At 40.0% G+C, this 70,885-nt stretch overlaps 8 protein-coding genes across 9 annotated transcripts in view; 4 read left to right on the top strand and 4 right to left on the bottom strand.

The window, feature by feature from the left end:
• Positions 1-65: 65 nt before the first annotated feature.
• On the bottom strand, positions 66-2,965 carry LOC126369764 (uncharacterized). Of its 2 annotated transcripts, XM_050014327.1 has the most exons (4): positions 2,037-2,965; positions 1,704-1,826; positions 1,125-1,316; positions 66-480 (listed from the first exon to the last, which is right to left on the bottom strand). In XM_050014327.1, the coding sequence occupies exons 1-4, from the start codon at positions 2,101-2,103 to the stop codon at positions 431-433; spliced, it is 432 nt and encodes a 143-aa protein (XP_049870284.1). In that variant the 5' UTR covers positions 2,104-2,965; the 3' UTR covers positions 66-430. The 2 variants fall into 2 exon arrangements, with proteins under 2 accessions (XP_049870284.1, XP_049870285.1); XM_050014328.1 differs by lacking the exon at positions 1,704-1,826.
• Positions 2,966-14,360: 11,395 nt separating this feature from the next.
• On the bottom strand, positions 14,361-16,781 carry LOC126369845 (uncharacterized). The gene has a single exon (XM_050014409.1). It carries the CDS (start codon positions 16,779-16,781, stop codon positions 14,361-14,363), a length of 2,421 nt encoding a protein of 806 aa, XP_049870366.1.
• A 3,094-nt stretch (positions 16,782-19,875) lies between these two features.
• On the bottom strand, positions 19,876-20,763 carry LOC126369327 (NADH dehydrogenase [ubiquinone] 1 beta subcomplex subunit 2, mitochondrial-like). Its single transcript, XM_050013655.1, has 3 exons — positions 20,553-20,763; positions 20,248-20,374; positions 19,876-20,067 (listed from the first exon to the last, which is right to left on the bottom strand). Exons 1-3 carry the CDS (start codon positions 20,648-20,650, stop codon positions 19,972-19,974), a joined length of 321 nt encoding a protein of 106 aa, XP_049869612.1. The 5' UTR covers positions 20,651-20,763; the 3' UTR covers positions 19,876-19,971.
• A 1,757-nt stretch (positions 20,764-22,520) lies between these two features.
• LOC126369594 (protein PET100 homolog, mitochondrial) lies at positions 22,521-22,950 on the top strand. The gene has a single exon (XM_050014080.1). The coding sequence runs from the start codon at positions 22,629-22,631 to the stop codon at positions 22,857-22,859; it is 231 nt and encodes a 76-aa protein (XP_049870037.1). The 5' UTR covers positions 22,521-22,628; the 3' UTR covers positions 22,860-22,950.
• A 136-nt stretch (positions 22,951-23,086) lies between these two features.
• On the bottom strand, positions 23,087-25,135 carry LOC126369593 (major facilitator superfamily domain-containing protein 9-like). The gene is made up of 5 exons (XM_050014079.1): positions 24,934-25,135; positions 24,674-24,805; positions 24,227-24,356; positions 23,929-24,147; positions 23,087-23,845 (listed from the first exon to the last, which is right to left on the bottom strand). The coding sequence occupies exons 1-5, from the start codon at positions 24,973-24,975 to the stop codon at positions 23,136-23,138; spliced, it is 1,233 nt and encodes a 410-aa protein (XP_049870036.1). The 5' UTR covers positions 24,976-25,135; the 3' UTR covers positions 23,087-23,135.
• Positions 25,136-44,372: 19,237 nt separating this feature from the next.
• On the top strand, positions 44,373-45,561 carry LOC126369731 (complex III assembly factor LYRM7). The gene is made up of 4 exons (XM_050014313.1): positions 44,373-44,529; positions 44,616-44,759; positions 44,922-45,003; positions 45,286-45,561. Exons 1-4 carry the CDS (start codon positions 44,509-44,511, stop codon positions 45,411-45,413), a joined length of 375 nt encoding a protein of 124 aa, XP_049870270.1. The 5' UTR covers positions 44,373-44,508; the 3' UTR covers positions 45,414-45,561.
• Positions 45,562-53,544: 7,983 nt separating this feature from the next.
• LOC126369667 (tRNA-specific adenosine deaminase 1) lies at positions 53,545-58,027 on the top strand. Its single transcript, XM_050014226.1, has 2 exons — positions 53,545-54,671; positions 54,976-58,027. Exons 1-2 carry the CDS (start codon positions 53,743-53,745, stop codon positions 55,292-55,294), a joined length of 1,248 nt encoding a protein of 415 aa, XP_049870183.1. The 5' UTR covers positions 53,545-53,742; the 3' UTR covers positions 55,295-58,027.
• Positions 58,028-63,821: 5,794 nt separating this feature from the next.
• The window catches only part of LOC126369714 (ras-related and estrogen-regulated growth inhibitor-like protein), an 8,402-nt gene continuing 1,338 nt past the window's right edge, over positions 63,822-70,885 (top strand). The window contains exons 1-4 of the mRNA XM_050014286.1: positions 63,822-64,188; positions 69,576-69,632; positions 69,960-70,036; positions 70,794-70,885. The exon at positions 70,794-70,885 is cut by the window's right edge and continues 87 nt beyond it. Of these exons, the coding sequence (XP_049870243.1) occupies positions 64,125-64,188; positions 69,576-69,632; positions 69,960-70,036; positions 70,794-70,885 (290 nt within the window). The 5' untranslated portion in view covers positions 63,822-64,124. The remainder of the gene's footprint in view (positions 64,189-69,575; positions 69,633-69,959; positions 70,037-70,793) is intronic.

Here is a 70,885-nt window from a genome sequence, read left to right as displayed (position 1 = left end):
ATGGCCATGGTTTAGAGATATATATTCATCAATGAACTTTTTATACTCGGAGAAAAGATTGGAATTATTATGTAATTTTTTCTCCAAATTCAAAAATCGTTTTAAAGCAAAATGAAAGGATTCACCTAAAGTATCATTAATATCGCCGATAGGCAGCTTCAAAGGCAAGGCCACTTCAAACTGTTTATCCTTTAACTGCACAGTATTTTGAAAAATATGTTCAGTCAGTTCTTGTTCTGAATTTGTTTCATTAAATATTTGTGGGACACTTTCAGTCTTCCAAAATTGAGTTAATGTGTTATTAACATCAGCTTCACAAGCAATACATTTTAAAGATACCTTGTTACAGACTTTGTTGATACTCCTTTGTGGCAAACTCCCTGCAATAATATACCCGAACTTAGTGTTGATGAGACTGGGTTGCCTCGCGCTATGCGGCGTCGCTCGACTGCTGCTGGGTAACTCCGTCGGCAGCAGGATCTGAAAAAATATGTCAGCGCCCATTAGGAGGTGTATGTCACCGGGCACATTAAATTGGTCGTCTGCCAGTTTAATGTTCTCTGGAATTGTGAAACCTGTCATATCCCACTCAATCTGAGGCAGCTTGCAAGTAATTGCATCAACAACGTGGCATGTTGCAATAGTTTTAAAAGGTAAATTCATTGAATGTATATCTAAAGGCAGGCAGAATTTGAGATTGCTTTTAGCATTAGTAATGCCTATGACATTAGTATCGACTTGGGCTGGCTTAAATCCAAGCAGTTGTACAGCTTCACTGGTGATGAATGATAGCTGTGAGCCACTATCCAGCAGGGCTCTAAGATGGACCTCAGTACCATCTTGGGCAATGACTTTTACTTTTGCTGTGGGAAGAAGAACATCATTATTATAATTGCCTGTCATCAAAGTAACAGGAGATGCGGCGGATATAGGCTTCTCGTCACAGTGTAGCAGAGTATTATGTGACTTCTTGCACACTGAACAGCGAAAGTGATACCTACATTTTCCTGCATGCGCACCCAGACATAAGTTGCACAGCTTTTTGTCGTTAATAAATTTCAGTCTTTCATTGACTGGAAGTAAATTGAATTTTTTGCAAGTAAATAACTTGTGGTTATACTCACAGTATACACAGGCTTGCTCCTCCTTGGTAACATGTGTTACCACCTTTGCATTCGGTGACCGGTACTGAGCATTCCCTGGCTCAGCATTTTCCAGCGCCAGAGCTCTTTGATCGAGGAAGCTCAGGAAGTCGTTCAGCGTTGGCTCCTTCTCCATGTCTCTATCGAGCTGGTATGCCCGAGCAGTATATGTATCTAATTTTCGAGACAGAATACACAATATTATAGCATCCCAGTATTTTACATTAGGATCAAGATTTGAAATGGCCGCTATGTGTTGTCTGACAACAGCCACAAACTCTCTCAAGCAGCTAGCTGTAGACTTAACCACTGATTTGATATCCAAGATGGTGTGGATGTGATCATTCAGAATTTTAAACTTATTGTTAAAACGCTTATCTAACAAATTTAAGGCTTTTTCATAACTGTCAGAGGTCAAAGGCAAGTTCTTAATCATTTCAAATGGCTCATTTTTTACATATGATCTTAAATAGTACAACTTTTGTACACAATCCAGAGATGGGTTATTGTGTATTAATGACATATACAAGTTTATGAAGGGCACATAATCAGTAAACTTACCACTGAAGGTGGGAAGCTCTATTGGTGGCAAATTAATTTTGCTCAGTGGAGTGGCTGGAGAAGTCATTGTAGTGGTCGGAGGCGGGTTTTCTATGCGGGGTTCACGACGCCTTATTTCACGATCTAGTGTGCATATACAGTAATAGAATTTATTATCCGTATCAGTATAATCCTCGTTGTCATCAGGATTAAGAGCCAGGATGCACTTATTGAGAGATTCATACTCTTTAAACGTGGAAGTTAAACGTTCACGTTTCGAAACGAGAATTTCAATGTCTGTATTAAGCACATCATCTTTTTTGATACAAAATTGATATAACCTAGTGAGCGTACCTTTTAAGTAACCTCGCGAGGCCACTGCCTCCTTTAAACCCTTGGAAGAATGAGATTTCTCCGCCATTTCACTGCACAATTACACTTTTTGAACTTTTTACAAGTAAAGTTTACAAGATAACAATTGATAACACGCATCAACGTCCGTCAAACAAAACGCGCATGCGTCATGAATGAAACCACAGACAAATAAAAAAAGTAAAAAATAAAAAAGGACGATCGCGCGCGAAGTCGTGCTTTTGGCGCGGTTTCTAGGTTCGTGAAGTATATTTGTCAAACCGTTTTGTTCCGTTCCGTGTGACGTATGCCGATCTTCGTTTGTTTCTTGAAGCGAAAACGGCGCGAAATCTTGAAATTTTTTTTGCTGTCTTGAATGAAAATCTTGAATGAAATGATGCGACGATGTTCTTGACCGGAGTAATATAAATTGTTGACTCACGGTTATGTTGCAAAAACAATATGTAGCGTCGAAATATATTATAATGCTGAAATAAAATTGCTGAAAGAAAAGTCTTGATTGTCTTGTATGAGAATCTTCTTGATACGTTGTTGACCGGCCCGATATACTGAACAGCACGGTAGGTATCTCAATCCTCTTGATGGTATATAAAATAATGTCGTCGTCTCTCTTAGATCGTTGTCGGTGATCGTCGTGTGATGGTAAAATTCTTGAACACGAAGTGGTCACTTTCGAAGGACCATGTTAAAATGTGTGTGGACTGATTATTTCACCACTCGCAAACTGTATTAAAGGAAACGCTGATTGTTTTGCCACTTCGTATATAATTCGGTTTTAGTAGAAATTATAAAGGTTACAAACACGTCCGACAATAAGAGAAGTTCGATGAATACAAAATTAATTTAAAAATAGTAAAGAATGAATATTTTTTATAACCTTTTTTTTAAAAGGTATTTTTATGTTGCAATTGTCAACAAAACCTAAACCTAAACCTAAACCTAAACCTAAACCTAAACCTAAACCTAAACCTAAACCTAAACCTAAACCTAAACCTAAACCTAAACCTAAACCTAAACCTAAACCTAAACCTAAACCTAAACCTAAACCTAAACCTAAACCTAAACCTAAACCTAAACCTAAACCTAAACCTAAACCTAAACCTAAACCTAAACCTAAACCTAAACCTAAACCTAAACCTAAACCTAAACCTAAACCTAAACCTAAACCTAAACCTAAACCTAAACCTAAACCTAAACCTAAACCTAAACCTAAACCTAAACCTAAACCTAAACCTAAACCTAAACCTAAACCTAAACCTAAACCTAAACCTAAACCTAAACCTAAACCTAAACCTAAACCTAAACCTAAACCTAAACCTAAACCTAAACCTAAACCTAAACCTAAACCTAAACCTAAACCTAAACCTAAACCTAAACCTAAACCTAAACCTAAACCTAAACCTAAACCTAAACCTAAACCTAAACCTAAACCTAAACCTAAACCTAAACCTAAACCTAAACCTAAACCTAAACCTAAACCTAAACCTAAACCTAAACCTAAACCTAAACCTAAACCTAAACCTAAACCTAAACCTAAACCTAAACCTAAACCTAAACCTAAACCTAAACCTAAACCTAAACCTAAACCTAAACCTAAACCTAAACCTAAACCTAAACCTAAACCTAAACCTAAACCTAAACCTAAACCTAAACCTAAACCTAAACCTAAACCTAAACCTAAACCTAAACCTAAACCTAAACCTAAACCTAAACCTAAACCTAAACCTAAACCTAAACCTAAACCTAAACCTAAACCTAAACCTAAACCTAAACCTAAACCTAAACCTAAACCTAAACCTAAACCTAAACCTAAACCTAAACCTAAACCTAAACCTAAACCTAAACCTAAACCTAAACCTAAACCTAAACCTAAACCTAAACCTAAACCTAAACCTAAACCTAAACCTAAACCTAAACCTAAACCTAAACCTAAACCTAAACCTAAACCTAAACCTAAACCTAAACCTAAACCTAAACCTAAACCTAAACCTAAACCTAAACCTAAACCTAAACCTAAACCTAAACCTAAACCTAAACCTAAACCTAAACCTAAACCTAAACCTAAACCTAAACCTAAACCTAAACCTAAACCTAAACCTAAACCTAAACCTAAACCTAAACCTAAACCTAAACCTAAACCTAAACCTAAACCTAAACCTAAACCTAAACCTAAACCTAAACCTAAACCTAAACCTAAACCTAAACCTAAACCTAAACCTAAACCTAAACCTAAACCTAAACCTAAACCTAAACCTAAACCTAAACCTAAACCTAAACCTAAACCTAAACCTAAACCTAAACCTAAACCTAAACCTAAACCTAAACCTAAACCTAAACCTAAACCTAAACCTAAACCTAAACCTAAACCTAAACCTAAACCTAAACCTAAACCTAAACCTAAACCTAAACCTAAACCTAAACCTAAACCTAAACCTAAACCTAAACCTAAACCTAAACCTAAACCTAAACCTAAACCTAAACCTAAACCTAAACCTAAACCTAAACCTAAACCTAAACCTAAACCTAAACCTAAACCTAAACCTAAACCTAAACCTAAACCTAAACCTAAACCTAAACCTAAACCTAAACCTAAACCTAAACCTAAACCTAAACCTAAACCTAAACCTAAACCTAAACCTAAACCTAAACCTAAACCTAAACCTAAACCTAAACCTAAACCTAAACCTAAACCTAAACCTAAACCTAAACCTAAACCTAAACCTAAACCTAAACCTAAACCTAAACCTAAACCTAAACCTAAACCTAAACCTAAACCTAAACCTAAACCTAAACCTAAACCTAAACCTAAACCTAAACCTAAACCTAAACCTAAACCTAAACCTAAACCTAAACCTAAACCTAAACCTAAACCTAAACCTAAACCTAAACCTAAACCTAAACCTAAACCTAAACCTAAACCTAAACCTAAACCTAAACCTAAACCTAAACCTAAACCTAAACCTAAACCTAAACCTAAACCTAAACCTAAACCTAAACCTAAACCTAAACCTAAACCTAAACCTAAACCTAAACCTAAACCTAAACCTAAACCTAAACCTAAACCTAAACCTAAACCTAAACCTAAACCTAAACCTAAACCTAAACCTAAACCTAAACCTAAACCTAAACCTAAACCTAAACCTAAACCTTGCTTGCTTGCTTGCTTGCTTGCTTGCTTGCTTGCTTGCTTGCTTGCTTGCTTGCTTGCTTGCTTGCTTGCTTGCTTGCTTGCTTGCTTGCTTGCTTGCTTGCTTGCTTGCTTGCTTGCTTGCTTGCTTGCTTGCTTGCTTGCTTGCTTGCTTGCTTGCTTGCTTGCTTGCTTGCTTGCTTGCTTGCTTGCTTGCTTGCTTGCTTGCTTGCTTGCTTGCTTGCTTGCTTGCTTGCTTGCTTGCTTGCTTGCTTGCTTGCTTGCTTGCTTGCTTGCTTGCTTGCTTGCTTGCTTGCTTGCTTGCTTGCTTGCTTGCTTGCTTGCTTGCTTGCTTGCTTGCTTGCTTGCTTGCTTGCTTGCTTGCTTGCTTGCTTGCTTGCTTGCTTGCTTGCTTGCTTGCTTGCTTGCTTGCTTGCTTGCTTGCTTGCTTGCTTGCTTGCTTGCTTGCTTGCTTGCTTGCTTGCTTGCTTGCTTGCTTGCTTGCTTGCTTGCTTGCTTGCTTGCTTGCTTGCTTGCTTGCTTGCTTGCTTGCTTGCTTGCTTGCTTGCTTGCTTGCTTGCTTGCTTGCTTGCTTGCTTGCTTGCTTGCTTGCTTGCTTGCTTGCTTGCTTGCTTGCTTGCTTGCTTGCTTGCTTGCTTGCTTGCTTGCTTGCTTGCTTGCTTGCTTGCTTGCTTGCTTGCTTGCTTGCTTGCTTGCTTGGGTTTGGTTTGAATTTTGTTATATTTGGGGTTTGTTTAGTTTTGGGTTTTGTTAGGTTTGAGATTTGTTAGGTTTGGGCTTAGGTTTGGGTTAGGTTTGGGTTTGGGTTAGGTTTGTGTTTTGTTAGGTATGGGTTTTGTTAGGTTTAGGTTTGGGTTAGGCTTGGGTTTGTTTTTAATTTTGTTAGGTTTGTGTTTGTTTAGGTTTGGGTTAGGTTTGTGTTTTGTTAGGTATGCGTTTTGTTAGGTTTGGGTTTATTTAGGTTTGGGTTTGGTTTGAATTTTGTTAGGTTTGGGTTAGGCTTGGGTTTTGTTAGGTTTGGTTTTGAAATGAAATGAAACGAAATGAAATGAAATGAAATGAATTTTATTGCAGTAAATGTGGTCATACATAGTGATGGTAGTAAAGGTGCAATAGTAGGTTAGGGTTTTGTTTGGTTTGGGTTTCTTAGGTTTGGGTTTCTTAGGTTAGGGTTTTGTTAGGTTTGGGTTTTGTTAGGTTTGGGTTTTGTTAGGTTTGGTTTTTCTTAGGTTTGGATTTTGTTAGGTTTGGGTATTTTTAGGTTTGGTTTTTGTAGGTTTGGTTTTTGTTAAGTTTGGGTTTGGGTTAGGTTTGGGTTTTGTTAAGTTTGGGTTTGGGTTAGGTTTGGGTTTGGATTAGGTTTGGGTTTGGTTTAAATTTTTTTAAGTTTGGGTTTGGTTTGGGTTTGGATTAGGTTTGGGTTTGGATTAGGTTTGGGTTTGGTTTAAATTTTTTTAGCTTTAGGTTTGGGTTAGGTTTGGGTTAGGTTTGGGTTAGGTTTGGGTTAGGTTTGTGTTAGGTTTGGGTTAGGCTTGGGTTTTGTTAGGTTTGTGTTTGGGTTAGGTTTAGGTATGGTTTGGGTTTGGGTTAGGTTTGGGTTTGGTTTGAATTTTGTTATGCTTCGGTTTGATTAGGTTTGGGTTTTGTTAGGTTTGAGTTTTGTTAGGTTTGGGTTTGGGTTAGGTTTGGGTTAGGTTTGGGTTGGGTTTGGGTTAGGCTTGGGTTTGGTTTTAATTTTGTTAGGTTTGGGTTTTTTTGGGTTGGGTTTTGTTCAGTTTGGGTTTTGTTAGGTTTGGATCTCTTAGGTTTGGGTTTTGTTAGGTTTGGGTTTCGTTAGGTTTGGGTTTTGTTAGGTTTGGTTTTTAGGTTTGGATTTTGTTAGGTTTGGGTTTTTTTAGGTTTGGTTTTTGTTAGGTTTGGTTTTTGTTAAGTTTGTGTTTGGGTTAGGTTTGGGTTTTGTTAAGTTTGGGTTTGGGTTTGGGTTAGGTTTGGGTTTGGGTTAGGTTTGGGTTAGGTTTGGGTTTGGGTTAGGTTTGTGTTTGGGTTAGGTTTGGGTTTGGGTTAGGTTTGGGTTTTGTTAAGTTTGGGTTTGGATTAGGTTTGGGTTTGTTTAGTTTTGGGTTAGGTTTGTCTTTTGTTAGGTATGTGTTTTGTTAGTTTTGGGTTTTGTTAGGTTTGGGTTAGGTTTGGGTTTTAATAGGTATGTGTTTTGTTAGGTTTGGGTTTTGTTAGGTTTGGTTTTTGTTAAGTTTGGGTTTGGGTTAGGTTTGGGTTTTATTAATTTTGGGTTTGGGTTAGGTTTGGGTTTGGTTTGGGTTTTGGTTTGGGTTTGGGTTTGGGTTTGGTTTGAATTTTTTTAGGTTTTAATTTTGTTAGGTTTGGGTTTGTTTAGTTTTGGGTTAGGTTTGTGTTTTGTTAGGTATGTGTTTTTTTAGGTTTGGGTTTTGTTAGGTTTGAATTATGTTAGGTTTGGATTTTGTTAGTTTTGAGTTTTCTTAGGTTTGGGTTTAGTTTTGGTATATTTGGGTTATTTTGGTTTACATGGTTTTAGGTTAGGGTATAATTACGTTTCAATTTTCTTTGTTTCGGGTGTGGGTAGGGTTTGGTTTTTGTTCTGGCCGTTATATTTTTTGCAATTTAATAGGTTTAAATATTTTTTTTTGAGTATTCATGTATTTTTCGTGTTATTAGCAAAGAAATTTCGAAATATCAGTCTACTGCAACAAAATGTTATAGAAGTCTCTCTATTTTATTGCGTTATATGGTAGCCCTCGTCTTTACGAAAATTTTAAGGCCTCTCTCGCGGGTCTAGGACGTCGGGAACGCAAAAAAATCGCCCCCCCCACCCTCCCTGTTGCGATTTATTAGGAAGCCACGGTCACATATCTGCATAGAAAAAACCACTCACAATTTTGACAATTTTTGGATTTCTTCTTTTCTTATTTATTTACTTATTTACTCATTCACTCATTCAATCATTTACTTATTTACTTATTTTTCCAAAATGTTGTAGAAATTCGGGGTATTTCATTTGGTCCGGCAGCTTTGTTGCTTTTTGTGTTCTTTTGCGAGACCTCCGGCTCAGGGTGGGTAAAATGTTCACTTATCGCATCATCCGTTTCTGCGGTCTTAAGAAATTAAAATACGGTGTTCTTGATTGATTTTGTGAAAGGCTGTGATGACAGTATCCTTACGGGGTAGACATACTCCAGATATACGTTACTATTTACGTTAAATATCGCTTTCTTCACGGTTCGTAACCGAGACAGGGCGGGTAGGGGTATAATCTTTAGTCGTGTGGAGTGTAATAGAAACAACAGATACAATAGCAGTGCATTTAATAAAATAAAACCGAGTGAGCGCTTCGGGTCCACACGCGGCCGTTTATTGTATAACAAATAATTGTACTTAAAGGCGCAGTAGGGCCTTCATCGGACTCAGTCATTTTTCTAATGTAGCACTGGACGTGGGTAGTTAAAACAATTTAATAGTTACTTAATCACACGTTATTTAATTTAAAGTACTTTGAAACAAAATGAACTTCTAAATTATTGTATCACACTATTAAGGCACATAAATCACTATTAATCAACAGAAATGGTTAAGGATTCCTCGGATTTAAAGCGATCCGTCGCGGTACGGTGCGCAGGCGGCTGTCCCTCGAACTGTCACACTGACAAGACGACCGCCCCGCCGCCATATGCAAACGACGTTCCGCTAGAGCGAACGTCAGCGTAGTTCACTCTAATCCGTACAGATGGCGCTCTATGAGGCGCCGTCATACTCATACTCAATGAATTGACAACAGCTTTGTTTTTACCGACTTCAAAAAAGGAGGAGGTTCTCAATTCGACCGTATGTATATTTGTTTTATGTTTGTTCGGGGATAACTTCGTCGTGTATGAACCGATTTTGATAATTCTTTTTTTGGTCGAAAGGAGATATTCCCAAGGTGGTCCCATGTCAAGGAAGTCAGGGTCTGATGATGGCAGACCAAATAAATCGAGGGGAATTTTCAAAAATCGTAGGGGTGACTAGTGCATTTGTAAAGTCAAATTGATCTGATCGGTCTCAAGGCTCCCGGAAAACTTCCAGACCTTCGGAAACTGGTCAGCTTTAGGGAGACACCCTATGGCCTGGCTAATAATAATAATAATATCGTTTATTTCAGATCTAAAAATCCATACATTAAAATAGATACCACAAACAATTAAAATAGTAAAAATCTAATACAAATTCAAATTAAACTATTTAAAATTAAAACTAAACTATAAACACGGTGAAGCTATAAAGCTAAACTATAGAACCTGAAGCAATTTTTCTTTCACAAAACGTATTTAAATCTTGATCAAATCCAATCGCCTGTAAAAAAAACAAAATGGCGGAAAAACAAGATGGCCGCCACACAAAATTTTGTTTTTTTTTAGAAGAAGCCCCTTTGGGTAAAAATAATGTATGGAGCGCTTGCTCAAAACGTCATGTAGAGTACGGAAATACTTTCTGGTCACCAAAAACTGCTCCGCGTCCGAGAAACACCCTACGGCCTGGCAAAACTATCGCACGTGAACCAATTTTTCTTTCACGACACCTATTTAAATCTTGGTCAATTTTCATCGCGGGTGAAAAAAAAACACAATGTCGGAAAAACAAGATGGCCGCCATACAAAATTTTGTTTATCCAGAAAATGTCTCGGGGGTATGAAATATATATCGGGGTAGTGATGGGAACGTCATGTAAAGTATGGAAATACTTCCCGATTTTCGAAAACTGCTCCGCATCAAGGTCACTACCCCAAGTACTTGGTAACATACCCCAAGTACTTGGTACCAAACCCCAAGTACTTGGTACCATACCCCAAGTACTTGGTACCATACCCCAAGTACTTGGTACCAAACCCCAAGTACTTGGTACCATACCCCAAGTACTTGGTACCAAACCCCAAGTACTTACCACCATACCCCAAGTACTTACCACCATACTTCAAGTACTTACTACCATACCCCAAGTACTTACTACCATACCCCAAGTACTTACCACCATACCCCAAGTATTTACTACCATACCCCAAGTACTTACTACCATACCCCAAGTACTTACCACCATACCCCAAGTACTTACTACCATACCCCAAGTACTTACTACCATACCCCAGGTACTTACTACCATACCCCAAGTACTTACTACCATACCCCAAGTACTTACCACCATACCCCAAGTACTTACCACCATACTCCAAGTACTTACTACCATACCCCAAGTACTTACTACCATACCCCAAGTACTTACGACCATACCCCAAGTACTTACTACCATACCCCAAGTACTTACTACCATACCCCAAGTACTTACCACCATACCCCAAGTACTTACCACCATACCCCAAGTACTTACCACCATACCCCAAGTATTTACTACCATACCCCAAGTACTTACTACCATACCCCAAGTACTTACTACCATACCCCAAGTACTTACTACCATACCCCAAGTATTTACTACCATACCCCAAGTACTTACTACCATACCCCAAGTACTTACCACCATACCCCAAGTACTTATTACCATACCCCAAGTAGTATACTACCATACCCCAAGTACTTGGTACCAAACCCCAAGTACTTACTACCATACCCTAAGTACTTACCACCATACCCCAAGTACTTACCACCATACCCCAAGTACTTACCACCATACCCCAAGTACTTACCACCATACCCCAAGTACTTACTACCATACCCCAAGTACTTACTACCATACCCCAAGTACTTACCACCATACCCCAAGTACTTGGTACCAAACCCCAAGTACTTACTACCATACCCCAAGTACTTACTACCATACCCCAAGTACTTGGTACCAAACCCCAAGTACTTACCACCATACCCCAAGTACTTACCACCATACCCCAAGTACTTACCACCATACCCCAAGTACTTACCACCATACCCCAAGTACTTACCACCATACCCCAAGTATTTACTACCATACCCCAAGTACTTACCATCATACCCCAAGTACTTACTACCATACCCCAAGTACTTACTACCATACCCCAAGTACTTACTACCATACCCCAAGTACTTGGTACCAAACCCCAAGTACTTACTACCATACCCTAAGTACTTACTACCATGCCCCAAGTACTTGGTACCAAACCCCAAGTACTTACCACCATACCCCAAGTACTTACCACCATACCCCAAGTACTTACCACCATACCCCAAGTATTTACTACCATACCCCAAGTACTTACCACCATACCCCAAGTATTTACTACCATACCCCAAGTACTTACTACCATACCCCAAGTACTTACTACCATACCCCAAGTACTTACTACCATACCCCAAGTACTTACCACCATACCCCAAGTATTTACTACCATACCCCAAGTACTTACCACCATACCCCAAGTACTTACCACCATGCCCCAAGTACTTACTACCATACCCCAAGTACTTACTACCATACCCCAAGTACTTACTACCATACCCCAAGTACTTACCACCATACCCCAAGTACTTACCACCATACCCCAAGTACTTACCACCATACTCCAAGTACTTACTACCATACCCCAAGTACTTACCACCATACCCCAAGTACTTACCACCATACCCCAAGTACTTACTACCATACCACAAGTACTTGGTACCAAACCCCAAGTACTTACCACCATACCCCAAGTACTTACCACCATACCCCAAGTACTTACCACCATACCCCAAGTAATTACCACCATACCCCAAGTACTTACCACCATACCCCAAGTACTTACCACCATACCCCAAGTATTTACTACCATACCCCAAGTACTTACTACCATACCCCAAGTACTTACTACCATACCCCAAGTACTTACTACCATACCCCAAGTACTTACCACCATACCCCAAGTACTTACCACCATACCCCAAGTATTTACTACCATTTTTTTTTTTTTTTTTTTTTTACGTTGGAAAATGCGTTACGCATACCACGCCGCCCGGGGGGACGACGTGGTTATGTGGGACTCCCCGGGTGTCGCCACCCGGTATACCCACTAAAAACCAACGGTGTTCCTTCCCGTCCACGGTGGTACCGGGACCCGGGAATCGCCGAAGCATGCTTCCGCGACCCGGTGGTGGATGGCCTGATAGGCCCCATCTCAATCGGGAATGAGTGGCGTGCGGGGAACACACACGCAACGCCAACTCGAGCCAGATGTTAGGTACGACAGACTCCCCCGGGTCTGCCGCCCGCGGCTCTTACGGTGCAAAGCACCGATGTAATGCCCTCACGGGTCTTATCGTCCCGGGGTCTCCCCTGTTGTGCCCTCCTCCTCTGGTCCAGGACACACAGGGAGAGACCCGCATCAGTGTTAGGGCGGAAGACGGCCGACATCCGCCCGCCGTCTCCGCCTGGGTCTCCTGCGACGTGCAGGGTCGGTGGCAGTAGCCTCCCTCTCCCGCTCCGCATCCTCTTTGGATCGAAGGACAGCTTCGCAAAATGCGAGAACCGCCTTCCACGACCTCTCGCTGTCAACCATGGCCTGGACCACAGCGGGCAGCGAAAGGTCGCACCCCACAACGGCACCAAGTTCTTGGCGCTCTGTCGCCCAGGCTGGACACGCCTCAAGCGTGTGCTGGGCCGTGTCTTCCGGGCAGCCGCCGCAGTGATGACACTCGGCGGTCGGCTCTCTTCCGGCTACAACATGCAGATACCTCCCAAAACAACCATGTCCCGAGAGGATCTGAGTGAGCCGGAAGGTCATCACCCCGTGACGCCGGTCCAACCACTGTCGGAGGACTGGGCGAACTGCCTGGATTGTTCTCAGGCCTGCACTAGGCTGAGCCAGCCTCTGCTCCCACTCCAGTAGCAGCAGTCGGAGTACTTCCTCCCGCTGCGCTTGCACCTCACGTGGTGCTGGCGTGTCACCCCGACCATGCGCCTCCTCTCGCCAAAAATACATTGATGAGAGGGCTCTCGCATCCAGGTCCCAGGGCAGAGATCCAGCCAGCACACGCGCCGCCTCGCAGGAGATCGTTCGGTAGCCCCGTATCACTCTGATGGCCATCGCCCTCTGAGCTGCATTCAGAAGGGCGATATTCTGCCTCTTCAGAGTGTTGGCCCATACTGGGGCTCCATACAAGGCCATGGAGCGAACGACCCCAGACCCAGACTCTATAGATGTTGTAGAGTCTGCCCTCTTCATCGCTGTCATGGATCCGGCGTCTCCTCTGCCGGGCATATTGGCGTCTTGCCGCAACGCAAGATTCGCGCAGTTGCGCAATCTCTGCATTCCACCAATATACCCTCCGTTTGGGAGGTATGGGCTTGGCCCGAGGCATCGACGCGTCGCAAATTTGCGACATTGCCTCGTTTAGCCGAGCAGCCTCATCCTCAACCACCACGGGGCCGTCAAGGTTGGAGACCCAGGCCTGGACGATGGCCGCCTCCATCAGCAACTCTTTATCGAGGTGCTTTATCACCCAGCGGGGACTGTCCCTTTGCAGGGGTCGGCTCGGGCCGCTCGGGGCAACTGCGGACGCGGAGACGCTGAATCGGATATACCTGTGATCCGACAACGTCTCCACGCCCTCCAGCACTTCCCAGCCCTGGACACGGCGCGCCAGGGCAGCGTTCGCGAACGTGACGTCCACGATGGAGCTGCCCTGTTGCCGCACGCACGTGGCTACCGTTCCCCGGTTGAGCAACTCTAAACCAGTTGCGACTGCCCACTCCTCCAGAGCTCGGCCGCGTGCATCTGTCGCTGGACATCCCCACGCCAAAGATTTGGCGTTGAGATCCCCAGCGAAGAGCACTAGATCAGGGCGGCTTCTGTCAATCAAAGCACTGACCTCGTCCAAGAAAATCTCAAACTCAGCCAGGCTCCGATTTGGCGAGAAGTACGCCCCGATCACCATCACGCCGTCTACAAACGCCGAGACTAATCCCCGACCTCTAAACATCCGCTCGAAGGGCGAGGAGCCGGCCGACGTCTGCGTGACGATCGTGACGAGACCATCTTGGTCGCTCAACCAGTTGTCCCTAGGTGGAACATAGTATGGCTCGCTGACCACCGCCAGTCCGATCAGCCACTCTGCCATGCTTTGGGACAGAAGGTCTTGGGCTCTGGAGCCGTGGCCGATATTCGCCTGGAGGAACCGAATAGCCATTAATCAATGGCCATTGTCGATTCCACCTCGGCCCGGGCTTCAGCATTTGCTCGGACAGGCTGCGGGGGGACCTTGGGTCCAGCGCCAGCCTTCTTCCTTCCGTTCTTGCGTTTGGATGGGGTGATACATGAGCCCATCCGATGATCCGCAGGCTTGCCGGCTGCCTCACAGATAGTGCAGTGGGGCGCGGCTGAGCACTTTTGGCCTATGTGACCAGGCTGTCCGCAGCGGTAGCAGAGATCGCTACGGTCCACCTCTGAGACGCATGATGCCCTGACGTGTCCCGGCTCCAGGCATCGGTAGCACCGCATCGGTCGGGTCTCAAGCAGCTTCACTTGAGCTGCCACCCAACCGACCAGTAGTCTTCCACCCTCAGACACCTTTTTTGCAGCAAACACCGGGCACCGCAACCACACCGAGCCGAGGCCAGTTTTATCCCGGCGAATTTCACCAGGCTTTATCTGGTCGGAAGCGCATTGACCAACTCGAGCCACCGCTGCCACCAAGTCCTCAGCGGTGACCGAGTCGTCCAAGCCCGTGATGCGCATCTCTGCCATTTTTGTAGGCCGATTAATTCGGACCACGTCCTCATTTAGCGCCTCCCTCAGCTTTTGCGCGAGGGAGTCCGCCTTTTCAATGCTAGAGGTGCCGGACACCTCTAGGATGCGGGCCCCGGTCACAGCTCGTCGAAACCGGACTGCCCCTATGCCCATCTCGTCCAACTTTATCTTGGATCTGGCCTCAGCCAACACGCCAGCATAAGAGGCCCCCTTTTCCTCCGCGCCCGGTTGTAGCGTCAGAACAACGGCCGCCGTCCGAGGAGGACGCAGCTTGACCGGGCCACTCTTTGTCAGAGTGGGGGTGACCTTCTTTGTGCCCTTTCTGGCAACAACGTTCCACGGCACCTCCATTGTGGAGGGCGCCGGGGGAATCGGTCGAGGGACACGAGGCGCAGCCGCTTGTTGGTCAGCGCTGGCCTTTTTCTTCTTCTTCGGCTTTTTCTTCTTCTTCGTCCTCTTCTCCTTGGCCTCTGCTGCGGCAGAGCGAGCTGTTGTGGCTCCGCCTGACACCACGGTAGGCTGCGTCTGTACCGGGGTTGCTTTGGCCACTGGAGAGGCTTCAGACCGCTTGCTGTCAACTGACAGCGGCGGACGCAATCGCTTCTCCGGGAGAAGTCTGCCCTCTAGGGCCTCCAAACGAGCGTTAACCATCGTCCCTACTTGGACCATGATGGTTCGCGCCAACTCATCCTCGTTGCTGGCGGACAGAGAGGCCACTTCTGGCCGCTTTTTGCCGCGAGTAGTCTGCGGTGCAGCAGGCAGCTCCATAGGCGGTGCCGGAGATGGTACAGAGGCGCCCTGCACCTTCCTCAACAACTCCATCTCCACCCTCATGTTGATGAGGTCATTTTGGAGGTTGGCCATTTGGGCCTGCAGACGGACATTGTCCGCTAGTATGCGGGCATTGTCCGCCTGCAGTTGCCTCGTAACATCGGTGGAGGTCCTCTCTAAGAGCACATCAAAGGCAGCTCTGATCGACGACTTTGCGTCTCTCAGCGCTCGCTCTGATGTGCCCTTCAGGTTGCCGGATTTGCTGGCTACCTTTTCTACCACCTCCAGGGCGCCCAGCACCTGCTGGTTGATGTCCTGGTGAGGAGCCTCGTTCTCACACCCAGAGGAGGATTCTGACAGGCGCGTCACCCTGGCCTGAAGAGTTCGTTTGGCGAACTCTGCGATCTCCTCCGCGGCTTGAGTTTTTTGAAACTCCTTCTTCGCGGCGTTGACGTATGCCTGTGCCTTGGACAGGCCGACGAATTTCCCGGATGTGGAGCGGCGAGCTCTGCCTTTGGTGACAGACGCCTCTCCACCTCCATCACTGCCCGAAGGCGATGCCGACTCCGACGATGCCATCGTCAGGCGACGCCTCTTTGGGCCCTCCTCTGCCCAGAAGCGGCTCCTCGTCTCGGGGGACCCCGACCTGGATCGTACTGTGACCAGGCTGGTATCCGTCCCAGCAGACGATGCCTCCTTCTCAGCTTCGACTTCCATGTCGATCGTCCCCTCAATCTCCGGTATTGGGATACGCTCCAGAACCACCATCGCTTCGGGAAGCGGTGATGGTGCTGACGCGCTAGCGACCACTCCGGATTCAGCGAAAGCCGGGTAGAAGGTGTTCCTACGGCTTCGCAATTCCCGCCCTTCTACCTTCTGTTCCTCCTCTTTCCTTACTTCGAAACTTAAACCTACTCGTGAGCCATTTTCATTGCCTGTGTCGTGTTCACGGAGGCCGGCATCTTGCCGACCTACGAAGCAGTCTTTGCCCCCCGCCGTATACGTATGGGGCTTGCCCTCCGAAGAGGGGCGGGGTCGCTCGCTTGGAGTGCCCGCCGGCGGAATAGAATTATCGATCTGCTTATCCATGGTTTTTTAACGTCTTTTCTTACCGGGGTGACCTCCCCGGGGCACCCTTGCTGCCAGAACCACTGACCATTCAGCCCGTCAGCAGGCGCCACACCTTAGGCTTGGGTAATTATTTTAGAGAGGTTGTCTTCCTCGCGGCCCCCTCCGGCTCAATGCGGAGGCGGCCCCCGCTCCAGACAGCATTGCGTCTGGGTTACGGGTCGGGCCGACGGTGGCCGAAGCCGTTGCCCAGCATTGCTGCCGGACCCGCCGCCCCTACCGACGTTGAGCCGAAGCCCGTGTCTTCTGGCCGAGGCCAGAGACCCGTCGCCTGGTCACATCTTCAGAACCCTCTGCCCCCGCAGAGGAGAGCGAAGAGCGACCCCACCTCGCTGATTTTGGTCCGCGCCGGCCGAAGCCGGTACCCCCCCCATATCTGGGGGGGCGTTCCCCTATCCGCCACCTGGGGACGCGCCCGATGGGAGATCAGCAACTCCACACGGGAAGTATTTACTACCATACCCCAAGTACTTACTACCATACCCCAAGTACTTGGTACCAAACCCCAAGTACTTACTACCATACCCCAAGTACTTACTACCATACCCCAAGTACTTGGTACCAAACCCCAAGTACTTACTACCATACCCCAAGTACTTACTACCATACCCCAAGTACTTACTACCATACCCCAAGTACTTACTACCATACCCCAAGTACTTGGTACCAAACCCCAAGTACTTACTACCATACCCCAAGTACTTACTACCATACCCCAAGTACTTACTACCATACCCCAAGTACTTACTACCATACCCCAAGTACTTACTACCATACCCCAAGTACTTACTACCATACCCCAAGTACTTGGTACCAAACCCCAAGTACTTACTACCATACCCCAAGTACTTACTACCATACAAAAAACCTGCATCACTGACATTTGTACATTCTAGATCATAAGACATCATGCACATACTACATTTTAGATAACGTCTATGAGTAATCCTAGTCGAACAACGGTTGCAAATTACGTCCGTAGCTTCCATTTTCAATATAATGAAACTCAAATCCTTGGTATTATCAAAACTTGCATAGTATTCCTTAATAATTAGATTGTTAGCTCTTTTGTCTTTTTTGTGTCTTGCTCTGATATAACTATAAGGCGCTAGCTAACACTCGTTAACATTTCTACGACAATTGACACATTTGCTCGTTAACATTTCTCAGGCGTTCTCTTCTAACTATATGACAGAGCGGGGTCAACGGTCAACGGTCAAAATTATCAAACCGTTACACAGCAAAATTTAAAATAATCACTATTTCACTATGTATATTTGCGTAGATTTGTTTACACAGTTAATGGTGCTAATTCCTGTAAATACCATCTAATTTTATTTTAAGTTATATCTGTCATTTTCTTATCCGCCGAAAAGGAAAGGGACGGGTAATCGACAAGCATAAAATTTATGGAACACACGTCAATTTTAAGCACAAATCTAAACCAACCGTCTAAAAATTTTACGTCAGTCAATAACCCGACACATTAATTTACTCATTCTTCCTAAAATTAAGAGCTGTGAATCATCCGTCCCTTTCCTTTTCGACGGATATGAAAATGACGGATATAACTTAAAATAAAATTAGGCGGTGTCTGCAGGAATCGGGGCCAATGTTCGTACTCACTGCATTATGTGTGGTGTGTTTTTTTTTCTTATTTATCGTATAATTGTAGCATAATTGTCCAAAATAAATATCAACACAGTACACGCACAAATCGTGATAGAAAACTTCACAAACAGTATCACTAGCGAATTGTATTACCGTCTATTGAATGAACAGATAAAAACTTTATATTGTCAACATTTAATATTTTTTAAGAAAACAAATGTAGGGAGACTATATGCACTAGTCAGAAAGCGCCTGACGAAAAAAAAAGTAAGTGCATAATTATCCTCGTAACGCCGTAGATCCTTTTAAAAGGACAAATTCAAAACTAAAAGTAGACTTTATAAATATAAAACAATTGAATAGGTAGGTTATAATCACGTTACGTGAAAAAAATTAAAAGCCAGTAAAATGGATGAGAGTTGTGTTGTATGGTGAGCGAAACACATGTTTTAACTTGCTTACCTACCCTCACAGTACTTGTCGAATGTGGCATCAAGTGGTTCTATGATCACTTAGTGCTCTGCCTACCCCGATAGGGCATATAGGCGTTATTATATGTTATATGTTAAGTTAATGCACATACCTACCACATAAAGGCATGTAAGTAATCAAAACTCATGACATGCCGCATGTCATGAGTTTTGATTACTTACTGATTCTTACATCTACAGTTATGTACAGGCACTAATTAGGTATTTATGTTAAGCGTTCATAATAGAAACTAATTATTAAAAATTTGCCAGTTTTTTATTTATTCCTTTGTATGAATAATTAACTATCTGCATACCAAATTTTAACTCTCTAGGTCATCTGGAACTTGGTTAGAATTTTGATCTATAGGTCAGTCAATGATAAAAATGAGGATTTTTGGACATTAATATCTAAATAACCGTTTGAGATAAGCTTAAGAAATTTAGAAAACATATGTATCTCGCAAGTCTCAATATAATTATGAGCCAAATTTGATATGTTTATGTGAAATAGTTTTTGATTTATAAGGGGGTCAAAAGTTGCTCCAAATGGTTCGTGTAATTATTACACACAGTGTGGCTCGCCAGTTCTGTTTCTTGAACTTGGCTTGACACGCTACCGCGTGTCTAGATACGTATCTTTATTTTTTGTCAAAGATTCACATGTTCCGTTTTGTTAAGGGGCCAAAAGTCATCCTGTAATTGTCTGTTTATGTATAATTATTTATTTTTACCACTACATGTGGTCAGATATGTGGAAATCTGCAATGTTACTGCATATGATATGAAATAATAGTTCTTCTGAAAGGAGTCCCTCCCTTATCCTGGCACTGCCACCTTCACGGACCGAGATTCTGACTACACTTTAACTTTTGAACAGCAGACAGACGAATTCTGGTATTTGACGACAAATACTTAATACTCATCCAAAATTGGCTGTCGGTCTTACGAAGTGTAAAACATAAACGCATCACTTTTGTATTACATTTTATTTCTATTTTAACACAACATGGAAATGGTCATCTACATGAATATTTATTTAAAATACATTTTCTACTGGTAACTATCTATTACATATTAGTTGATTTTAGAGGGCCCTTGCTATCGGGTGGGATGCCCAGTTCTTGATCAGTCCATGTGCACGGATCAACATACGGCCATTCACCCTGAAAAAACAATGGGTGAATTTCAATATTGATAGAACAGGGTGAACTAAAGCAGACTATCAATACAAAACATACTATTCAAGAAGCATAGGAGAAAATATATTACAAATAAGTCAAGGGATAAAATAAACAATGCAGAACTTTTGACATATTATTTGTAAATATAAATATACAACTTACATAGATGTGCTCTGGTTCAGTGAAGATATGGTAGAACACCCACCACCAAGCGAACGCGCCAAGGCCCTCGGCCAGGTATATCGAACTCTTCGACGGCATCGGTGGCGGCATCCTATACGTCCATACTCTGGAAAAATATGGCCAATAAGTGTCAATGAACAACTTCCCTGGCACAGATTTAAAATTATCTTACTTCTTAATCAATTAGGCCTTATGAAGGTGTTTAATCCTACCTAATACAATGTTACAATATATATTTTGTTCAGTACCTATGTAAGGAATGACATAACCACTCTCACACTTACCCATGGCCAGCGTTTCTTTTAGCCTGCTTTACATTATCCGCGCTATTTTTAAGAGTCCTTAGTAAAAGAGCTCTTGAGGTAAGAGCTCGCGTAAGCATTTCGTTTAAATTTCGTTATTTATCAAATAGGAACAGTGTTTATCCGAATTAAAATGTATCTGACTGGAATAATAATTTTTTTTCTTGATTTGACATATACCATTATACTTTTTTTTTTGTTTTTGTTTTGGTTTTCCCCGAAGGGTAAGGCAAAGGGAACTATGCCCATACAGCCATGTCTGACGTATTTTTTTCTTGATGATTAATGAAATGATGAAAGGTGATGATGATGAAACCTAAGCCCCCACCCTCGGAGTCGACTCCTACTCCGAACCCCAAACGAATTAACTCAAAAGTCCGCATAAACTTTTGAGTTATGAAGCGGCTTCCTGACACGAAGCGAAAATAGGCAGATACACTTTGTTTATTGAATACTCCAATATAATAACACTCGCGAATGTCTTCCGACTAACTTAATGCGATCATTAACCACAAAACACCACTTCGTATTAATTATTTAGATCATTCAATGAAGAAAGCAACTGTCCCGTTCCCGTTTCCCGCCAAAAAGCCATATACCATTATACCTACGTTGTACCTACGTAGTATCTTCTTACTAGTCTGTCTTTGAGGCTTTTTGGCGGGAAACGGGAACGGGACAGTTGCTTTCTTCATTGAATGATCTAAATAATTAATACGAAGTGGTGTTTTGTGGTTAATGATCGCATTAAGTTAGTCGGAAGACATTCGCGAGTGTTATTATATAGAAGTATTCAATAAACAAAGTGTATCTGCCTTTTTTCGCTTCGTGCCAGGAAGCCGCTTCATAACTCGAAAGTTTATGCGGACTTTTGAGTTAATTCGTTTGGGGTTCGGAGTAGGAGTCTACTCCGAGGGTGGGGGCTTAGGTTTCATCATCATCATCATTTCATCAATCATCAAGAAAAAAAATACGTAAGACATGGCTGTATGGGCATAGTTCCCTTTGCCTTACCCTTCGGGGAAAACAAAAACAAAAAAAAAAAAAAAAGTCTGTGTTTGACACAAGTTTGACATTAATATATATTTTTTTCGTATTCCCCGAAGGGTAAGGCAAAGGGCACTATACCCTTACAGCCAAGTCCTATGTACTGATGATTAATGAAATTATAAAAGGTGATGACAATGAATGGTGAAACCTAAACCCCTGGGTGTAGACTCCTACTTCGGACCCCAAACGAAGTCCGCATAAACTTTCGAATCATGAAGCGGCTTCTAGCCACGAAGCAAAAATAAATAGGTACACTTTGTTTATTTATTTACACTATTACGAATGTTTCCCGAATAACCGATTGCGATCATTAACCACAAAACACCATTTCGTATTGAATATTTAGATTATTCAATGAAGAAAGCAATCATGACGTTAACGTTCTCCCGCCAAAAAGCCCTTATTTCCTTTATTATTATTTTTAATTTGCAGTTTGCAGTATTTTGTTTTCGGAAAATGACATCTCATTTGACGTTTAACTAACAATGTGAAATTGTGAACTACACGGCTTTTCGGCGGGAAACGGGAACGGGACAGTTGCTTTCTTCATTGAATAATCTAAATAATTAATACGAAGTGGTGTTTTGTGGTTAATGATCGCATTAAGTTAGTCGGAAGACATTCGCGAGTGTTGTTTATATTGGAGTATTCAATAAACAAAGTGTATCTGCCTATTTTCGCTTCGTGTCAGGAAGCCGCTTCATAACTCAAAAGTTTATGCGGACTTTTGAGTTAATTCGTTTGGGGTTCGGAGTAGGAGTCTACTCCGAGGGTGGGGGCTTAGGTTTCATCATCATCACCTTTCATCATTTCATTAATCATCAAGAAAAAAAATACGTCAGACATGGCTGTATGGGCATAGTTCCCTTTGCCTTACCCTTCGGGGAAAACAAAAACAAAAAAAAAAAAAATGTGAACTACACTACATTAGCTGTGTAGTAAAATCACGATTTTATTCTTTCTATAAAATTTATTCGTTTATTTCCATATTTTGCCCTCTCAGAAAACATGGGTAACTGGAAGCTAGAAGTTGGTAGAATGGCGATGTACATGTCGTTCCCGGTAATACTTTTCCATTACTTCAATCAACCAGCTTATTTTGAGGAATGGGTTACTAACACTAAGCGAGACATCTTCCCCCCGGAAAACCAGCAGGACAGAGAAGCTATCCAGAAGCTCATCAAAGACATGAGAATGAAACAGATAACAGCACTTGAAAGAGACAAAGAGAATAATTGATTATCTAAATAGGGGTATCACCAATAGATAAGTGTAGTGTGGTGCATAGAATTAGACCATGATTGTGTAAATAAATCATATATTTAACTTATTTAAATCTTTTTTTACTAAATTGCAGAGTTTGGTGAGCCATCACATCTTACCACCCATTCTGGTTAAAATAAAATTGGCTCTCTTGAGCTTAATTTCAGAGAGACGTGCAAAGGGACTTAAATAAAATTACAACATTTTGCATTATTTTTATTTATTTTTGAATTAAATAACTTACTAGTTTACTCAGTCATTTTTCATTTTTGTGTTTCGAGTGTGATAGCTCATGCCAAGTCCAATTAAAGTTGCCAGTAAAGAAGCATATATAACATAGGTAACACCAACATACTGGCCTATCAGCCCTGCCACCATGGGGGCTACAATCCCAGATAAAGAACGAACACTATTGGAAGCACCAATTAAAGTCCCTCTGTGGTGTCCGTGGCTTCGTCTCAATATCATTTCTAATGTTACAAGCCTGCCTGTAGCATTGCCAATAGCTAATGGGATTAACCAGAATGCATATACATATACATTGGATGACAAGATCATTCCTATCAGTGATATGCTAATTATAGCAAATACATGCAAATTTCTTAAACTGTAATCATTATCTTCACAATATAATCTATTGATGTAGCCCATGAAAAAACTAGACAGAGATCCGATAACACCTTGAAATGATATTACATAGCCTACATATTTAGGAGACAATAGGTAAATAGTTTTCAGATACAAAGAATAATTGGAATAATACACACCCATAGCAAACCCTATTAAGGCTTTTAACATGAATACATCCCAAAATTTATACCAGTTTACTTTGTACAATTCTATCACAGATTGTCTTAAGCTTAGAGTAACAAAGTTAACAACATTTTGTGAAACTGCTCCATGTTTCTCTCTTGATTTCCTTTTGACCCTTTTGACTGTTTTAGGCAAAGTGTAAACAAGACCTAAAAATAAAAATTAATATACAGGGACATTGTAAAAAATTAAGGCTGTAAGGAAAGAAGTTTTTAAATAAATATTTTTTTACCAGCATTCAGAAGAAAGCATGCACCAACTGCTAGTGCTATGTATTTAAAGCCATGCTCGGGATAATCTTCAAGAACATGTCCTCCGATGACTGGTCCTATTGTGATGCCAGCTCCAGAGATAGCAGCCATCTTGCCATATATTTCAGATTGCTTGGTCTCACAACCCTCGTAATCCGGCACCATAGCTCTAGTCAACATTTGGGTCTGTTTAAATAACCCTAAAACATAAAATTGCTTGCTAGTGTTGCTACTAGTATTTTTGCTAGTAAAAGACAATAATTATAATATTTTCATTACCTAAAAGTGCCCTTAAACATAAAATACTGGTAACTGAGGTAACAATTCCTGTGAGCCCGTAGGCCACACTACACACTACTAATGACAGCATTAATATTGTTTTCCGTCCTTTTACATCACTTAAACTGCCCTGAAAATAAAATAAGCAACACTTTAGATTTGATAAAGTACTATAAATAATCTTTTATATAACATTTTCTTGAATTAACATTGCATCATGCTTGTAGCCTCAAAGGGATAGGCAAAGGTGTATTATAGTATAGGTGCATACACCACTCCTTCTCCAGCTATCGCATGTCATAAGGGGTGAGACTATAGCCATAAGGCCATAACCTTGTCACAACACAATGTGTGTTCTTAAACTGCTGCATCAAAACCATACTATATATTTTGGTAGTCCATATCTGGTAAAAAAATGTAATTGAAGTTTATAGGATGTTATTTTACAACAAGGGGACCGGAACCCAGCTGGAACGTGGCGTAGACGGAGCCGAGCAGGCCGACTGCGACGTGGCTGGCGCCCAGCTGCCGCGCGTGTGCCGGCACCAGCGGTAGGATCAGCCCCACCGCCAGCAGGTCCTGCAGCACACCAACTCATTAACGTCACGCACCCTTTAGCCTACTTTGCATTACAATTGTCTCTACAACGTTTTCAAATCTGTTATTTCTCTTACGTAGATATTACTCTGATTTACGAATGTACTTACCACAAATGCTATGAAATGAAGGAGATGAATGGAAAAAGACATTTCTATCACAATGTGTACAAAAATTTCACAAATATTAAGGATTAAATAGAAACCTAATTTCTAAGTTGTTGGAATTTATATATTTAATTCAATCATTGTATTGGCAATAGGTATTTAATTTTACTACGTAATTGATAAACTTAACCATTTTTTTTGGTTATTTTGTCCGTAGGACAGGCAAAGGGATCATAGCCCATACAGCCAAGTCATGTGTTATATTTATTTATATATTTTTAGTTATAAAATTCATAGGTTTAAACCAAGTCTGGCGTATTTTTACAAAATTAAGGCCGAAGCCAATTCTTAGTTTGATTTCAGAATTAAGGCCGAAGCCATGTCTTAGTTTGTTTTAAAAATTAAGGCCGAAGCCAAGTCTTATATTATTTTCAAATTAAGGCCGAAGCCAAGTCTTAGTTTGTTTTCAAAATTAAGGCCGGAGCCAAGTCTTATATTGTTTTCAAATTAAGGCCGAAGCCAAGTCTTTTATTGTTTTCAAAATTAAGGCCGAAGCCAAGTCTTATATTGTTTTCAAATTAAGGCCGAAGCCAAGTCTTATATTGTTTTCAAAATTAAGGCCGAAGCCAAGTCTTAGTTTGTCTTAAAAATTAAGGCCGAAGCCAAGTCTTAGTTTGTTTTCAAAATTAAGGCCGAAGCCAAGTCACAAAATCATAAGTCAATAACAACTACAATACAAGTAATCAAGAAAGGCGAAGGGTAAAATCCAAGACTAAAACACTAAAACAAAACAAAACGTATGTCGGTTGACATCTGTCAACACAACATTGAAACAAAAACAAAAGATACACAAAAGAAAAGAAAGTCAAAACGTAAAAAAGAACACAAATATATTCAAATTCAAGGTATTTCAAAGCAATAATCAAAAAGAAAGAAAGAATGTTTAGACAATCAAATATCTCCAAAAGTTGCTAAAACAAATTCATAGAGGGGCTTATAACAGTCCCTGTTTTTGAGAAGTTGCTGAAGGGAGAGCGGGATTTCTTCAGCTGTACGATATATGTTCAGGAGGCGGTCTATGAGAAGCAATCTGGGAAGAGTGAAACTACTGCAATCAAAGAAAAGATGTTGCAAAGTCTGATCAGCAGAGTTACAGAAATCACAAGTAGGTGATGTGAGAATTTTGATTCTATTTAAATGGGCATTAAAACGGCAATGTCCTAGTCTAAGACGACATATAATTGAATAAAATTTTCTACCGGGGTACAGAGTACCTTTTGTAAACCATGGTGTTGATAAACTATTATTAATTTCGGCATACCATTTGCCTTTAGTTTGAATAATTTCCTGCCATGTTTCATTAAATTCATTTTTCAACTTTGTCCTGACAATAGCTACGATGTCAGAATCAGGAACTAAAACATTTTTAATGGGGTGAGACTGGGAACTATTTGTTATGGATCTGGCAAGAAAGTCTGCTTGCTCATTACCAACCACACCAATGTGTGACGGTGTCCAAGTCAATATTATATTTTTATTGTTTATTGACAGATTTTTATATTTTTCCCTTATGTCATAGATTATGTAGTTGGTATTACTAGTAAGGTTGGGATTATTAAGAGCTTGAAGAACACTCATACAATCTGAAACTATTAGCCACTTGTTGCCATCCTGAGACTCAATATAATCTAAAGCTATTAGAATAGCCAAACATTCAGCTGTATAGCTACTGACAAATGAAGGCAGTTTATACCCATGTCCCCCCTTAGCATGGGCATCATAAATTGCAGCAGAAACAGATTTGCTATTTTTGGCACCATCAGTATAAACCTGATGATGATCAGACCAACCATTCAAAAAAGAATATACCTCTTCCTTACATTTCAAAGATGAATTTATATCAATTTTCATTGGAAAGAATTTAGAATCAAAAGAGTTCTCATAGCAAGGCCATAAAGAACTTGAATACAAATTAAAATCTTTTTGTAAATTTATAATTTCAGGCAGAAGCTGCCCAAGGGAACCAAAATATGAGCTACTAATTCTTGAGGAAGAAGACTGCAACTTCAGAAGCAAAGGATGATTTTTAATAGAAGAAATTTTCAATAGAAACTTAAAGATGAGATATTTGAACCTGCTTAACAAAGGAGGTACATTACATTCCACCTGCATCGATATGATGGGGGTGGAGCACATTGCACCAAGAATAATTCGTAAACAACGATTCTGAATCTTTTCTAATTTTTCAACAAATTTATTTACACTAGAAAAGCAAAAAAAAGCATATTCAAAATGACTCCTTACAATAGATTTATAAAGAATCAATAAAATTTTGGGATCTGCACCCCAATAGGTACCAGTTAAAGATTTTAATATATTACAGGATTTGGATGCATGAGTTGTTAAGCAATCGACATATTTTTCAAACTTAAAATTATGCTGAAATAAAACACCCAAAAACTTAACTGTATTATCAACAGGCAGCAATCTATTATTATAATAAAGTTTAACACTTGACGTTTTAACCATTTTTTTAGAAAAGATAACTACTTTACTTTTGTCAGTGCTGATCTCTAAACCAAGACTTTCAAAATAAGTCTGCAAGTTTAAGAGAGCAGCATTAAGTTTCCCTAGAATATCAGGCAACTCAGTACCAGAACAATACACAGCCAAGTCATCAGCAAATTGTAAATTTTGAGTTTCACTGCCTAAAACTAAATTTAATTTATGAATATACAGTATGAACAACAATGGGCTTAAAATCCCACCTTGAGATACTCCTTTGAAGGAATTTCTAGGACCAATTAACTGATTATCATGTTTAATAAAGATTTTTCGACCATGCAAGAAATTAAATATCCAATTAATTATTTTTCCAGGCAGCTGCAATGAAGACAGAACAGTTGTTAAAATATCCAAATTAACATTATTAAAAGCGCCAACAACATCGAAGAAAATACAACCCAAAATCTGATCACGAGACAGAGCATCACGGACATCCAGACAAAAGTGACTCAGGCTTTCCCGCGCCGACCGCCCTCGACGAAAGCCAAATTGATTAGCTGGTAAGATACTATTGCTTTCAATGAAGAATTCCAAACGCTGTTTAATCAGTTGTTCAGCTATTTTACCAACACAAGAACTTAGTGTTATAGGACGATATGAATCAGCATGGCTACTATCCTTTCCTGGTTTTAAAATAGGCACTATACAATCTGTCTTCCATTGTTCAGGGATTAAGCCGTTTTGCCACAGATAATTTAGTAAATTCAAGAATAATAACATACTGGATGGATTTAGTAATTTAAGCATTTTGTATGACACCCAATCCAGGCCACATGCTGTATCCTTACGAGATCTTAAGGCTGATTTTAATTCTTCAATAGAAAAGACTGTTGCCAGAAAAGAATTCGTGGAACTTAATAATATATTAAAGTGATTGATGTCAGACAATTTTTCAGCTGTGTCAGGAGTATACTTGCGCAAAAACTGAAATACCCAGGCTTGACTAGAAAACTCACTGTGTGTTGAAAAGGTTTTATTAAATTTCCTAGTTTTAGACCAAATTAGTTTCATTGGTGTTAGTCTGGAAATAGATATACAAAAATTTTCCCATGACGATTTACGTTCCTGCTTTAATGTGCGTTTTTTAAGGGCTTGCGCTCGCTTGAAGTTAATAAAAGTATCGACACAAGGATTTAATTTAAATTCTAAATATGCTTGTTTACAATTATTTACAGTTTTAGTACATTTTTCGTTCCACCAGATTAGAGGGATTCGATTTTTAGTTCTATGTTTATTATTATGAGAAGTTGAGGGTGAAATAACTTTGGTAGTACTGCCAGACCTTGAACATACTACACATTCATTTATAGTAGAAATGATGATATTGCAGAAATTGTTATAGCTCTCAATTAAATTACAAACATCAATTTGAAATTCGGATAACAACTCATTTACACGTTTCTCATATAGCTCCCAATCTACCATTTTCAGGTTGGCGTGAGGCGGGATGTTCGCCGAAGAGTCTGTAGCAACTGAAGGAGAAGATGTAAAACAATACTTCGTCAAAGTGGGTAGATGATAGCTACCACCTAAGGGATCTGACATGACCTGCCATTCACATGACAAGGCCAGTGATGAGGAAACCAATGTTAAATCAAGGCCATTTGGCCGCCAACTAAGGGTACCTGTTGTCGTTGCACGTCCGTCATTCAAGAGAACCAAGTCATTCTCATCCATGGAGTCCAAGACGCTTCTGCCTCGTGTATCAATACTACCACACCCCCAAATGGTGTGATGTGCATTGAAATCGCCTGCTATAATCAACGGTTTTGGAATACTACGAATCAAATTGTCAAATCTACCTTTATTAAAGGTAGGGTTACAATTACCTGGACTGTAAAAACTAGCGATAGATATGTATTTTTGATCAATTTGAACCTGAACTACAACGTTTTGTAGTGAGTCATCAAAGAAAGTGTCTAATTTACGAAATACTAGACTTTTATGAATTAGAATGGCTACTCCATTGTGGTCATTGCCGCAATCATTACGGACAGTGGAGTACCCTTTAATATTAAAAATTGTACAAGATTTAAACCAAGTTTCACTAATAATAGATATATGTATTTTATTATCAAAGAGAAATTTTTCAAATTCATGTCTATTACTTAACAAACTCTGTGCGTTCCACTGCATTATATTTATTGTTTGGGCTGAGAATTTGAAGAATTTTTATTTTTATGCTGAATAGTTTCTTTTATTGTGTCTGTTATCATTTGAGAGCTAATACTTGTGTTGTTTACTTTGTTTAATGTAATAACTTTTATTATAGATTCTGTGAGCAAAGTTAATGCGTTTTTATTAGATAGAATTAAATTTATTAATTCCTGACTATTTTCTGTTTTGCTGAGTGATGGAAAGTGTTTATTTTTATTGCTGAATAAATCTGAAAAAGGTGTCGGCATAACTTTATTTTTATTTTCAATTATTTTTTGTTTCTTTATAGGACATTGCCCCGAAATAGACAAGTGATTTCCCTGACAGTGGACACAGATAGCTTTGTCTGATGAAGAGGTGCACGATTTAAAATTGTGCTGGTCACCACAAATTGAACATCTTTCAGAGTTTTTACAGAATTTTCCCAAATGACCATATCTTAAACATCTGAAACACTGTTTTACCGGGGGGATGTAGGGTAAAACAGGGAACCTCCACATTTTAATAAAAACATAGTCTGGCAAAGAAGTCGACGCTGAAAATGTAATTGCGACCGATTGGGTGGGTTGTAGTTGGAACGACTCACCAACTTTCTCCCTTCTCATAATTCGTCGTACACAGATTACTTTTTTACAATTTGTACCTAGACCCAGTTCGTTAAATATTTTTTTGTTTGTCATACTGGTAGGCACTGAGTTGATAACGCCAGTCATTTCAGTGGTACCAGCAGGTATCGTCGCTTTTAAATTTTGGTCTCTCAAGAATGTAGAGTTATCCAAAAAAGCATTTGCTAAATTTGGGCGATCAAAGACTACGCCAATTTTAAATTTATTTATTTTTTTGAGATATTTAATGCCTTTGACTACTCTGGTGAAACAAGTGCTTAAATTCATCATATCTCGTGTCCCAATCGGTTGTTCAGTGCTACTTTCGATAAATACAACAAATTCATAACCTGCTGCGCTATCTTCTGGATACCGGCGACTGTAATCAGTCACTCGGTATGGAGCATATTTGTCTTCTTCAATCTCCGTGTCCATGATCCTTGGCGGGTCGGTAACGTCCGAGTCAGAAGACTCGGGCTCAACAACCTCACCTGGTTCATCCCGAGACTGGGGCTGCTGCTTGCCTCCTTTTGTTGCCGAATACTTCCGCTTTGCCGGCTGGCCAGGCATCTTGCCCGCCGCGCGGGTCCTTAGCGGACCGCCTCTGCTACGGTTTTTTGTAAAAACTTACCAAACGATAAATATTTACATTCGGATATGAAACAACTATTTATACAATAACTTAAACTAAATAATTATGTACAAATTATGCAAATATCTACAAAATTTGGAAATAAAATTGAAATTAAAATCGAGAGCTTAAAAAATCCCGCCTAACTTGTTCGAAGGTTCCCGCCCTTTTTCTTATCTTATCATTTCTTGTTTGATTTCAATTTGATTTTTATAATTTTCTTTCTGGCCCGGTTACAAAGGCAAAGGGAACTATGCCCATACAGCCATGTCTTACGTATTTTTTTTTCTTGATGATTGATGAAAGGTGATGATGATGAAACCTAAGCCCCCACCCTCGGAGTAGACTCCTACTCCGAACCCCAAACGAATTAACTCAAAAGTCCGCATAAACTTTCGAGTTATGAAGCGGCTTCTTGGCACGAAGCGAAAATAGGCAGACACACTTTGTTCATTGAATAGGTACTCCGATATAATAACACTCGCGAATGTCTCCCGACTAACTTAATGCGATCATTAACTACAAAACACCACTCGTATAATTATTTAGATTATTCAATGAAAACAGCAACTGTCCCGTTCCCGTTTCCCGCCAAAAAGCCGTTTTTATTATTTATTTTATTTTGTTTTATTTTGGTTTTATTTAATAGCACAAATTTTTTTTTTGGATTTGAATGGCGTGATTACACGATCTTTAAGCCTAGCACCTTTTTAGGGTTTCGTACCCAAAGAATAAAAAAAAAACGGAACCCTATTTTTAAAACTCCGCTGTCCGTCTGTCGTTCCTCCAATTCGATCCAACCCGAATAATCCGATACTCGATAGTTAATACTGCACTATAATATTTATTTGGGACTTGGCTTAAAAATCGTGCAAACAGACCATTAAAAAAAATACGTGAAATGTAATTTCATAACAAAGACCAAGTACAAAGTGTATTAGACCATTCAAATACTTGGTCCTTGTTTCACAAATTCTTTAATTCTTTATTGGTGCAATCATGTGTACAAAGGTTCTTAAATTAATTATTTAGCACTTACAACATGACACCCCGTCGGGGCACTGCTTCTTTCTTTGATATATCAAAAAAAAATAGAAATAAAAAATAGAAGTAACTCAATCATACAATATAAAATAATATAAAATACAACAACAGCATCAGACATGATAACAAAGAGCATTTTAACTTAATTAAAATGAATTTGTGGATCAAAATAATTATTTCGATTCTAAAAACTCCTGCAGATTATAATATTTTTTATTAATTGACAACATTTCAAATTTTTAAGCCGTGGTTTTTTTGTGCTATTTCGAAAGTACTTGTTTAAATAGAAGACACGTATTTTTTCTTTTCAAGATTTTTCCACTAGAAGTTACAAAAAATATTTCTTGAAAATTGGATTCTGCCATTGATAGAATGAAGGCAGTATAATGTAATGTACCTTTGCATGCGTATTTAAAACAAGTCGCAAACAAAGTGTCATGTTATGTATGACATGGGCTTTTCGGCGGGAAACGGGAACGGGACAGTTGCTTTCTTCATTGGGTAATCTAAATAATTAATACGAAGTGGTGTTTTGTGGTTAATGATCGCATTAAGTTAGTCGGAAGACATTCGCGAGTGTTATTATATTGGAGTATTCAATGAACAAAGTGTATCTGCCTATTTTCGCTTCGTGCCGGGAAGCCGCTTCATAACTCAAAAGTTTATGCGGACTTTTGAGTTAATTCGTTTGGGGTTCGGAGTAGGAGTCTACTCCGAGGGTGGGGGCTTAGGTTTCATCATCATCACCTTTCATCATTTCATTAATCATCAAGAAAAAAAATACGTCAGACATGGCTGTATGGGCATAGTTCCCTTTGCCTTACCCTTCGGGGAAAACCAAAACAAAAAAAAATATGTATGACATTTACTTTTTTTATAATTTTTATGTAAAGGTCTGAACTTATTATGCCTTCCTCTTCTGACCTCGTGGATTTTTCAATATATTTCTATTATTACTGAATTAAAAAATCTGAAAAAATGTGTTTTGTGTAAATCATAGAAATATCTCGAAATGGTTTTCGATTTAAGGCACCTTAGTAAAAATGAAATGTTGTCAATTAGGTAAGTTTTCAATTTTTGCACGAAGTCATTATATTTACTAATATCCGATATTTCTTTTGGAAGCTTATTATACACTTCTCATCAAAAAAATCGAAACACTTCCGTTTTCATTGTTTCTGTCCGAATTTAACACAAAAAAGAATTCATACGATGAAAAAAAATACATAAATGTATAGCTGGCAGTTTGGCCATTACAGTAATAAGCGAAAATTCTAAATTCAAAATTAGAATTTCATTTGTTTATCTTATAAACGAAATGAATCACTGTTTTGAGACAAATGTGTGTTTAGGGTTGGAGTACATTTAGCGTTTAAAAACTAAAAATTGGCGCCTATCCTTAAACTTTTGTTTTTTATTTCAATACTGTGACTTTGGGACGTCTGAAAAAAGGTTTTTTTTCTAAAACGTATGGATACTTCGCCCACAGAAGCGGCCCAAGTTGTGGCATTGCTGGATTCTGGCCTTAGTCAGCGTGTTGTGGCTGCAAGACTGCATCTAAGCCTGTCATCTGTTCATAGAGTCTATAAACGTTATCGGGAGACTGGTTTGTTCACGTGCCGTTCAGGATCTGGCAGGAATCGGGTCACTTCTGAGCGAGATGATCGATTTATTGTAACAACTTCTTTAAGAAATCGACGCCTTAACGCTTTTCAACTGCAGCAGCGGCTTCGTGTTGTACGAAGGGTGGCTGTAAGTGACTCTACAATTAGAAGAAGGTTGAAGGATCGTGGACTGGTACCGCATAAGCCAGCAAATGGGCCGAAATTAACTGCAGACCATCGAAGAGCGCGCCTTAACTTTGCACGTGAGCACCTAAATTGGTCATACCTACAGTGGAGCAAAGTTCTCTTTTCTGATGAGTGTAAAATTATGCTGTATGGTAACGACGGAAGGAACAAGGTCTACAGAAGAGACGGAGAACGCTATGCACAATGCTGCATTGAAGAAAAGGTCAGCTATGGTGGCGGTTCGTGGACGGTTTGGGGAGGAATCAGCGCCGACGGTAAGACAGAGCTTGCTTTCGTGTCTGGGCCACGTCTGCCTGCACTAAACTGTCATCGGTACGTCGAAGAGTGTCTCGAGCCTCATGTGATGCCCTATGCACATTTTATTGGCAACGGCTTCATATTCATGCACGACAATGCTAGGGCTAACACCGCGGGCGTCGTACGAGATTATCTTAACGAAGTCGATATCTCTATTATGGAATGGCCAGCAAGAAGCCCGGACATGAATCCCATTGAACATCTGTGGGATGAATTAAAGAGACGAATTCGAGCAAGAGATCCTGCCCCAGAAACACTTAGCCAGCTGCAAGATGCAATCCAAGAGGAATGGGACAATATACCACAGCATGTGATCGTGACTCTGATCCGATCGATAAAGAACCGTATGGAAGCAGTAACTAGAGCTCGGGGAGGGAATACAAGTTATTAAATAAACGTTTTTTAGCTTTTTTTTTCATTTACGTGTGTTGTTTTATCCATTTCCTTTATACTCCATACGGAATAAAAATGACTCATTTAACAAAATACGAAACCTATGAAAAATTCATTTAAATTTAGAACATTAACATTAAGATTTGATAAGCTCATATTACTCACTATTAAACGACATTTAACATTTATTCCTAAATGTACACATTTTTCTGATAATCCTGACAAAACGTAAACTTGCAAGGTGTTTCGATTTTTTTGATGAGAAGTGTATATTTTTATCGCCATGGTGCTAATTCCTGTAAATACCATCTAATTTTATTTTAAGTTATATCTGTCATTTTCTTATCCGCCGAAAAGGAAAGGGACGGGTAATCGACAAGCATAAAATTTATGGAACACACGTCAATTTTAAGCACAAATCTAAACCAACCGTCTAAAAATTTTACGTCAGTCAATAACCCGACACATTAATTTACCCATTCTTCCTAAAATTAAGAGCTGTGAATCCGTCCCTTTCCTTTTCGACGGATATGAAAATGACGGATATAACTTAAAATTAGACGGTGTCTCCAGGAATCGGGGCCAGATATGTGCATTCTTACTGTATAACTTCATATTTACTCTGGGAAGTATCAGTTTATCTGTACGTCGAGTCGTGCGCATGAAGCGATCATTATTGGATTTATGGAATAAGTGTTCGTTTTGCCGGACAAATTTTGAAATTTCTAAAATGTATATACCCGTTAGTGTAAGAATTTTTAGTTTTTGAAAATAGGGTCTGCACGTATCAGTCTGTTTTATACTTATTAAAATTCTAATGCATTTCTTTTGCAATATAAATAAGTCTTCCGTATCCGTGCTATTTCCCCAAAGGATGATAGCATACGACAACCAGGAATGTGCATACGCATAATAGACAAAGACCGGTCCTTGTAATTTCATTTTTACCGACTTCATGTTTCATTCAATAGAGGTGTCAATTGTCAATCAATATAGGTGTCAATAATTTCAGAAACCACAGACTACTAAGAGAACCTAGTGGTTCAGACGAACGTCTCTCATACAAAAAAAAAGCCCCAGAGTTTAGAGTTTGACATATGAAATGATAATGCCACCCGCAATAATAATTGTGGGGTTGCCATGTTAATGAAGGCGGCGTAGCGGCACGGCGGGGCGTAGCGGTAGTGATAGATTTAAACTATTTACATTACTTTAAATTTTGATGACAAGGTTTATAAAAAAAAGGACTGCAGTTTACTTGTTTAACATTTTATTTTTTTAATTATGTTTCTCTATACTCTCTAATCTTGAGACACCTGTACCCTTTAATATTTTGTTTATAATAACACTGCTAATCTTTTAGAGTGACTCAGAAAGTCTGTATATATAAAAGAAAGTCGTGTTAGTTACTCCACTTATAACTCAAGAACGGCTGAACCGATTTAACTGAAAATTGACAGGGAGGTAGTTTAGAGCCAGGAGAAGGACATAGGATACTTTTTATCCCGTTCGACAGCATTCCCGTGTGACTTGACATGAAACGTCAGTCACTATAAAACGTGGTATAACAAATAAGAATCAGACTTGGAATAACAAAAAGCCCGTGTGACTTGACATGAAACGTCAGTCACTATAATACGTGGTATAACAAAAAAATATCTAAGTTTTAGCGGTATCGAAAATCATCATCTAGGATGAATGCACAATGGCGCATAAACGTGCATTAGAAGCACTTAACCGAACATGAAAAGATTTACGTAATGACTCGAGATATTTTGGAGGAGCAATGATTTTACTGTCTGGCGATTTCCGAAAAATACTGCCAGTAATTCCAAGATCTACGGCTGCCGACGAAATAAATCCCTCCTCAAATCGTCAAATCTATGGCGCTACGTGAAGAAATTGCAACTGACAACAAACATGAGAGTTACATTGCTTAATGATACATCTGCTGAAGATTTCTCGGAGCAATTGCTGACTATCGGTAATGGTCAAGTACCTGTCGATGACGCTACACTCACATCTTTAGTCTCACTACATATTTCTCAGCGCCGGCCTAGGTACGCTATCCACAAAGTTTTTCATGTTCCTCAAGGTCATTCCAACTATGGACGAAACGAATTCGTTTCTCGATCAACTTCCAAATATAATACACTTTTTAGTGATTTGGATATTTATGCTTTGTCTAAAACCTCATTTAAGTCACAAATACTGAAAAGACTTTTGCCAAGAAATTAACTAAACTACGTTAAAATTATTAAAATAATCTTTTATTTTTATATTTATTTGTGGTCACGTAAACCAATTTTAGTCTGTGCCTGCTTATAATGACAATAGTTTATAATATATATAGGTTTAAGTTTATAAACAATCTTTATGTAACATTTCCAGTTTTTTTTATAATGTGTTTTTTCTTTTTATAATATATATATTTTTATATACTTTAAGCCTAGCATTGTATCGTTAGTTTTGTTTACTGTTCTCATCAAGTTCTACAATTTGTTTTATTTGTGGTATCCTGTGATTGGCGAACAAACATTGTACTTACTGTAATTATTCTTAGTTAATTAATAAGCTGTTGGATATCCTCAATAAATAAATAAATAAATAAATCGAGCGGATTAATATCATTTCCAAATAATTTATGTAATTTTGACTCATCAAAAGACGAACTTATCAACAATGTATGTCCAGAAATTATTTCTAACTACAAAAATAATGAATGGTTGAGTGAGCGAGCAATTTTAGCGGCTAAGAATAAAGACGTACCTAAACTACATAATTAAAAATAAGATCATTGGAACAATGCATTCATTCAAATCTATTGACTGCGTCACAAATGAAGATGAAGCCACCAATTATCCAATTGAATTTTTAAACTCTTTGGACGTGTCTGGCTTACCACCGCACAATTTACGCCTAAAGGTTGGCTCCGTAGTAATCATGCTTCGAAACATAAACCAACCAAAACTGTGCAACGGTACGCGTTTGGCAGTTACAAAATTGATGAACAATGTAATTTACGCTACGATAATGATAGGAAAATTCAAAGGTGAGGAAGTTCTCATTCCGAGGATACCGATGATCCCAACCGATATGCCGTTTGAATTTAAAATACTTCAATTTCCGATACGTCTTGCATTTGCCATGACCATCAACAAATCACAAGGCCAATACTTAAAAGTTTGTGGTTTAAATCTAGAACATTCATGTTTTTCCCATGGTCAATTATACGTGGCAAGTTCACGGGTCGGAAGACCATCTGCGTTGTATTATGAATGATTAATGTAGGTATTTAATTATTTTTTGTATTTTTTCCAATTAAAAAAATCCTTCCTTATGCAGATTTCACAAAGCTGTTTTTATTAAAAATTAGCTGACCCGGCGAACTTTGTTCCGCCTTAATGGCAATAAATAAGCAGACTTTTTTTTAATTGAAAAAAAAATACCTACATTAATCATTCATAGTTATTTCTATATTTTAGTACATAGGTTGCTCTTCATTTAAGTACCTTGTGATACACGACATGCCTATAGGATACCGACTCGAAGTCGAGATGTCTCGGTTACATATCTTCTCTCGAAGTGGCAAACACAATTATTATTGTTCCCAGTAGTCCCCTCACATAATATTTGCGAAACTAGCCTAATGCTAAGCCTTCACAAATTGTCGTCACGTAAACACTGTAACTTCTGCACTTCTTGAGTCCTACCTCACTTTTAGGAAACTGGTGAAATATAGCTTCTTTTCGCTTAGTTGCACAATAATAATTCGCAACACAGCAATCGTCGTACATCTTACACTCATACTGTTGTACGGATATCACAGTTTTCTAGTGGAGAGGCTAAGTACGGAATTTAATCAACGCACACTTCACTCAATCACTTACATAACTGCAATGCAGCAATGATTGATTTTGGATTTTGGTTAGGACGCCGCCGGGCGGGCAGCGCTTGCCCTTGTGTCTATGTTTATCTATGTTTATATCCCAAGATGGCGGAGGATCTCAGAGGGGTGAAATGAAGTAGGTGAGGGGTGAAGTAGCTGACAGTAGCTGTCAACTTCTAAATTCGGTACTTTTTTTTTTGCGCTACCGCTAAGCCGCTAAGGTAGAATTTTTTTTTCGTATGAACCAAGTATGAACAATGAAAGGGCGGGAAACGTCGAACTTGGCGGTCACGGTTTTTTCATTTCTCTATTTTTATTAATTTTATAACTTGTTTTGGATCAGTTAGGTAGTTAGTGTATATATATAGTATATCTATTAGTGTGTATATAAATTAGTTTGAGTGTATATATTCCGGGATATCTCGGTAAGTGAACTTTTTCTTTTTTCTCTACGATGGATCCCCCCGAAGACCCGGGGGGAACTGCTCCCGACATTGCTCTCACAGTAACAATATCTAATAATGAGGCTAGTATGGATACTGATTGCTCCCTCACACAAAACACTGGTGGACGTAAGAGAGCTTCTGCTCGTAGAATGTGCAAACATTGTAATAAAAGACGTAGAAAGCATCATGAAGGTAAGAAGGTCAGGGAAAGTGACTGTCATTGCACAGTAGCTTCCTCCCTCCCTCAAACATCACCAAGTACGAGCGCTCACGACCATGGCTTTGATGATAGCATATCTATTACTCCCAATGTTGAGAATATTGAAAAAATAAATTCTTCCCCTCCTCAGCCCTCAGTGGCAAGATTGGTTTATCAATCATCAGATGCGGCCCCTTTTGTCATTCACGTTCAGAAAAAACAAACATTACCAGACAATAACACCTCCTTACATCCAGTCACCTTTGGTCGTTTCCTGAAAAGAAACGCAATCAATAACCTTATAAATGGTAGCCTCAAGAGAATAGGAAGAAATAGGCTTTCAGTCTCTTTCTCAAATTTTCAAGATGCTAATTCTTTCTTAAACAATCCCAATATTGAGTCTGAAAATTATAAGGCATTTATTCCTTCATTCAATGTCACACGTATGGGAATAGTTAGAGGTGTCCCTGCTGAATGGTCAGATGAGGAAGTACAGGAAAATATTTCTGTCCCAATAGGTTGTGGCAAAATTCTTAAAATAAGAAGGCTAAAAAGAAAGATAGAGGTTGACGGTAAAAGTCAACTTAAAACTACTGAATCAGTTGTGGTTACATTTGATGGTCAAGTTTTACCAAAGCGAATATTCATGTGCTATACATCATTAACGGTAGATCTTTATATATACCCAACTATTCAATGCTATAATTGCTGTCGATTTGGTCATGTGAAGGCTCAATGCCGGTCCAAGCCCAGATGTTACAAGTGTGGCCAAGGTCATACTGGTGATACTTGTCATATTCAGGAGGATGATTATAGTTGTTGCCTTTGCAAAGGTTCACATTTTGCCATTAGTAAAAAGTGCCTGGAATTGGAAAGACAAAAAGCTATTAAAGAAACTATGGCAAAAAGCTGTGTATCCTATGCGGAGGCATCAAAGTTTCATCCGCCTATTTCTCGTAAGTCATATGCTGATGCTTTGCTCACTTCCTCTAATGTATCCTCTTCTACTACAGCCTCTCAAAATGAATTCCTGAACACCAGTCATTCTATTGCAAATTCAACTCAGCAGACATCTTATAAAAAAACCGTTTTTATAAAACCCAAATCGCCTCCTAAACAAACACATGGCTATGACCGAACTGCTCATGAAGCTCTGATTAAAGATTATAATGTACCAGAACCATCTAATGGTTGTGCCCTAAATTATAAAGATGACTCATCAAATGTTAGTAATATACTTGATTTGATTTTATCTCTTATTAACTCTCTGTTTCAATCTAACGTTTTATCACCGTCCCACGCTGCCCCTGTAATTAATGCAATCACTCAGTTTTTCAACAAACACAATAATGGACAAAATCCTTCAGTGGAATTGCCGCAGTGTAACATCTAAAAAATCTGATTTAATATACTTAATTAATAAATATAAGCCTCGTATTCTTGCCTTACAAGAAACTTGGCTTAAGCCAAGTTATTCATTCCGAATTCCTGGTTATGCCTGTCTTAGGGAAGATCGCTCTGATGGGTATAATGGAGTTGCTTTGCTTGTCAAACATGCACTTCCTTTTACACATTTTCCTATCCCTAATCATTCTAATGAATTCTCAGTTATTGCAGTTTCCATAGACAACATTTGTTTTGTGTCTATTTACATCCCACACCCTTCAGCCCACATTATTCAAGAAGTAGTGGACATTTTCTTAATCCTTCCTAAGCCCTTTATTATATTAGGTGACTTTAATTGTCACCACCAGGCATGGGGAAGTTCACTATGTAATAGCGTAGGTAATTTACTTTTAGACCTTCTTGATTTTCAAAATCTATGTATTCTTAATTCAGGTTCTCCTACACGTCGTTCAGATCCAGGACAGTCAATTAGCGCTCCTGACTTGTCCATTTGTTCCTCCAGTTTAGCACCCTTATTCACTTGGGAAACACTTTCTCTTACCTATGGAAGTGACCACTTCCCAATTATACTGTCATTTACATTCAATTTCTCTATTAATAAACCATATCCTAAAAAGAAACCACGTTTAAAATATTGTCTGACCGACGCTGATTGGCGTCTTTTTGGTGAGCGTTTGGAAAGCAGAGCTACTGATCTCCCCAATTTAAATCAGGGCGATGAATCTTTCTGTGCTGAAGCTCTGGCTAAAGCAATTATTGAGGTGGCTGATGAAACGTTTCCTCATAAAAAAGAGATGACGGATTTTATTCCATCTCCTCCATGGTGGGATAGTGAATGCACGATTGCGGTCAGGAGGAGAAAGGAGGCTGAATTGAGATATTGTGAATGTTCTACTACGGAAAATTTTAATTTGCTTTCTGAAATAATGTCAAATACTCGTAAACTTTTTAAGACCAAAAAATTTGAGAGCTGGAAATTATTTTGTTTATCCATATCTCCTAGTGTTAATCCATCTCTTGTATGGCGGAATATTAGGAGATTTAGATACGGTTTCAAGGAAACGTCATCTACTTTCCTTCCTCCTTCCTTGACTGATCCTTTTTTAAATAGATTGGCTCCACCATCTGTCCCTGAGAAAATAATAATTCCAATGTCCCTTCCTGTTGAAATTATTTCCAATCCTATTGGTCTTAATAGTCCATTTTCATTATCGGAACTAAAAGGAGTGTTGGAGAACGTAAAGGATTCAGCCCCAGGGTTAGACGGAATCCCTTATTCCTTTATTGCTCACCTCAGTGATGATACCCTGTCCTATTTTTTAAGTTTAATTAATTCTATAATGGTAACGGGTAATATTCCTACTTCATGGAAAAGCCAGCTGATTATTCCCATACTTAAACCCAACAAAAATCCCTCTGATTGTTTCTCTTATCGCCCAATAGCCCTCTCTTCTGTTTTAATGAAAATCAGTGAACATTTAGTTAAAGATCGGTTGGAATGGTTCATTGAAAGCAATCAATTGCTCAGTGAAAGTCAATTTGGATTTAGGAAGAGCAAAAGCACTATTGATAGCATTAGTATTTTTGTCACTGATATCCGTATAGCATTTTCTAAAAATCATTCTTTAGTTGCAGCATTTCTTGACATAAATGCTGCTTATGATAATGTTATTGTGAGTATTTTAAAAAATAGGCTTAATGATTTAAACGTTCCGATAATGCTGTGTAACTTTATTGTAAACATGTTATCAGAGAGATTTGTTAATATTTCCTTAGAAGATGGTGGCACCAAGTCTAGATATGTTTGGAAGGGTCTGCCTCAAGGATCTGTTCTCAGCCCATTATTATACAATATTTATACTTCAAACTTGGAGTCAGCTTTGGATAGTAATGTACAAATATTACAATACGCTGACGATTTATTATTATACTATACACATCAATCCGTGCAAAAAGCTTGTTCTTCTTTATCTTGTTCATTAAACCTGTTAAAGAAATGGTTGGATAGTAACGGTCTAGAATTATCCCCTACCAAAAGTTCAGTAGTACTGTTTTCTAGAATGCGATTACCGCCGCCAATATCCGTTTATTATAATAATACTGAAATTCCTGTTAAGACCAACGTCAAATTCCTAGGTGTTATACTAGATTCCAAAATGACTGGCATTCCTCACTGCGAGTATATTGTAAACAAATGTGAACGCTTACTGAATATTCTAAGGTGTCTTTCAGGAGTTTGGTGGGGGGCCCATCCATTCTGTATGAAACTACTTTACAATGCTTTAATAAGGAGTTTACTGGATTACGGTACTTTTTTGTTGGAACCTGGTAGTACAGTCGTATTCAAAAAACTAGACTCTATCCAATCAAAAGCTCTTAGACTAGTCTCTGGTGCCATGAAATCAAGTCCTATTAATGCTCTCCAGGTAGAGTGTGTAGATCCCCCTTTACAACTTCGACGACAGTATCTTTCCGATTCCTTTTTATTTCGTTCCCTTCAGTTCTCCAGTCATCCTCTTCATTCTAAGCTCAGATTACTGTCTGACTATGCTTCATCTGCCAGTTATTGGTTACACAAATCTATACCGTGTCTCGTTAACAGTTTTAGGAAATTTATTAATTTTCAGGCTCCTACCCATCAGTTTCCTTCTTCCCCACTTTTCTGTACAAATTTTGAGGCATTAATAATTTCCCCGGATGTTCGTTTAGATTTAGGAATAGCAAAGGATGACCCATTTGCTAACATTACTTTTAATAATCTGTTAGAAGAAAATTGGCCGGATTGTCATTACATATTCACTGATGCCTCTAAACATTCCTCTACTGGCTGTGTAGGGGTGGGTGTTTTTCATTCTCAATATGATATTGTACAAAGAGTAAAACTTCCTCCTGAATCTTCTGTGTTTACAGGCGAGTGTTATGCCATATTTAAAGCCCTTGAATATATCTTAATTTTTAAACTAACTCAATCAGTAATATTTTCCGATGCTAGGAGTGCTTTGCAAGCTCTAATTAGGTTCCCTTTTCGATCTAAATCTTTCCCTATAATCATTGATATTCGGGACAAATTGTTTAAATGTCAACAATTAGGATATTCAGTTTCTTTTGCATGGATTCCTGGCCACAATAACATTCCTGGTAATATAAAAGCAGATCAACTAGCCAATAGGGCTGTTGACGATGGTGACATGTTTCCCTATAAGAATTACTGCCACGACCTGGGTTCTCTGCCAAGGGTATATCTCCGTGATCAGTGGAAGCAATCTTGGATAAGGAGCTCTGAGTCAAAAGGAAAATATTACTTCTCTATTCAAAGAGACATTCCTGCTAAACCCTGGTTTTTTAAATTGAAGTTGTGCAAACGTGCTACTAGTACAATCATTAGAATGCGATTGGGTCATGTTTGTTCTCCAGCTCATCTTGCCAGACTTCAGATAATTCAGAGCGATGCTTGTGAGTGCGGTACAGGTGTAGGTGATATTAATCATCTATTTCTTTCGTGTCCTCTCCTTGACCATACCCCTTTATATACATTTCTCCATTCTTTAAAAGTTCCTCTTCCTACTTCCATCCCTGTTCTGTTGCACAGTATGAATCCAGATATATACAAATATTTATCTATATGTATTATTAATAATGACCTTAAACTATAAATATCTCCATTATTTTATTCTAATTATTTATATAGAATTCCTGTTATATTTATTTTATCCTCCACCTTTCTGATCCTTTTTCTTTCCAAATTCCGTTCCTTGTTTTTCCTACGAATCCGTTTCCCTATCTTTGTCTGTGGCAAATGCGCAAGCCGCGCGAAGCCAAAACTTAAGAAAAAAAAAAAAAAAAAAAAAAAAGTATGAACATATCCGGCCGTGTCAGAAACGTAGTGATTTATTTTATATCTTTATATATTACATATATTATTACAATATTATTATCTTTGATTTCAGTATAATTATGGTATAATTTACTTCAGATGTTAGCGCAATGTGTAAAATGTGTTTTCACTTTGACTAGGTACTGCACTGAGCTGTGGATGGACCGTAGCGTAGCGTTAATAAATTGTGTTAAATAACAACGCACATCTTAATCTATTTCTGCTCATGCTTAAGAATCTGTAAAAACTATATAAATATCATGAGCAATCTAAGGCATTTGGTAAGTGTGGTGTTGATGTACATATTATATGATTAATATTTGTGTGGTTCATATTTGTATTTAGAGTTTGTTTTGCCACATTGCAGGTAATGCAAAGTTTTAAAAAAATACACAGAACTAGATTGAAAGTATTTAAGGGTGATATAAAGGCATTAACTGCAGCCAGGCACAAGATTAATGAAGAGTACAAAAAAAACAAACATGTATCTGATGCAGGGTCTATACAAGCTGTAAGTTGAATAGTTGCAATTCTAAATTTAATATCTTTTTCTTCGTATTACAATGCCATAGAACTAATCCTGTAAGTAGCTAGTTACCTACCTACTTTGTTACATGTTGTGGTTGTACTGCAGAGGTATAGCAATGAGATAGATATTGCTCGCTGTTTGCAGATGATAGAGTTCAGTGAGGGTGTAGAGAGAGAGCTGCGAACATGTGTTATACAGGCTCGAGAACTCAAACCCGGAGTATTTGGTAAACCATTGCAATATTAAAGTATTGTATTTTAATTACACCTTAAGTGGTCATCAGTTTATGTTAATGTATATCCATATTTTTTTGGCTGTATATCAACATCTACATTTGAATTAAATCATTATATAATTTAATCATTACATAATACATAATACCAAGTACGCTTTTAGTTTGGAAGAAAAACTTTTGTTTATAAAGATGCAATTATTTCATCCTTGGCATAATATTTTGAATGTTTCTTTAATGTACATTATATATATTATAAATTACTTTGTGTTACAGAAGCTAAAATTACACAAGACACAGTGAAGCTAGACAACATCCCATATAATGATGCTGCTGTTATAGAGGAGGGTGCCGATGCTGGGCCGGCACGGCCGTGCTGTCAGGAACAACCTCAAAACAAATAATGTAGAATAAATGTAGTAATTCTCGTCAGTGTATTAGTAGTAGGTAGGTACCTACTTAGTTTAGTTCTTACGTAGTAAGTTAATTACTTTGTGATTTTTTTTATAATATAATAATGGTGCTGACTCCAGTACAGACTATCTAATTTTATTTAAAGTATTGTCATTTTCTTATCCATAAATGACTAGGGGCAAAATTGTATGGAATTTGGTCCAAGAACCTCCACTAATGAGACTTTCATGTAATGAAAGCTTATGAAATTGTTTCAAAATGGGCACATGTGTGTGGTTGCTGTCAAGTCAGCAGCAGCACCGACAAGTTACACATTGGTCTGTAAGTCTATTGGCTGGTCAGCGGGAGACTGAAAGGCACTACTAACCTGATACCAAAAATACTAGAGAGTGGGCCCCAATTTTCATTATTTGAACCTTGGATCAATGGTTCTCAGTCGGTCCTTCTACTCCTGATTGATATATTTTGTTATGGTTAAGTAAATCCTGACTATATAGTGGGGCAGCAACTTGTATTTGCCACTTGTACCGACTAACAGCTAACAGGAAAAAGCGAATATTAAGATCTTAATACGCCCAACATGTGGTGGATTAATAAAACAAGATAGGGAATGCAATCACATTTATTCGTCTTTTATTATGGAATCCAAAAATCTAGGTTGATGAACATAATCGTCGTAATGGGCATAGGATGATATGAGGATGGTAATTGAGAGATAGAAATGATCTTCTGAAGTAAGGTTCTATTGAAATCCGCGCGACTTCGATGGCGCGTACTCATCTTGATATCGCAGTCTTAACATAGATGATGTCAGTCTCGGTGTTGACGGTGAATACCTACCTTTTACGTATACTATAGGTAGCTAGCACATTTAAACAGCCAGGTTTTTGTGCCGGGTTAAAGAACCCGGCACAAAAACAAATAAATTGTCTTCGATCACAGATTACCCACTTAATAGAGGTAGAGTTTCGCGTGACACAGCACCGCAGCGTGGTAGTATCTTTGTTATTGCAGTACCTACCTACCTACCACGCGTCAGAGTAGTTGTCTGAGCGTATTCGGTCGGAGAGTAAGTAGGTAGGTATAGTGATAATCTGCTTTGCCAATCCCACAGATATATTACTTATACCTATTCTACTCAGGTAGGTACCATCTAAAGAAATACGAACCTAATTTTTGAAGGACTTTAAAAAAATTGTCAAGTTCTTTACCAAAAACATAGCATCTCGCTTATATCCCCGAAGGGGTAGGCAGAGGTGCTAAAATGACTTCTAGCCAAAGTTCCTTAAATTATTTTAAGTACCTTACCTTCTATACAATATATGTATAAAGGTAAGTGTATTTTTTGATCCGGGTGTTTTTCCAGTACGATCGGCTAGTGCGCAGCGTTCGCAAATTGCAGCTATTACAGGAATTTACGCGGTGTAATGGCAGCCATTACGGCCCGTGGTATTGTGGCCCGCAGGACGCTCCGTCCACAATACGCGACAGGCATGGATTCAGAGTAAGTAACTACCTAAGTACCTATCTGTTTTTTTTTATTTATGACGTACCTACGGGGTTATAAAGCAGCCAGCACGGGTTTATTATAGAGGGAATTTTATAGAGGGCTATGACTATGACCAATAGACTAAACACAGCGAATGATCTACATAGAAAACGTCGTAGTAGTCGATTGGTCGAAGTCCTCGATATAATTGGCGCGTTCCAAGCTTCGGGTGCTGCTTCACATTTTTATGGTAGGCACCGACCTTACCTATCTGTGAAGCAAAAAAATGTGTAATGATTTATAAGTTACATTGAATCCCTAGTTCTTTTGTAATTGTTCACTCTACCTACATAGTTACCTACTTATATAACTTTATTAAATGTAGGCGGGTACTAGGTACCTTGGAGAAACACAAGGTAACTAATACCTACTTACTTACGTAAAGTAGTACACACAGATAGATACATATCCAAGAAATAATAAGTATTTATTAATTTGCCTTTACCTACCTAACTTTGTCTTTTTGACTTTGCCTTTTTTGCACTCTGCAGATAGAGCTTTAAAGACAGGTAAAGTATTTGTCAGTGATGTGTGCCACACCCGAGTCCATATCTGAGTATAACAATGAATCAAATAAGAATTTTGTGTTATTATTTGCAAGTTTTGTACGCATTAGTGCGGTTACACTGCTTGATGATGAGGTGCAGCTGCGTCTACAATAACTGCGAAGAGGCACAAATTGCCTGCAGATGTAAATGAGTGGACAGTTCAGTTGTTCAGTGCAGTTGTGTATGATTGGCATGATAGAAACCATGCAACACGTTCGGTTCAGCTGCTTATATTCCCGGGCATGTTGGGAAATTCTTAATGTTTCTGCAATTGTATCCGGGTACCTACTGTAGTAGCACCTTACAAACGTAACATCGTCTGAACGCACGATCATCCTGTACACGTAGAGCACAGAGTAGAGTCACGACATGCACGGCGAGTCAACCTAAGGCCCATAGCACACGGCGTATTTTAAACGCGCAGACGACGCGCAGATTACGCGCGTATACGCGATTCAAACGAGATTCGATTGCAACCTTGTAACTTAAGCACACGGGGCGATCGTGAAACGCGCTTCTACTGCACGTATACGCGCAGATACAGCGATACAGACGCGCTGTAGTCGCCCGTAGCTTTTGCGTTTTGATCAGAGACTCCTCTTCTTCAGTTGTACAATGGCGTCGGTTGAGACAACACTGCTTACGTTGGCTCTAGTACTTCTTTTAAAAAGAAAAAAATGTAAAAATAATTGTGCAGTGGTGGCGTGAGCGCCTCCCCCTACCCCTACTCCGCTCCTTTGTACGCGCGTTTGTATCGCTTCAAACGCGCGTATACGCGCTTCATGCGCGCGCTTCTATCGTCAATGCAAACGCAACAATCAGCGTCTACGGTGCCGAAGACGCGCGTTCCTGAAACGCGCGTCTTCTGCGCGTTTAAAATACGCCGTGTGCTATGGGCCTAAGTTGTGGGTTTAGGTAGCATGTGACTTTCATACGCTGTCCGGTCCAAGGAATTTTGTAGACTGGCAGACGACAACGGTTCTGTTGTCACACGCTAGGAGGCGGTGCCTACACGGCAGCCGCGAGCTAACCATGCTGTAAAAAGGCTTCAACTATTGCCTATGTATAAAGATGTTATATGCGACTAAGTCTAGTTAGGTATATGCAATACCTACTTATCATAAGCGGAACACTGCAGTAGGCAGTAGATAAACTCCCAGCGACGCGGCGGCATATAATATTATTGTTATCACGCTGCTACTGCCTTTAGAGGTACCTGTGACTGTTAAATATTAAGTAGGTACCCATCTAGGTATTTGTCATATTCATATTGAGCAGCATTTGAATATCAGGTGTACCATCTATTATAGGTACTTACTCTTGAGGGTGTAGGTACCTAACGTATCACATTAACAAATCGACTTTATTTGTTATTAGTTCCATTATAATACTAGACAAGGGAGAAATTCATAGAGTAGGTCTATCTAGTCTAGTCATTTTGATGCGATCCCTATAAGGAGTAGTAGAGAGGCCTACGAGCCCTACGCTTATGATTAGAGAGAGTCAACACGGCACTGACCACCGATTGGCTGCATTAGGGCAGACCACTCAAGTTTATGTCTTGAACAAGTGACAATCATTGCATTAAGAAATTAGTACCTGCGGTTTTGAAAGCTACATATTCCCAATAATGTACATTGGTAAAAGCAGCGGACTAACTTACATTCCTACCTACTATGTACCTAGCTAGCGCGAGTTATTTCTTTCTTTTTTACGTACGATATATTTACTCGCCATACAGGGTGATGGTTCAAATGAGTTTCTAAATGTTTCTTCGATCTGCCACTCACCATCCAAACCACCCGGTGTTGCCTATTGAAAAATATCGGCGCCTGAAGGACATAATAATATACGTATATGTATAATGTAATATTTTTTCAAAAACCTATAATAGGTAGTTCTCTCAGACGACGTCCTGAGCCGTGGTTCGCGCCCTCAGGTTTGTGGTCTTACAGGGTATGCGATGATAGAGTCTGTGCTATACTCCCGTGTAGTTAGAGCATTAAACATTTCAATTTGACACTTATGCAATAGGTGCTCGTACCGAGTGGGGAACATTGAATTATTCATGTTGCATTTTATGTAACGTGGTAGATGGCAGATAACTTCCCAAATATTGCGTCCTACTTAGTTGTTTGCTGTGGCGACCTTCAGCGGTCTGCATTCTATGTGAATGTACCTACGATCTTTGCTCATTTTACTGTGGCTGACACTAACACCGCAAAGTGTTGATACTTTCGATAGATCATTTCAAGAATTGAAGGAAAGTAACCCATTTGGTTTGTCATACAGAAGAATAAAGCGTTTGTGTAAGCATTGTCTTAAAAATATTTATTTAATACTGTACCTAAGTAGGTAATCATTATTATACGTTTTATTAGTATTGTTGTAATGTGCCTAGTTTTATGATGGTAGAACTATTCTGTCATTGTGTGCAGCCAGCCAAGTAGGTACAGCGCACGCGGTACCTACCGAGTGATGACATTTATTTTTGTTGGACAACTGACACCTTGTGATTGTCATACATATTTGCTTTCCTTCTTACTCGCAGCTTTCATTTGTAACAATCGAGCAGGTATGTGAAGCGTGGATATTGTGAAGCAAAATACTTGTCTATAAAGTCTAGACTAGCATGAACTGTGCGAGTCATAGAGGAAGTTCGTAGCTCCTGCAATTTGAGCAAACACTGTGGTTGGTCCGCCAGCAACAAGCTGTAAGTAATGTGCTAGTTACATTCACAAGCGTCTTCGTTTTAATTCCCCATGATTTGGAACCTTATTACTCGCCGTAACCTCTCGCACGGGATACAATTTAACCCGTAAGCTACAATTTTTGCGATAAACCTCAGTAATCGCAGGATCGCCAGCGCGGCGGGCGGCGGGGGTCAAGAGTGCAAGAAGGTTCACAATCCATTTACATTGTATCTACCTAACGCTATACAAAATGCCAGGAGTTTTATAATAATTCAATCATTTATGCAGGTACCACATTGACACTAAAAAATACATAGGTAGGTAAGTAGGTGCATCTAAGTAATATTGGTATAACTAGTTTATTTAGGACGTTACAGGCCGATCACCCGATTGTCCGAAAGTAAGATGATTCGTGCTTCGGAAGGCACGTTAAAACAATCGGTCCCAGCTACTATTTACTTAAGTAATTACGTCGTCTTTTCTTTTTCTGCCTCCAATGTGACCGGGTTTTCAGAACAAAGTTTGGCTTTGCCAGTCACATTCGAGCGCACGAGAGAAGAGACTGAGGTCGCCGTTGTCGGATACGACAAGGAGGACTATATATATACATGAGCCACGTCAGGGGCCTTTGGCGGCTCAATAATAACCCTGATATCAGGATTGTTGACTGGCCTCACAACCCACAAGAGAAAAGAAAAAGAATATTGTAGTATATAAAACTCTTCGCAATTATTGTGCTATGGCAAGTAAATAAGAGTAGCGTAAGTTTCGGATACTTATGAAAATGAAAATTGTATTGGTAATATGCTATTAGGTACAGGTCATTAAATAAATACAATAATTCAGAGTAGACATTCAAAATATCAAATTAAATACACAATCATTAAATATCGTAATCGAATCGATTGTCATCGTAATCGAATGTCATTGCATATAAATTAAAATTATTATAATACAATTATAAATTATGAATAATTTAAAAAGGAAAAATCATAAAATTACTTCTCAAGAGTTCTCTCTTAGTTCTCTTTTAGTTTCCAAAATTAAATCAAACCGAAAATAAAAAAAAGAACAATAGGGACTGTTGGTGTCGAGTCGGTATAATAAAAACTAGTAGTACGGTACGCTTGTGTCCCCGATGAGGTACCTAGGCAGAGGTGTACGTACAGTAGTAAGTATTCATACACCCACTCCTCGCCAGCCGTGTAAATGATTGGGGGAGTCTAGTGCGATTAACCGGCCACAAATCTTGGAAACCCCGTGATACCAATTATCTATGATCCAAACATGAATTCAAATACATATCTACCTAAAGTGGAATAGCGATTCGAACCCGTGACACTACGACGTACGTAACCTAACTTACGCCTTCTTCGATCAGGGCTATCACGTATTCTGCCACATACTGTTTCAATTTGCAGTACAATTGCGGTATAATAAGCCATGTATGGTAACTAACTATTGTCAAAGTCCAATGTTTATGAATGCAGATACATATCACACACACGTCCACTTCCAGTGTGTCGCCACTCGCCAGGGTCGCGCCGCCGCTGCCTCCGCCTCGCCAAGTTGCTTTATAATTACATTTAGTGATCACTGATCATACACATACCTTATAATGTCTGACCTGAAAGCTACATGACCCTGTGCAGGTCTGTAATGAAGAAAGATTGTGAAGTAGAGAGTAGGTAAGTAGCAAAACCTAAGAGTACCTATTACGTACTGAAATTGGAGAGGAAAGAAAGAAGAACTTAATTTCGCTTATCAAATTGTTAGTCGGTCGTTCCCTTTTGGTGCAAGTTGCAACTATGGAAGTAGCAATGTAAAAAAATGGTTGAAATTGAAACGACATTGGCCCCGATTCCTGCAGACACCTAATTTTATTTTAAGTTATACCCGTCATTTTCTTATTCTGCCGAAAAGGAAACGGTCGGACGATTGTCAACAAGTTAATTTTAAAACGAATGAATAACCCGAGTGAATAAAATAGGCGAGATCGCTGGTATTTTAATCCCTTTGATGTGCTGTCTACGTAACTCTGCCGGGTTATTGGCTGCTGTAAAATTTTTAGACGGTTGTTTTAGATTTCTGCTTGAAATTGACGTGTATTCCATAAATTTTATGCCTGTCGATTACCCGTACCTTTCTTTTCCAACGGATAAGAAAATGACAGGTATAAGTGTATAACTTAAATTAGACGGCGTCTGTAGAAATTAGCACCATTGTTGACATATACGTCCATTATCTGCGGGATGGTCAAATTCTACAAGCCTGTTTACTGTTTAGTTCCAAGATCTTACCTAAATAATTATCTGGACTTTCTGCATTCAATTAATATGACAGGTAGGTAACGAGTTGTCATAATGCGTAAGTATTTGGTCAAATCAGGTCAAATAACTTGTCGGTCGATGATATTTGAGATCCCTCTTTGTGTTTGAGAGATATTCACGAAAGCGGAGAAGCGGAACAAAAATGCGTTTGTCCTTTGGTTGTAGTTGTACCCATAAAACATTAAAATAAAATGTTTTCTTGTTTTATTTCTTACAGATAGAATCGAACGATACGTTTTCAAAGAATGAATTTGGATGCGATAGGAGGATTGTGAATATGTTAACGGTCAAACAATCCTTTGATATGTAAATGTGCTACATTTCCTATCATAGGCGCGCGGCGGCGCGCGGCGTGTCGTCGTTGGTGTCGTTGGTGCATTGGTGGATAGATTATCAAGATTTTATCTATCGATTTCTGACTTCGTTGTCACTTTTATGATTTTATTAAACAGGGTTATAATATGATATGATTACAATGCTTGATGCGACTATTTTCATTCGGCACATTTTGACAATTTGTCGCATTGTCATTTTCATTTTATTAAACAGGGCCATGGCTGTATAAGTTGAAGCACTTTTGCTTTACCATTCTGTTGAGAAGCAAAAAAAAGGCTTTTTGGCGGGAAACGGGAACGGGACAGTTGCTTTCTTCATTGAATAATCTAAATAATTAATACGAAGTGGTGTTTTGTAGTTAATGATCGCATTAAGTTAGTCGGAAGACATTCGCGAGTGTTATTATATCGGAGTACCTATTCAATAAACAAAGTGTATATTCTGCCTATTTTCGCTTCGTGCCAAGAAACCGCTTCATAACTCGAAAGTTTATGCGGACTTTTGAGTTAATTCGTTTAGGGTTCGGAGTAGGAGTCTACTCCGAGGGTGGGGGCTTAGGTTTCATCATCATCACCTTTCATCATTTCATCAATCATCAAGAAAAAAAATACGTAAGATATGGCTGTATGGGCATAGTTCCCTTTGCCTTACCCTTCGGGGAAAACCAAAACAAAAAAATAACCTCAAAAGTTGGCAAAGTTGTCAAACAAATGAAACAAATTGGAAACAAATCTTAGTAAGCAAAAGTCGAAACAAACCTGAAAAACATTACCTATTGATTAAATAAGTTTTGATATTAAGTTTCAATTCCTTCTAGGTTACATTTGGCAGTAAAGCGACTTGAAGTTTTTAACTAAATAAATATGGTAGCGAAGTTAGATAAATCCCAAGTAGATAGAATAGTTCAAAGTTGTTTAGATTTGTACAGTGAGTTGCCGAAAACTGGAAAACCTGTGGAAGGAGAGTGGACAGTGATGTCGTGTTTAGTGCAGTATGACATTGTGAGCGGCGGTCACGAGGTGGTGTCGCTGGGCAGCGGCTCCAAGTGCGTGGGAGCCGGGGCTCTAAGCGCGGCCGGGGACCGCCTCAACGACAGCCACGCCGAGGTGGTCGCGCGCCGCGCGCTGCTACTCTATCTCCTAGATAATGTCAAAAAGGCTATCGACAATAAACCATCTGTTTTTAGATTAGAAACCAATAGATTCATTTTGGATGAAAATATTCAATTCATCTTCTATTCGTCCCAGTTACCGTGCGGTGATGCATCTATTGTCTCTAAAGATGGAGAAGAGGAGTTCTTTGGTGATTTGGTACAATCGTTGAAAAGACATGCTGGTGATGATGTTTGCAGAGCAGAGAGTAAGAGAGCTAAGGAAGCAGACATTCACCGAACTGGGGCTAAATGTTTACCTGAACTGCTACAAGATCCGAAGCTACCCGGGGCTCAATATCATTTACTTGGTCAAGTGAGGACTAAGCCTGGGCGAGGTGACCGCACACTGTCAGTATCCTGCAGTGACAAGATGGCCCGCTGGGTTCACATGGGTGTCCAGGGAGCGCTGCTGGATTTGTTGTGTGGACCAATTTTCATTTCACACTTCATATTTGGTGCCGGTGTACCGTACTCTGAAGAATCCTTAAAGAGAGCTATGTTAGAGCGATTTACAGACTGTCCAGTAATGTGCTCAAATCCTCCACAGTTTTATCAGTCGACATTGACCTTCCCTTATAAAAAGTCTGAAAGTAACTTGAGACCAGCTGCAGGAAGTGTTATATGGAGTAAAGTTAATGAGTGAGTGAAAACATAACAAAGATAATTAATTCTTTAGAAAATAATTATTTGTTTAGTCACTAGAAGCCTGGTCAGCCATGGTAAATTACGTTTTACAGTAGGTATTATATTATTTTTATATTAAAAAATAGTTTGAGGGTAGATGTATAATTAAATATTATAAAAAAGAATTGCACCACAGAATAAAAGAAATAGGTTTCTTCTATTATGTGAATTGTACATACCTACTTAGTTTTATTTTCTAATGTTATTTAAAGTACCTAAAGAAATAGATTCTATATTTTATTTGCATTTATTGTTTCAGGACTCCAGAGGTTGCCGTTCAGGGTAGAAAACTGGGATTAACAAAGAAGAAAGCTGGGTTACGTGCACATTCATTGAGTGTCAGTAAATATAAACTTTATGAGAGACTTCTAAATATTCTGCTGTCAAATACAGAACTCAGATTAAATATATTGGGTGATGTTTGTCTTGAAAATGTTCCCTACAATCAAATGAAAATGAAGTCTAAGAAATATTATGAAAAATGGATGAAAGTGAAGGAAAACTTCTTTAAAGCTTGGACAGTAAAGCCTGATATTTGGGACTTTTGTGTAAAGCTAGATATGCCGAAACCCTCTTAGTATTGAGAAGGTTAGTACAGAAATACTCTGTGGTTAGTATCTATTTAGTGGGTCACTTGTTTTATGGGACACTCTCACTTCACTCTTCAACCTCTTCAATGTGCACCCAAGGAGTGCATAACATGTTTTACTTAAATACATACATAACTACACTTGTCTGCTCTGTGTCATGTCCTCTAATAGGAACCTAATTTATGTGTGTTATACATATTATAAAGTACCTATGTTAATACCTAATTTATGTTGGGCTAAAAGGAAGGTTGCTGGAAATCTTGTAAGCATTTACTTATGTAGTAGTTGTTTTATAAACGTTTTGTGTCCGGATAATATTCACTTTAGGTAGGTACCTATTGCGTTTTTTTAGTATTCCCTTAGTATAAGAAGACAGGTATGCTCAAAACTGACAGCTAGCATTTCAAAGATAGCCCAGCTGACGTCATCCAACCCTGCGTTGCCATTTCGTAATAAAAAATAAATTACCCTCGTCCAATGTTTTGAAGTTGAAGGAAATATTGTACTTTTAGTAAAATATTTACGTACAGTTGTAATGATTTTTATAAATGTGACAAATAATAGTCTTCTTCTTCTCTCGTGTGGGTTGTGAGGTGGATTACCAACCTCATCAACCCTGGTATCAGGGTTACTATAGCCGCCAAAGGCTGTCCATGACTCATGTAACGACCACTTACTTACATCAGTAAGTAGTACCGGGACCAACGGCTTAACGTGCCTTCCGAAGCACGGATCATCTTACTTTCGGACAATCAGGTAATCAGCCTGTAAACAAATAGTAATTAAATACATTAGTCAGTAATTCACTTAATTTTCAATAATAAAATTTACGTCCTTGAAATGTTGGAGATACCAATTGAATGGTAACACTTACGTCATCAATGGGCTAGCAATGGCGGCTTGTCATAGGATTGAGAATACGGTCTTCTTATACCATGAGTATTCCCAAGTTCCCGTACCAAGACGCTGTCCGTCCATCAGTTTGACTGTTACTGGGCTTTTTTGTTAACCATTAGATAGACGGTTCTAAGCTGGATTTAATAACAAATCATAGTAAAAAGAACAAGTAAAACATTAATAAGTGTATGTTTTTTTAGGGTTCCGAACCTCAAAAGGAAAAATGGAACCCTTATAGGATCACTTTGTAGTACGTAGATATGTCAAGTCAAGACCTTCTTCTCGGAATCGCGTGAAGGTATCGAATTCTGATGTCTGTGGTCTTATGAAGCTGTTTTAAGTTTACGCGGTTATTATCATAATTAAAGCACATAATAACGGGTTCTTACCGCGTTTAAATGGGGATATGAGACTCCCGATATTTCGACACTGTTGCAAGTGCCATGATCACGGGATGACTGATGAGATTGGAGTGGAGTAGGTAGATCCATAATTTTCTACGGGCAGACATATCTGTCTACCCTCTTTCTTTGCCGCTTGTTTATGTTTTTGATATCGGAATGTTCGGAACCATCTGAACTCGCACCAAACTCACTACGACAAACCGCTCTCACTGTGTCCTCACGTTTTTTCACCACATTAGGCCGTTTCAAGCTTTTTACAACACCTACTACTGGATTCCACATGCTCGATAATTTGAACCCGTCTTCCCTGTTGAAATTTTTATGTTTTCTGATTTCAGTAGCCTCTTTTACGAGTCTGGGGATGTAATGACGTTCTGTCGATAATATTTGTGGATTGTTAAACTCGATCCAGTGGTTAGGGGCCCTAACTTAGGGCCCGACTCCAGTACGTGCTCAGCTATAGCAGATTTCTGCACGTCGTTTTTCTTCATGGCACTAATATGTTCTTTAATCCGGCAAGAAATAGACCGTTTTGTTTGTCCGATGTACGAACTACCACAACTACAGTCTATTTTGTATACGCCGGGGGCTCTCAAACGGAAAACAGTCTTTCGGGGAACGTAGACTCTGTGCGATTTTCTTTGAAGGGGTAAAGATAGTTTTTATTAAATATTTATTCAAAATATTTCCTATCTTATCGGTAACTCCCTTCAGATATGGAAGAAATGCTGGCTGACGTTCAACCCTGGGTACGGTCGTCTTGACCTTTGGTTTTGGCCGCAAGGCTCCAACAATACAACAATATCGGGAGTCTCATATCCCCATTTAAACGCGGTAAGAACCCGTTATTATGTGCTTTACTTATGAAGCTGTATAAAAATAAAGCTTATAAATCAACGCAAACCAAAGATATGCTTGTTTTTCCCTTTACAAACTTATACTTAACTTCTAGTAAGTTGTGTTGCTATATTGTGTTATCTATTTGATTGTTGTGCTATTTTGTCAACGGCAACGTCAAATCATTGTTTGTTTGCGACGACGCGGACGCAGCGCAGAGTTATAAGTTTCATCCAGCCTATGTACGAGTATCTTATCGAAATGATTTAGATGCAATTTTTTTCGTTTAGTATATGGTATTATCGACAAGGTTCTTAGATATGGTTATAGGAACTCGACAATAAAATGACGCAAGTTTGGGCTTGTTTAATTACTTAGTCTTAATGAGCACTCTGGCCCTAAGTGGTTGGTATTCAACTTCTGATGATGACCAGGTAATTATGGGATAGGAAGTTAACATTAAAATGACGTAAACCCTTCGAGTTTGGGCTTGTTTGATTTGTGTTGCACTCTGGCACTAGGTGGTTGATATTCAGCGTCTGATGATGACAAGGTGATCATAATATAGGAACTCGACATTAAAATTAGCACTACCCCCGAAATTGGATTTGTTTGATTTGTCCTGATGACATACCTATTTGTATACTTAGGAGCTCAAGGCGAAAACTAAAGATTGTTACGTGAACGTGAAACTGATACTTGTATGTGATGGAATCGATGAATGTATCTCAGACTACCCCAATTTCCATTTCCGGTTACCAATTACGGATTTCCGATTACCGATTATGGCTTACCGATTACCGACTTCTGTACACTCCGTAATCCGTAATCCGCAATCTGAAATCCGAAATCCCTATGTGTAAACCAGAAACCTATATTACTCAAGCCATATACGTCACACGAGGTTGGCGAGTAGAATGAGGGTTTCTAGTACATTTTACCTAGAAATCCCACTCCAGTTCATCACGGTCTGGGACGTATTGAAGTAGGGTTTCCAGGCGTTTTTCGTTTGGAAATTCTACGCCAGTTCGTTTCGGCCGGCGGGGACGTATTAAACTAGCATTTCTAATTACGCGTCACGGCCCCGCCGGCAGTGGTCCGCGTGCTCTCAGAGGGTCACCGCAGCGCCGCCGCCGCCGCGGCCGCCCAGTACGGCCTCCCGCGTAGAAGATGCTGTCGGATGATAAGAGCATTAAAGGGTTAAGTAAAACAAATGGGTGCACGTCAGGAACACCTACGCTACGTGCGGCCGAATATAACATTATTGATCATGAGCATGACAATGAGAAAGTCGAAAAATTTATCCTTGATTTAAATACCTATCTTCGCTCAGATTTGTATAGATGTAGCGTAATTCGGTTTACAATAAACGGGACATTATTTTTATTTGGGATTTGAAGTTTCAAAGTTTTTTAAATGATAAATTAGGCAGACCTCCGCGTCTTTCGGTGTCTCTCATCGTCGTCAGTCGTCGCGGGTCGTTATTTCGACAAGAATCAAACTGATCGCCCAGCCCGTTCCGTGCTCAGGTTCACCCACTTTCTACCGGAAGGCAATTAAAAATAATTTGCATTTCTCTTAGTGGACGTGCCAATCTGCCAATACTTTTGTAAAATTCGTTGTGAACCAACTTGAAATGGGGACACTGGAGCACTCTTCGGTATATTCGGTCATCTATGTGGTTCCTCGATGACGTTAATTACGAGATTGGGAGGTACTCACAAAGTTTAGTCGTCGTATTTGTCGTGCAACTGTAGTTTGCGCGGTTTGCGTCGAGTGCCGGGATCGGTGCAGTACGACAATACTGCTGTGAGAGGATGACAGTTAGGTCATAAATTGAGACTCCTCGGCGCAGGGCGGGCCGCGCACGACTCAATGTTTATCCGCCGCGGCTCGCGCCCAGCCACACTCGAAGAAAGCTGACATCACCTAACACTGCAATCGTGCACTATTATTGCTCTCGTATACAATTACGATTTGAGACTTTCATTTTTAAATTAATAGGAAGGAAAAAACAGGGTTGTGTGCTCCGGTAATCAAATGTCACCTGATAGGTATATCTTAACACGTTACGGACCTTTAATGAAGTTGATTATACAATATATTATAAGCTCGCGATTATATACCCAATAGAACTACGCAGAAGTGCATTAATCGTAAGATATACTTATTCCCTGCATGCTCCATGTGAGTCTATTGCCGCTGTTGGTTACAGCTATGTAATGGACGGAAGGAGTCCGAGGGTCGCCGGCTATGTACAGGGGTTACAGTTAGACGAGCGCACTATTTCTACGGATTATTTACCAGTAAAATTGGTGAACATAGCGCGCGCCGCCCGCGCGGTATCCGGGCATCAGCTTGCGAGACCGCTCGTGCGCACGCCGACGGATTTGGGTCGAAGTATTTATTTACCTAACAGATACATTGAGAGATAAGCCCTTTTCGCAACGTACTCGTGAGGTGCTACCCGAGAATAAAATTCCCAGACGTTAATGCAACCGGTATTCCATTTATCGGAGCATTTTGAAAATGCAATTTATTAAGCTGTGCGTTTCGTTAAAACACTTGCACATTTTTACATCGTCGAGCATTACGTTAACTGTTAAGTGCGTCTCAATACGTTATCCTTATGAATTGCCGTCGCCTGTAATGTGGAGAAAACTCCTCACCGAAACCTTCCAATATTTTATGCCGTTATAAAAATAATGATGCTGTTATTATCAGTGAAATAAAAACTATATTAAGTTTCTCGGGTATCGTTTTCATCAAGGAATTATTATTATCGCGTTGTGTTCGAGATGTCATCGAACAGTGGTAGAAGGGTTCGCGTTTATAAAATACCAGGTGTACGTATTCACACCATTCACAGATTTGCTGACAAGAACTGTTTGCTGATAACAGTAAAAATGAGAAATCTAGACACGCGGTAGGTTTCAAAAGGTCTCTTCAATGTATAAAACATACCGCTTGGGAAGGGTAAGATACCAACATCTCGGGCAAACGATTAATCTCGCCGCGGTCATACGACGACGTTTAATAAAAATGTTGCCGCGCTGCCTGTGAGAGGACGCCATCTATATACTGTGATCGTTTCCATGTATATTGTCCGCGATCAATGCGTGAATTATGAGCTCAGCGCCCGCGCCGTCTGTTGACAGTAATTTTAGTGTGTTAGTACTGGCTGTAAATTATCCGTCAGTTAAATCCAATTAAGTTAAAAATGTTTATGGTCTCTAGAACCACGAACGAAGGTCATTTTAAAACGGCAGTTTATTTTATCTTGCTATTGTAGGTAAGGATGGATGACCCAGATGGACGAGTGATTTGCAGTCTGGTGCATGTTGTAATGTGTTCTGGAGTACAGTGTTGTGCCATTCCCGGGAATGTTCCTAGTTTGGGAACGTTCCAAGCAGTAAAAAGGCGCAAAACTTATGTATAGAGAAATAGCTTTGTTACCTAGCTTTCAGGCAGATAAGGCTAGAGAGAGTACAAGAAAGAACAATTTGAAAAAGAAAAACAGCCAGTGTCTTTACTATTAAAGAGTTTTTACAGCGGGAACACTCCCAAAAGCACAACACTGGTCATGCATGATGTGGAGTACCTACGTGAGCAGGCGGCCAGCGGGGCGCGGTACGTCCCTCGTGTCATCTCGCGACCGCGGGACCGCTGCGCCGTCGATCGCTTGAACTTTGCATGCTCGTAACCCTATAATTATACGATCTATCGGTTTAATTACATAAATACTCAGCTGATTTTTTTCCTTGACTTACCTACCTATTGTAGATTTGCCGCATAGGACATTAAATACTGGGCCGGAGCTAAATTTCCCCAACGGGATAGACACCTAAAGCAATCTAAATAAATTAATTGAAATTGCTGGAGTCACGTCAGACTTCAATGATAAGATAAACTTCTTTGTTGATACCAAAGGCTCACTTGTATTGTCTGGCATAGATGATTGATCGTCGCTGGCTCCGCGCTAAGTAACTGGAGCGCAAGAGTCTGTAAGTAAGCTCGCTCTTTAAAACACTTACCTTATCTTTGTCTTTGTTATTGCTTTACGCAATGTTCCTAGTCACTTATAAAATAAGTAGGTTTAACAATGTTGGGATTAAACCGAGTCGTAAGTAGATCATGGTTAAACATACACCTGGTGGAAGCTTTATGTGGATTATATCTACCCGTACAAAATACATCGGCGGGTGGTTGTTGTTGGTCAGCGGTTGCACACACGCAGGTCGCAGCGCTGATGAAGTGATACGAATGGTTTAATAGGCAAGTGTGAACTGCGCTGGCATTGTTGCCTCCATTAACAAACTAGTTGTGACACGCGAGGTGTTTGCGTCACACCGCCGACAACGCCGGCGCCGGCCGCCGCGGGCCACGCTCACGTTTGAACAAATAAACGCCTCATTTAATGTTGCTCAAGTCCTTATAATTTAATTACAACAAAATTAATTGAATACTGGACTTAATAACGTGGCTGTGCAATAAGTCAACTGTTACTTATTTGTTTGTGTGGTGTCGTCGTGTCGACGCTACTTATTTACAAACTGTCCGGGGTGCCGTTGATGGAAATAGGTAAATGTATTAGGCTACTGAATCAGGTAAATTCAACGGCCTGGCAACTCAGTAAAACCTCGTTTTTGTTAAAATTTCAGACACTCGAGCACTTATAACTCTTCACGTTAATTGTTGTTTGTATTGTGTGCAGCTATCGTATTGCTGAATTTGTCAGGTTCGTGATAGGGCTATCTAAATTCAGTTAAGGGCTGCGTAATTGTGTTGGCGCACGCAGCGGTCGTGTGGTCGTGCACAGTGAGCGGGACAATTTGTTATTGTTTTGAAATGCCGCCATTGTTGCTGTGATTGGCAGCCAGTGTTCTATGAGTCTGCGCTCCCGGCTGGACGGGACACCCGTCACACTCAAATTCCAATAATACCAGTGTGTCAGCAGCTTGGATAATTGGTAGGTGATAGATAAAGCTCTTAATCGTCTTCGAGTAGGCGCCAGCTAAACCACAACAGTGCGTTTGAAAGAAATGGTCAAACTGCAAGGCCTTGCAGTTGGCGCAAGCGGCTGCGTGCTCTTGGAAATAATACTAACACGGGCAATAGCGACAATTTAATTAGCGACAATGTTACGGACACATGATTAAAAGTTATGTACTATCTAATTACTTTAAACGGGTCGAGTATTGATATTTATAAGAAAGCAGAATAGAAACACGCGGACCAGTAATGTGAAATGTGTACTGTACTTATTCATAATATAGTATTAAGTGGTAGAGTGTGTGGTGAGCGCGCGCGATGCGAGCCAGCCGGGCAATCGGAGTCGGATGCCAATATGACGGGGATTGCCTAAAGCTCGGCGGCGGTTACGGTGGTCGGTTCTAGGAAGCAGTGCCGGCAATTTGCGTCGTCACGCGGCTTTTTCTCATCCCAACCTTCCTTAATGAGCGGAGAAATGCTTTTAGGCAAATGCATTTTATTCTATTTACGAAAGTAATAAAGACCTTTGACGTAGCTAACTTTACCTCTTTTTTTAAACAATCACTCAAATTTTAGGTATCTAATAGGGTATCTATATAAAATGTCGTAATTGTCACGTGAATTTTGTTTGATGTCTCCATTACTCTGTGCATGATTGAAGTAGGTTTTTAGTAGTAGGTAGTTAGGAGGGTGAGCAGCGCAGTGTGCTTTGTGCGCAAGTTGCGCGTGGGTTGCGTCGTTGCACTCCAATTACGTCACGCGGGAAGTTATACCGCGCTCTCACCTTGACATGTCGCGAACGGGTTAGGGAATCTATATCGTGGGCGGGCTGGATCTAGGATCTCTCATTTGGTGTCAGTTTACTTACATTTTTCAAAAATATTACCAGGTATAGAGTGCGCCCTTTGACGTCAATAATGGTAGGTACCTTTAAGTATGTCAGATCAGAAGTAGACTAAAAGAAAGCAATAAGATTTTCTGATATTTTCTGTTCAGAAACATTCGTTTTCAAACTGCCTGTTGAAATTGTTATATATAAATAACAATAAGTTAGACAGAAATGGTTACTTGTAAAGAAATGCTGGAAAAATATAATTATTGAAGACAAACGAGTTGTTATAACTACGCGAGGAAAGGGAAGACCAAGAAGAGCTTACACGGAATAATTTGAAGAGAAGGCCAACATATCGTGTCTTATAGAGTGGGTCAAAGCTTTGGATAGAGAAAGATGGAGGCTACATCAACAAGAGCGTGCCTCTTAAGTTCCAGAAGAAAAATAATAGTGTTAATACATAGAAATAGATCTTGCACTTGTATCTTACATTAAATCCAAGTAGATCATCTCCTTGGGAACAATAAAATAAGACAGCTATATTCGCTATATTCTGCGAGTGGAGGCTGTGCGCAGGCAGGCTGCGCACGCGCACGGTCGGCGCAGCGCCGCCTCGCGCCAGTCGCGCGGGAACCGTCGCGGCGAACACTACACTGTTTGTGTATTGTGCTGCTACACACTTTTTCGAACTTATTTACGATACTTACACTTATCTTGAGTCCTAAATTTAATATGTTTAAAAAGAGGAGTGATGAGCAAATTATAATTTAAATAAGTGCTAACTAGGTCGGAGTTGACTAATATTATGTCACATTGAGCGGTAAATAAAAATCAGTGGAAAATTGAGACTGTCCAAATGAAGATGACCGTGAACCGTATAAGGGTGGTGGTCCTCGGGAGCCCTCGGAGCGGGAAATCAGGTTGGTACCTACTACCTTCTACCTACGTATGAAAAACTAAATAACTACTTATTTACGCACGCTAAGCACACACAATCGGACTTCAGTGGTAATAATTATTATTTCAAATTATAACAATATATTGTTACATTTATTTTCAACTACTCTCTAATATCCCCTCTTCTAGAAAGTTTCAGATATTTTTATTTATTTATTTATTTAATTAGTACTGCCACATTTTTATCTAAACGTAATAATATACTGTAAAACATGGAATAATTTCGTGAAGACAACGGCAAGACTGCAATTATAAGCGATCTCGCAGCTTTTTTAAAGAATGAATATGAACAGTTTTATTGTGATTGTTGTAATAAAATTATCAAGCAGTAAAACTAATAGTGTTTTTGTTGTTGTACTTCTGTTGTCATTTAGTAATTTTCCTTTATGTTCTCTGTATGTGTAATAAAGTGTTCTGTATTGTATTGTTTATATACTTCATAATTTCCTTTTCAAAAGTGGATGCAAGTTGTCTTCTGATTGTTTATTTATTTAAGGTACACATACAGCAAAACAATTACTAAATGCATCATAACAATAATAATTTGGTAGGTAGGTACTTATACACACAAGTACATAGTTTAAGAGTATTTTACTAACACATGTATGGATGAAAGTCCGAATTAAATGCATTAAGCAGTTAAATGCATACACAACATTTACCATAAATTAAAATAAATTATGATTTAAATACTAAACTGTCTAAAGAATAAACTACATTATAAAACGATGTCAATCAATCAATATCTGGCAATTTGGCATTTAGTTCATTACCTAGACGTCGCGCTCGTCCTGGCTACCTATAGGGTAGTGTAGGCCTAGGTTAGTACCGTGGCGGGTTATATTAAATAATAATTTAGATATGGGCGTCGGAGGATGAGTAGTTGTAAGGTATAGTGAGGCTCTTGAATTTAACATATTGGTGCGTAGGCACTATTTAACTGTTATATATCCTGTAGCTCCCGGCGAGATCGGAAAGTGTTAATTATGAAAAAAAAAAACTGCCTATGTAAGGTGTTGCAAATGCCAGGTCTATACGTAGTGGATGCGCGCTGAAGGCTTTCTATTCTTTGAGAAGACTTGGTCGTTTGTAGCTCTGGCCACCCACTTAAATATCTTGCACAAAGACATGGCTAGCATCTCACATTTTGTGCACATTTGTTGCTGGTGGACGTTTCTCTGAGATGTCTGTCACATGGTCTAGATGTGTGTTTCTACCTATTGATGTACATTAAACATTAGGTCCGTCAAACCTATTAGCTGATCTCGGCATCTCGTGTTATCTTGCCATTTAAATGATAGTGTTTACTTACGTGTATGACAAAGTGCATTTATATTTACTTGCTTGCGTCTTATCAGCACATTCCAGTCTATGGAATGCTTCAGGCAATCTATGTCTGTGATACGCAGTTAATGGTATGTTTTCTCCTTCGCCTTGTTGGTTGTTATTCTCTCTACTTAGGTATATCTAAATATATTCATGTGCAAATATTGTTACTACATTTTAATTTCCATTATTTAAGGGCATTTTATCAGTGTTGTATATTATAATCAGATAGGTAGTATAAAGGAAACACAGAGTGAAGTGAGTGAGTGGAGTGAGCCTCGTGGCGTACCCAGTACGTATACCCGGCGTGTCATCGCGGAATAGTACTGGATCCGCGCCCACCTCTTTTATTTCGCATTTTTGTGAAGTTGAACTATGTTCAAATATTTTCTATGGAAATCCCCAGTGATCGTTGCTGTCGTCTATCGTAAATTATCGAATTGGAACATTCAGCAGGTATCTGGATTGTTGATTGTCTACTGGCATTGGTTTTGTTCTAAAATTGTTACCTCTGGTTATAGGCACACTTACATAATAGCTGGCGAGGAGTGGGTGCATCATACATCTCTGTCTACCTCTTCACTGTCCAAGAAACTCTCCTAATCTTTCCACCTGTAGGTAGGTACATAAAGCACGTTCCATATTATAATCTCGCCGTTTTAATATGGAACGTTTTTAATGTCTGCTGCTAGAGCTGGTCTTGCATTAATATAGTTTCATGAGTGTCTCGGGTGGACCTCTGTTGCCAGCACTCCTGGAAAACACTGCTTTAGAGGTTCCGAATTATAATATTCGACTAGAACCTGAACAATATTTTGTTCTTAATAGCGTAATCGGCATTACCTATATTATAAGGACGCATGGAGCAACGACCTCGCCGAGAGCCGTGTTAATGGGTGATCGCACGTTGACCATTACACAAGCGTCGCTGGCGCCAGCGTCGCGCAGGCCACAACACTGCCGCCGCCGCGACTGGTTGTAATTGCGCCGCCCTAATTGTCGGCGCTGCACGGCTGCTGGCCGCCGCGCATGCGCTTGCGCTCCATTACGACGAGCGCGGGCACAGGCCGGCGTGCGAAATTGTTTTTAAAGTAGATCCTGTCCGCGGCGCTGCGGCGCTGCGAGCCGGTGGGAGCGGTTCGCCGCCGGTCGCGGATCCGCGGCCGACTGACATGGTTCGTTCTAGGACGACGATATCTCCGAGGAGTCCACGCGGTTGATATACGAGTCCCCTCCGATTGATATTCCTCGAACCCGTTTCTCACCCGCGTGCGGTACGCTATTTTCACATTTTAAAATACACCGTTATAGGGACGCTTAATAAGCTGTTGCGGCGCTCCCTTCCTTGGGCGTACTTATCTGCTCTACGATATCTAGGTCACATTGTAGCACCGTTCTCAAAATTGATATATGTATTTATCGTTGTGGCTTGCAGTTCTCGCAGGAACAGTTTTAAACGGTTGGTGTAGTTTAATCGAACTTTCATTTCTCATTTATTTCGGAGTCTATTTACCTAAACCTGAACTTCATCAATGTATAATAAATAACTAATTAATATACTTGCCAAAACCTTATTGTGCGCGATGCGCGGGCAATGAACCTTGGAGATTCGACGGAAGCCACAAATCGGATGTAGGTAAGTATATTCTAGTTCTGCGTGGGTGTTAGAGGCGACAGGTTTCAACCATGACATTGCGACTGCTAATGGTTGGCGGTGACAAAGTCGCGATGATGAAGGAGCAGACCTCGACTTACCTGTATGTGGCGTAGAGTTATAGAAATGCAGCCAACTTAGTGTGCTTTGTCCTAACTCCACTTCGATCATTTGCATCACCAATGTTGACAAGTAGAGTAGGTAAATAACCAGGCAACCAACTGATGCAGCCGGATCCGGAAAATATGTGTTTTTTGAAGAGTAGGAATAATCTTGTGACAAGGCGATTGTTATGTTTCTGGACATCGGTACAGTATAGTGTGATGATAGGATTACAATACGCGAGGAATGCTTTGTTAGCAGTACCCGATGGGGCGCGGCGTGATGCGTCGCGGTCAGTTCGCTGGTGATGGATGAGCGCGGTAATCTATTAATTACCCATAGATCGCTGTCGATACAGGCATTGTTTCAGAGGCCGTGCCATCCATCAACCCACGTGGTGCCATGTTGGTTGATTTGACCAATTTGTCATTATGCCTCGATGGTTATAGTTTTTAATAATCGAGAGATTATATTTACTTTTTGTATGAAAGCTTCGCTTTATCACTCTGAGCCTCGATCACAAAAAAGCTGTTGAAATTACTCAACTAGGAGACTTATTTTTAAGATATAAAAATACCTGTGGGTGGTTCTTTTCGTTAACATACTTAAAGTCCCAATTTTGTTTCGATTCGTTATTTTGAGATTCACATTAAATTTTAATCAAGACGTAATCAGACTATAGAGAAAGTAAAATGCGCTTAAGAGTCAGACTAAAAAATCGAAAAGAAATCGAGAGTGGAATTTGGCGCGTGTTTCATAAACTGCAATAAACCGAGTGATATGAGGCAACAGCGCGTCCCCGGCCTCTTCAAGCTTCGCCGAGACATTATAGCGGCTGTAAACAGATATTCTTTGTTTATCAATGTCGATGGTATGATTTTGACAACTATCGCATTATATGTGTTATAGGTAGGCAAATTATTAATTAAGTACTTTATTTTTTGAATTCTTGTTGCACTTTTAAATAATATTGTAGGTACATTATTGTAATACCTGTGTATATGTTATCTGGATGGCAATGTTACATCAGCCAGCATGGTTATCAGTTTTCACTTAAAATGGAGTACACAGAATGCAAGTCCATTGTCATGCTGGTGCGTGGTATTAGAGCGTCGCTACCGCCGCCGGTCGCTTGTGCAACGAGCCGGCCACGCTGGTCCCCTTTGAGAATTCGCTTCCTTTGCTGATATTCGCGAATGTGATGTAGAATATTAAAACAGTGCCATTGTCTGTCACGTAAACCTTCGTAGATAGGTGTTGGTGCCAGCACGACTGTCTCGAGGTGACAATAAAATCCCGATATTTCTAAATGTAGGTATAGAGATTTAGGTTTGGTAATATGTCGTGCTTCATGACGTTGTTATGAAGTGGTCTTTGTTCCTTAAAGAATGTTCGGTAGGTAACGTGAGTTCGAGCGGCATTTCACGGAGATCATCAAACGCATTAATACGATACAAGTGAGAGGGTCGTAATCATTATTCATCAAAAGCCTCACGTAATTCTGTGGCCACGTCCGAAGCTCGGACAAGCAATCAGCGTGTTGAATAGGTCTCCACAGCTCCTTTTGATCGGCGGTCAGGACACGCGCACTTCATTTCGTCGGAAGCTTGTCCTATTGATGCAAGTTGCAGCGTCACTGTTGTTGATCACTGTTCGTGTGTGACCTCGCCGAGTTACCAGCAGCCGCCAGTTCGCCCAGGGAACTCGCTCAATGCTGATATGTGTAGTGTAATGACCCCTGATACAATAACGTTTCTAATTTCTTCTGGCTATAGTACGCGGATGCTCTCGTTATATACCTATCAATTTATTTTTATGATGATAAGCTGTTATAATAAATAAAATTAAATAATTCATCGTCCTCCTGTCCTTATCCCACGAAGTATAAGTTCGGCTGTCACAACATGACATGTATTCAGCTGTTCCATCCATCTCGTCATCTCAGTACTCGCACCTTTCATACACGTATCCTTCTTGACGCAGCCCATCCACACTTTCTTGGGCCATCCCCACCTCTATATCCACATTATACACATTATTTTCCTCGTAATAGCCTTTCATCCCTCCCTCCATGATAACCTAAATAAAATAAAATGACTTTCAATCGTCGTACTTTACATAACTAACGTCTCATCCGTATAAAACTACTGCTGCTAATTGTAAGCGTTAATTTAATGATTGCATCAAAATATAATGATTCATATTAAGTATACCTAATATTGCACTGCGGCATACTCATTGTTAAAGTGTTGTTTGTTTGTCGTACAGCGGTGGTGGTGCGTTACCTAACCAAGCGCTACATCGGCGAGTACAGCTCTACAGGAGGTGAGTTGAACACTCTTGTAATCTCGCGATGTCGATTACCCCGAGAATGTTGGGAAACCGATGAAATATTTAACCTTTGCGGAACCAGCTGCCATCTCGTTGAATTATATCAATGTGTTCATTCGAGTGCAGTAATTCAAGTTGTGCCTATTTATTTAAATTAAAATGTCTCCTTACTACCGACCTCCGCCTGACACCTGGGCATGCTTTACGTCAACACTGCGCCACTTTCATGGATTTTTTTTATTAAGTATGTTGTTTAAATTGTATTTTTTTATGTTTACGGACATGACTTTTGATTATAATAATTTTAACATTTTGTTGCAGATTTCCTCTATCAGCATAGAGTAGCTTTCGACGGCGCAGTCTCGGAAGTTGAAATACTGGACACGTCGAACTGCGCGGTGAATATCTTATTATATTAATTAGGTGTGTAGGGAGCAGTGCGGCGCCGAGACCGTGGCTCCTCGTAGTAGAGCTAGCGATTGGCGGCAGACGAGGACAAACTTAATTTAGCAGTAGACAATGGAGATGTTAATCTGTGCCCTACCGGCGTGCGGTCGATGGTCGACCAACAATTTAATTAGACAATGTTTATGGAGCTCGCGGCCACTTATCGGATGCGATCGATGCCGCACCGGTTCGCCTCCAGGCCGAGACCTAAGCCCACGCGAATGTTCGCCGAGTTACGTAAATTACCTATGTTCCGATAACCGATTCTGTTAGACCGAATCAAACGAACAAAAATCGATTTAAATACATTTCCGTTTTCGGTTACATCGATGATTAACCGATCGAACTCATAACGGAATCGAAACAACAAACGACGGTCCGTGTCGTTGCGCAACCGTCGATAAATTCATTTCGCCGCAGCGGCCGCCGCGCCGCGACCCACGAGCGTCGCTACACTTCTCGGGATCGGACTTATTTTCGGCCCGAGGAACGGTTCATCTTCGAAGTGATCAATTCTCATCGACAATAAGGACGACGCGTTACGCCACGTGGGAAGCGCGATCATAGGCAGACTTAGGGCCTCGGATGATTCCGAAATCTTTCACTAGATATTTAAGCTTCGGAAAGCGGTTTTCAATAGACACGTACATAGGTCGCAGTTTACGGATAAATCTAGTTTTAAGGCATAACGAGGATGTACGTGTACAGTCGCGCGGCTGCCTGGGCGAGCACGTGCGCTGGGGCGACGCGTTCGCGGTGGTGTACTCGGTGTGCTCGCGCCGCTCCTTCGCGGCGGCCGC

This window comes from Pectinophora gossypiella, chromosome 9, assembly GCF_024362695.1.
Source record: "Pectinophora gossypiella chromosome 9, ilPecGoss1.1, whole genome shotgun sequence".
NCBI lineage: Eukaryota > Metazoa > Arthropoda > Insecta > Lepidoptera > Gelechiidae > Pectinophora > Pectinophora gossypiella.
Note: the sequence above shows the minus strand (reverse complement) of the source record. Positions and strands in the feature narration are given on the sequence as shown.

Coding starts and splice junctions, on each gene's coding strand:
- LOC126369764 (XM_050014327.1), bottom strand. CDS start 2,103: ATGGCGGAGAAATCTCATTCTTCCAAGGGTTTAAAGGAGGCAGTGGCC. Junction 1,827..2,036: donor CTCGCGAGGTTACTTAAAAG/GTACGCTCACTA, acceptor TATGCACACTAG/ATCGTGAAATAAGGCGTCGT. Junction 481..1,124: donor GGAGCAAGCCTGTGTATACT/GTGAGTATAACC, acceptor ATATTTTTTCAG/ATCCTGCTGCCGACGGAGTT.
- LOC126369667 (XM_050014226.1), top strand. CDS start 53,743: ATGGTAGCGAAGTTAGATAAATCCCAAGTAGATAGAATAGTTCAAAGT. Junction 54,672..54,975: donor ATATGGAGTAAAGTTAATGA/GTGAGTGAAAAC, acceptor TTATTGTTTCAG/GACTCCAGAGGTTGCCGTTC.
- LOC126369845 (XM_050014409.1), bottom strand. CDS start 16,781: ATGGATAAGCAGATCGATAATTCTATTCCGCCGGCGGGCACTCCAAGC.
- LOC126369594 (XM_050014080.1), top strand. CDS start 22,629: ATGGGTAACTGGAAGCTAGAAGTTGGTAGAATGGCGATGTACATGTCG.
- LOC126369731 (XM_050014313.1), top strand. CDS start 44,509: ATGAGCAATCTAAGGCATTTG. Junction 44,760..44,921: donor ATGCAGGGTCTATACAAGCT/GTAAGTTGAATA, acceptor CGCTGTTTGCAG/ATGATAGAGTTCAGTGAGGG. Junction 45,004..45,285: donor ACTCAAACCCGGAGTATTTG/GTAAACCATTGC, acceptor TTTGTGTTACAG/AAGCTAAAATTACACAAGAC.
- LOC126369593 (XM_050014079.1), bottom strand. CDS start 24,975: ATGTCTTTTTCCATTCATCTCCTTCATTTCATAGCATTTGTG. Junction 24,148..24,226: donor ATGTTTAAGGGCACTTTTAG/GTAATGAAAATA, acceptor TTTATGTTTTAG/GGTTATTTAAACAGACCCAA. Junction 23,846..23,928: donor ATGCTTTCTTCTGAATGCTG/GTAAAAAAATAT, acceptor TTTTATTTTTAG/GTCTTGTTTACACTTTGCCT.
- LOC126369327 (XM_050013655.1), bottom strand. CDS start 20,650: ATGCTTACGCGAGCTCTTACCTCAAGAGCTCTTTTACTAAGGACTCTT. Junction 20,375..20,552: donor AAAAGAAACGCTGGCCATGG/GTAAGTGTGAGA, acceptor ATATTTTTCCAG/AGTATGGACGTATAGGATGC. Junction 20,068..20,247: donor CTGAACCAGAGCACATCTAT/GTAAGTTGTATA, acceptor TTGTTTTTTCAG/GGTGAATGGCCGTATGTTGA.